At 48.9% G+C, this 70,603-nt stretch overlaps 1 protein-coding gene and 1 non-coding gene across 5 annotated transcripts; both read right to left on the bottom strand.

Annotated features, from left to right (window-relative positions):
* Window positions 1-1,722: 1,722 nt before the first annotated feature.
* Window positions 1,723-1,798, bottom strand: TRNAT-GGU (transfer RNA threonine (anticodon GGU)). The gene has a single exon. It is a non-coding gene; the product is annotated as a tRNA-Thr (tRNA).
* An 8,753-nt stretch (window positions 1,799-10,551) lies between these two features.
* Window positions 10,552-19,238, bottom strand: DUSP9 (dual specificity phosphatase 9). Of its 4 annotated transcripts, none has more exons than XM_066356465.1 (4): window positions 19,023-19,238; window positions 12,973-13,386; window positions 11,222-11,671; window positions 10,552-10,921 (listed from the first exon to the last, which is right to left on the bottom strand). In XM_066356465.1, exons 2-4 carry the CDS (start codon window positions 13,349-13,351, stop codon window positions 10,596-10,598), a joined length of 1,155 nt encoding a protein of 384 aa, XP_066212562.1. In that variant the 5' UTR covers window positions 13,352-13,386; window positions 19,023-19,238; the 3' UTR covers window positions 10,552-10,595. The 4 variants fall into 4 exon arrangements, with proteins under 4 accessions (XP_066212562.1, XP_066212561.1, XP_066212563.1 ...); XM_066356464.1 differs by having other exon boundaries at window positions 19,033-19,238; XM_066356466.1 differs by having other exon boundaries at window positions 12,973-13,380; window positions 19,033-19,238.
* Window positions 19,239-70,603: the final 51,365 nt, after the last annotated feature.

Raw genomic sequence — 70,603 nt, 5'->3', positions numbered from 1 at the left:
GGCCGATGCTCTGCCTATCTGGGAAGCACGAGCTATTTTTAGCTCCTGAGATGGAGGCTCCATGGAGCCATCCTCAGCACCTGGGACTGATGTGCTTGAACCAGTCGAACCACTGGCTACAGGAGGGGAAGAGAAAGAGAGAAAGAGAAGGGGAGAGGGAGAGGTGGAGAAGCAGATGGTCACTTGTGTGTTCTGACTGGGAATTGAACCCAGGACTTCCACACACCAGGCTGACACTCTACCACTGAGACAACCATAGCCTCCCTCAAGCAAACGACCTTGGGCTCAAGCCAGTTCATGTCTATGATCCCACGCTCAAGCCAGAGACCCCGCACTCAAACTGGTAAGCCCATGCTCAAACCAGTGACCTCGGGGTTTTGAACCTGGGTCCTCCGCATCCCAGTCTGACACTCTATCCACTGCACCACCACCTGGTCAGGCTAGATGTGTCTCTTGAAGACAGCATATGGTTGGGTTTTGCTTTTTGATCCAATCTGCTATTCTGTGCCTCTTTATTGGTAAGTTCAGTCCATTTGCATTTAGGGTAATTATTGATACTTGAGGACTTCCTGTAGCCATTTTATGTTTTGTTTTCTGGTAGCTCTGTGCCTTGTTTGGTTCTTCTCTTTTTTGTTTTTGTCAGTTGTTTTTGTTTGGTGGTAGTCCATACTTCTTTCCCCTGTTTCTTCTTTTTAAAGCTGTGTGTTTCAGTAGTGGCTTTTTCATGTGTGGTTACCATTAGGTTAAGAAAAAAATGTTCATACATACAAGAGTCTTTTGTCATATGAGTGCTCATGCACTCCATCTTCCTTTGCTACTGCAATCTTTATCCTCTCCCCTTTTATGTTGTCACAGATTCTCCTTGTTTTTATTGTGACCTTGTTGGAGCTTTTACTTGTAGTTTTGATTTGTTTTGTTCTTTGTTTCTGGTCAATTAACCCCCTCGACTATTTCCTACAGAAGGTATTTTATAATGATAAATTCCCTCAGCTTCTGTATATCTGTAAAAGTTTTTATTTCTTCTTCATATTTGAAGGGTAACTTTCATGGATATAGTATAATTCTTGGCCGGTAATTCTTCTATATCAGTACTTTGAATGTTTGAGTCCATTCTTTTCTGGCTTGTAGAGTTTCTGTTGATAAGTCTGATGATAACCTAATAGGCTTTCCTTTATATCTTATGTTTTTCTTTTCTCTAGCTACCTTAAGGATTCTCTCTTTGTCATTGATTCTTGACAAGTTTATTATGATGTGCCTTGGAGTAAGTCTGTTTGGGTTGTAGTAACTCGGTGTTCTATTTGCTTCTTGGATTTGAGGTTCTAACTCTTTCCATAGGCTTGGGAAATTCTCATCTATTATTTGTTTGAATAGGTTCTCCATTTCCTTATCCCTCTCTTCTTCTGATATACCCATTATTCTTTTTTTTAATTTTAATTTTTATTTTTCCAAAGCTGGAAATGAGGAGGCAGTCAGACAGACTCCTGCATGCGCCCGACCGGGATCCATCCAGCATGCCCACCAGAGGGCGATGCTCTGACCATCTTGGGGCGTCGCTCTGCCGCAATCAGAGCCATTCTAGAGCCTGAGGCAGAGGCCATAGAGCCATCCTCAGTGCCCGGGCAAACTTTGCTCCAGTGGAGCCTTGGCTGCGGGAAGGGAAGAGAGAGACAGAGAGGAAGGAGAGGGGGAGGAGTGGAGAAGCAGATGGGTGCTTCTCCTGTGTGCCCTGGCCAGGAATCGAACCTGGGACTCCTGCACACCAGGCAGACGCTCTACCACTGAGCCAACTGGCCAGGGCATACCCATTATTCTTATATTGCTCTTTCTGATGAAGTCAGACAATGTTTGTAGAGCTCTCTGTTTTTTTTTTAAATTCAGCTGTCTCTCTCCTCTTCTCTCTGTAACATCTCTCATTGTTTGTCTTCAATTTCACTGATTCTTTTCTCTATCTGGTTTATTCTATTAGCTAAACTTGCTACCTCAGTTGTCAATTCATGTATTGAGTCCTTCATCTCTGTTGTTAAAGTTTCAGTTTCCTTATTGAGGTATTTGTTTTGTTAATTAATTTATTTTCTGAGCTCATTAAGTTGCCTATTGGTTTCTTCTCACATTTCGTTAAATATTTTCAGAACTTCAATTTTGTATTCTCTATCATTTAACTCTAAGACTTACATGTGGTTGAGATTTTTTTCTGGAGTTTTTTCATTTTCTTTATGAAATACATCTCTGTTTTGTGTAGCCATGATATTTGATTTCTTCTTCCTTGATGGCATTTGAGAGTGGTATTGTTAAGAAACCCTAACAAAAAAACAACTAAAAAATTGAAAATTAAAAAAAATATAGAATAAAAATATAAAAGTTTAGAAAATTATGACAAAGAGGAAAACCACAAGAAAAAAGATCAAAAGCAAAGAAAAAAATAAAAAACAAAACATAAAAAAATAAGAATATAATAGAAAACTAGAAAAAAGTGAAATTCAAAAATGAATAAGAAAAAAATAAGAAGGAAAAAAAGAAAAAAGGGGGAAAAGAAAGGAAAAATAAATTTCATTTTTTTCTAGTAGGTGTCGCTGTATTACAACATTTAGCTCTGTGAAGTCCCTGGGCTGTCCTCGCTGAGATGTTGCTGTCGCAATGATGTAGGCGGTGCTGCAGTTGTGTTGGTGGGTGGGGCGTGTTGTGAGGGCTTTAGGCTTTGGCCTTATGGCTTTGGCTTTACTGCTTCAGCTTTCTGGCTTTATGGCTCTGACAATGGCAATCTCAGGCTTCTGGGCACCCCTTTCCATGTCTCAACAGACCTGGGGACCAAACGTGGAGCACCTCTGCTCTTCAAGGGAGACAGTGGCTCTGGAGCCCTAGCTGGGGGGTTTGTCTCTGCCACTTTCCAGCTGCAAGTTGAGGGAGGTGAGATCTGGGAGGCTGGGAAGCGCACTTTAGCTTTCACTGTCTCTGCCAAGTGTGGGCCATAGGCAGACCACGGGAACACTGGCTGTGACCCCATGCTCTGGCCGCTTTGGTTTATGTCCCCCTCTGCCCCTCTATGTCACCACTCCTCCTGGCAGAAGAAGACACAGTCACTCTGAGTTTCCCTCTCTGTACCCCTCAGACAAATCCAGAGAGCCTGAGTTTCCTTCCTCCCTGTAGTTCAGCAAAGAGAAAAAACCCAGTCACTCCAGGTTTGTCTCCTCTCCTCTCCTCTCCTCTCCTCTCCTCTCCTCTCCTCTCCTCTCCTCTCCTCTCCTCTCCTCTCCTCTCCTCTCCTCTGCTCTCTTCTCCAAAGCCTACTGTGACTGCGTTTTATCTTCCACCTCCCTTTACACCCCATCCCACCTTTAGTTCACTCAGTGCGTGGATCTCTCAGGCACGCTTGCGAGCCCAGCTGAAGTTCCTTTGCTGCGTTATAGTTGTTCAATCTGTTGAAATTTCAAGGGAAGAGATCAGGAGTGTTTCTTACGCCGCCATTACTCTGACATCCCAACCCATGTTTTTGTTTAAGTTATTTTAAAGTCTGGTCTGGGTTTGCTTTCCACTGGGCCTTTTTGAATCTACTATATACATGTGCATAGCCTCAGGGTAATCCAGGAGAGTGTGAATAGCTTGGGACCTCTCCATTTTCTGGTTAGCCAGGAGTAGACTTGCCCTAATCACACTTTTGTTCTTTCCCTGCTGGTATGTTTCTGAAATGTCACTTCCATTGATAATGCTTCTGGGTGTGGGTATTGCCTAAAACTTCAAATTGAGTTAGCCCCCTTCAAGCCTAGGCAGAGAAGCTGCTGATTCGTATGGGCTGCCTTGCTTGGGCAGAATCTCCATGCCAATCAAGCTAAGAAGAATGGGAGTAACCTTAGGCCAGAATGACACAAATCCCGAAAGGGCAGCTTCTTAGTTTATTAAATACTTTTGGTTTATTTCCAGATCATAAAGGCTGTTTCTGTTAATACTCCCTTGGCCATAGCTGGAAATCTTGCCACTTCAATCTGTTTTTTGTTTTGGTTTGTTTTGTTTTGAGAGGGAGGCTGGGAAAGAGAAAGACAAGAACATCGAGCTGTTCCTGTATGTGCCCTGACTGGAGATCAAATCTGCAACCTTGTCATTTAAGGACAACACTCTTAACCAACAGAGCTTACCAGTCAGGGCCTATATCTGGATTTTTAAAAAATTCCTGTCTTTAACTGGAGAATTTAGTCTATTTATTTTGCTTAATGATATTTGGTTTAATTTCTAAAATCTTATACTTTCCACTTATTCCAGCCTTTCCATTTCTTCTTTTTCTTCTTTTGACTTTTTTTTATTGAGATTTTTTTCTCATTATTTGATATTTTTTATCTACTAGTTTGAGAGTAGTACACTCTATAGGCATTAATTTAGAAAGTTTAGGATGTACATTTATCTTATGAAACTTTAAAGTTATTCAATACTGATACGAATATGAGGGAATACCAGCATCCAGAATTATTTTCTCATCGTACACAACTGGAAAACTTGGCAAAATATATGAATCAACTGTTTTTAGATGGTGGACAACAGTCAGTGAAGACCCTGTGGTGTTTGAAAGAAGGGACACATATTGGTGAACTCCACCTCCCAGACTTTCTGAGTGAGGTACAAGCATAAAAATGTAACCCATAATGATAAAGATCAGCCAATCAGAACCGAACCAGAGGAGTTCCTGTTTCTGGTCTGGTATCTAAGGAGCTTGGAAGTCATTATTTCATGGTAATGACAAGTAAAAAGCTGAAAAAAACCCTGAAAAATCAACAACTCTTCTTAGATCCATCAGAAAATTGAGGTCACAGGGCAAATTGCTGCCCCCAAGCTGGAGAAACAGAGAGGCAAATCAGAGAATCACAGTTTTTTTTTAAATTTAATTTAATTTTATTTATTCATTTTAGAGAGGAGAGAGAAAGGAAGAGGGAGAGAGGAGAGAGAGAGAGACGGAGAGAGAGAAGGGGGGAGGAGCTGGAAGCATCAACTCCCATATGTGCCTTGACTAGGCAAGCCCAGGGTTTCGAACTGGCGACCTCAGCATTTCCAGGTCGACGCTTTATCCACTGCGCCACCACAGGTCAGGCTGAGAATCACAGTTTTTCAGAGCAAAAAGCCACAACTGAGAACAGTGCTGGGGCAGGAAGACCTGAACTGTAATTGGTGAGTTGATTGAGGCTGGTAGTGGACAAGTCTGAGAGCTAAAAACTCCAGGAGGTGGGCAGTCTTAGGGAGGCTTTCACACTTTTGTGAGTTTTACCTCCAGGAGCCCTACCAGTTTCTCACAGCAAAGATTGGAGAAAAATCTTCTAATGATTCTGGCAGGGAGAGGGGGAAAGTAGATATTTTGAAACACATCAGAACACTTTGTTCTTCTTAACAAGGCCCACCTTCAAGACAAACTGTTATCTCAGAGCCTGACCTACTGAGGTTTTATCAGAGTCTGACAGATCTAGGAAAAAGGAAATACCCTCCTCTAGCCCCCTCTAGTCATCTTATCCCTCCTTAGGAGGGGACAGAAACCGAGAAGCATTGTGAAGTTCATAGTACAGAGTCACAAGCTCACTGAAAGACTGAGATCTAATCATAGGTCTATAGAATGCTTCCTCTCCTGTCATACGTCACTACCACATTACGAAAGACCTATTTAGCACAGGCCTTTTTATCCAGCTCATCATGTCTGGCTTTCAACAAAAGAGTACAAGGCATACTGAAGGCAAAGAAAATAAAAATAAAAAATAAAGAAAATAAAAGAAAAGAAAGAAAAAAGGAAAGAAAAAGACAAACAAAAAAGCAGTTTGAAGAGACAGAGCAAGCATCAACAACAGACTCAGATATGGCAGGGATACTAGAATTATTATATCAGCAATTAAAAATACTATGATTAAGCCTGACTAGGCAGTGGTACAGTGGATAGAGCATCAGCCTGGGATGCTGAAGATCTAGATTCGAAACCCCGAGGTCTCTGGCTTGAGTGTGGGGTCGCTGGCTTGAACATGGGATCATAAACATAACCCCATAGTTGCTGGCTTGAAGCCCAAGGTCACTGGCTTGGCTGGAGCCCCCCTGATCAAGGCATGTATGAGAAACAATCAATGAACAACTAAGATGCCGCAACTACAAGTTGGTGCTTCTTATCTCTCTCCCTTTCTGTCTGTCCACCTCTTGCTAAACAAACAAACAAACGAACAAGAAAGCAAACAAAAAATATGATTAATATGGTAGGTGCTCTAGTGGAAAAAAGTAAACAACAGGTAAGAACATGGCCATAATTAGCCATAAGGGGGGATGTGAAATAAAGTTTCTAGCTGGGGAGCCAGGTGCACTATTAATTTCTTGGGATTTTATTTCTAAAAGGAAGAAGGGGAAAATGGACACTGGGGGATACTTAGCATTTATCAGTTTTGGAAAATTCTCAGCCATTGTCTTTTTTACTATTGCAGAGTCTCTATTCTCTTTAACTTTTTCTTCTAGAAATTCTTTATTTCTTTATTTATTTTTGTATTTTTCTGAAGCCAGAAATGGGGAGAGACAGTCAGACAGACTCCCGCATGCACCCGACTGGGATCCACCCGGCACGCCCACCAGGGGCGACGCGATGCTCTGCCCCTCCGGGGGCATCGCTCTGCCGCGACCAGAGCCACTCCAGCGCCTGGGGCAGAGGCCAAGGAGCCATCCCCAGCGCCCGGGCCATCTTTGCTCCAATGGAGCCCTGGCTGCGGGAGGGGAAGAGAGAGACAGAGAGGAAGGAGTGGGGGTGGAGAAGCAAATGGGCGCTTCTCCTATGTGCCCTGGCCGGGAATCGAACCCCCCCGCACGCCAGGCGGATGCTCTACCGCTGAGCCAACCGGCCAGGGCCTAGAAATTCAACTAAATATTTTTGTGATTTCATTCTATCTCTGTTCTGCATTCTGAAAAATTTCTTTAAATCCATCTTCCAGTTTACTAATTTCTCTGTTCATCTATGTTTAACATGTTGTTTAACCCATATTTTGAATTTCTAATTTTAATTATTATTTTTTAATGTTTATTTTATTGATTTTAGAGAGAGAGAAAGAGGGGAGAGAGAGAAATTGGAACATTGATCTGCTCCTGTATGTGTCCTGACTGGGGACCGAACTGGCAACCTCTGTGCTTCCAGACGATGCTGTAACCAACCGAGCTATCCGGCCAGAGCTTAATTATTATATTTTTAATTTCTAGAAATTTTATTTGGTCATCTTTCAAGAGTACAAGGTCATTTTATAGTCTCTTGTTCTGTTGTTATGCTTTTGCTACTTTGTTTTGTTTCCCTAAATATATTAATCATACTTTATATTTGTGTCATATAATTTCAAAATCTGCTATTTTTGCAGGATTTATACTTACATTTATATGTTTCTGTCATGCATGGTGGCTTGTTTCCTTGTACATGTCATGATTTTTTTTTTCGTTATGTATTTAATTTTTTTCTGTAGGAATTGTTTGAGCCCTGTATTTAAAGTACATCCCTACACAGAGGATTTGTGCTTGCTTATGCCAGGCACTCTTGGGCAATACTCCCTCTGGACCACTTCATTTAGAACTTTTAAAAAATGTATTTTTAAATGTTTCTATTTTTATTGGACTGTCACAGTCTAAGTAAAATCTGTGTGCAAGCTAATCAGATGCAGCTTCGAGATAAATGTAGTTGTCCCCCAACCGGATCGCTCTCCCTAAGTCCCTGTGAGAAAGAAATTCTGGCGCATCCACTATCCTGTGCTTTAGACCACTGTAAACTAAAATTTCAGCTTGTGGCTCTAAATTCTCAGGGTCAACATTTTCCTTTTTTCTTTCACTTCCACCCAGACTCAAGGTCAGGTTATGCAAACATCCTCACCTCTTTTGGTGGGGTATTTTTTTCTAGGTCACCAATTGTGTTAATTTTCTGTTGCTGCTGTATCAAATTATCACAAACTTCGTGGCTTAAGACAACACAAATGTATTATAGTTATGGAAATTCAAAATGGTTAAAATTGAGGTGTCAGCAGGGCTGCATTTTTTGAGGTACTTTGTCCAGCTTCTAGAAGTCGCCCACATTCCTTGGCTTGTGGTGCCTTCATTCATCTTCAAAACCAGCAGTTTCTCTGGCTCTGACCCATGTTTCCACCATTACACCTTCTCTCATTCTCCTGCCTCCTTTTTTCCTTTAGGAAGATACACGTGATGGTATTTAGGGCCCACTCAGATAATCTAGGACAGTCTCTCCATCTCAAGATCTTTGACTTAATCACATCTGTGAAGTCCTTTTTGCCATGAAAGGTACTATATTCACAGGGCCCCAGAATTAAAATATGGCCATCTTTAGGGGGCCAGTATTCTGCCAACCACACCTGTCAAGAGCATTGCCTTTCAAGAGTACAGGTTTTATAGGGGGACCCATGGATTGTGTCTGGAAAGCCACAGAAAGGTGTCCAAGGAGGAGGGGGTGGCTCTGGGCCCTGGCTCCTGGCCGTAGATTCCTTGTGGACAGATGCCAGCCCTGAGCTTGCTCACCCCTCTTGACACAAGTATCCTCATAGTTTCTGACCTTGAAGGCTTTCTCTTATTTTCATACCAGCTCAGCCATTCATTCCAACATGTTTTTGGACTTCACCCTATGTTTTAGGGGTTCTGGACCCGGGAGATTCCCTAGACATGCTGTCTACATTGTTCATAAAGTCGCTGCTCCGTTCTCATACCGCACTTGTCCTCACCCACCCTCCAGCTTCCTTCTACTTCCTGCCATGTCTCCGTGGTTGAGAATTCTGACTTTAGAAAGACCACCCTGCTATGGTGTGCAGAGGGCACTGGAGGTGTTCCGAGCTGAGGCTGGGAGGCCAGGGAGGAGCAAGCCTCATGTCACTTCAGGTGGCTTAGTGGCATCTGCAGGCTCTCCTTGCCTCCAGCCTGGGCCTTTTGCGCTCAAATTCCATACTTTGTCAGCACGAGGGACACGTGCTGGGCATGTGAATCTGCTTGTGTCCCCCCCCCCCCAGCTCAGGTCCTTCTGTGGCTCCCATCACCTCACACTGAGGCTTGGGTCCGACTCCTGGTCAAGTCTTGGGGTATAGCTGCCAAACTGTATGGGTTCCTGCCCCCCCGATCTCTCTGCCACTCCAGACACCCAGTGTTGTTTACTGCTTCATGGGGTCTGTAGTTTAGTGTCTTCCCTTCTCCTCTGGGACGTTGGCTCCAAGTGATAGACCTCTTTGAGCCACTGCTTCATCCCAGTCATTAGCTGTGTGTGGCAGAGAGGGACTCAGTGGGTCATGAGGAAATGGGGGGCCTGGCCAGAGGTTGAGCCGCCAGGCAGTGCAGGCACCAGATGGGAAATGACATGGCAGTGGGTGGTGCTGGAGTCCCCGACCAGCCTAGTACATCTTCCCCTTCCTAGCCCGCCCTCCTTCCCCACCTTCCCGCAAACCCTCCAAGGTGTTCAGGAAGCAGCTTCCCCCAGTTCTGTGTCTTACATAAACCATTTATTCAGGAACAATTCAAGAAAGCAACCGTGGGGTGGGTTCCCAAGGGCGAGATGGTCACTGGCCCAGTGCGTAAGCAGGCTAGGGCCCATGTGTAAGTGCCCCGCCCACCGCCCACCGCCCATGAGGGGTGTGTGCTGCAATGAATGACCGTGTCTGTCTGTGTGTGTGGCTGTGTGAGACCCGCAGCATCAAAATTCAGGCCTTCTTCTTTCCCTCCCCAACCCCCAGCTCTTGCTGTGAGACCCCCATCTCCTCCGGCGGCAGTATGACCACCCCATCACAAAGAGCCTCAGTGATCCCATCAAGACATCTGGAAAAGAGGGGAAACAAGCATCTTTTCAAATGTCAAGTGGATAAATAGGGCGCCAGACGTGCGGTTGGGAACCTTCCCAACAGCTCTCAGGCCAGCACTCACCCCAATGGCACTGCCCAGCTAGAAGCCACCCAGAGAGGCGCTGTCCCCATGGACACCGGGTGGCCAGTGCACCTCTGAGCGCACACCCCCTAGGGAGCCCGTGGCAGGGGAGCAGGGAGGTGATTGCACTGGTGGTAGTGGTGAACCCTCCCCACAGGCAGCCATTTGGGGACAGGGATGGGACTGGGAGCAGGTCCCTGTGGCAAATGAGGTGGCTGGGACAGGCACACACCCTTCCTGAAGGGGGAAACCACAGGGAAGGCCAGGGCCCAACTGAGCTGGCAGAGCACACAGGCCTGGGCCTGGGCACAGGCAGCCACCTGGAATGGTCCCTTTTGAATGGGAACTCCCACCAAAGAAAAAAGTAACAGTCGCAGAAGAGGCAGTTTCTGGAGCATGGTTCTGCCCCAAAGCAGCGAGGGCCAGGCCTGTGGATCTGGCCGGCCCGTAGGCACATTTAATAGGGTTCCCGAGGATGTTTCAAGTGGGCAGGGCAGGTCTCTCCCACTGGCCGCCCTGGAGGGGTCCCCAGCTCTGCTTCTTCCCACAGCCCCCTGCATGAGGTATTGCGCTCTCCCCCCCACCCCCTCCCTCTCCCCCCTCCCCCCATCAGCTTACAACTGAGTTCCCTCCCTCCCTCCCTCCCTCCCTCCCCCTTCTTTCCCCGGGCACATGGGTGGTCAGGAGCACCCATTGGGGAGTGGGGCAGGACCCTATGTGGGGTCCAGCTCAAAGACACCATCGCTGGTGGGGGTAGTGAAGAAGGAGGGCGGGTCAGAGGCGGCAGACTCCTGGCCACCACTGCCCCGCTCCCTGGCACGCCTCTCCTCCAGCCGCAGACTGCGCTCGAAGTCCAGCAGCTGCCCCATGAAGTTGAAGTTGGGCGAGATGTTAGACTTCTTCCGCTTGACCAGGTCGTAGGCATCATTGAGGGAGAGGTGGAGCTTCTGCATGAGGTAGGCCACAGTGACGGTGACAGAGCGGCTGACGCCCGCCAGGCAGTGGACAAGCACTCCGCAGTTCTGGGACAAGGCCTCATCTAAGAAGGGCAGGGTGGGGGCCAGCAAGAGCTGTAGGCCAGCGACCTTCCGGAAGGGTCCTAGCAGCCCCCGCACCGCACCTTCCAACCTGGCCAGGTCTGCATGGGAACCCTGCGGGGGCCTGTGGACTCCTGACCCCAGCACTGCCCAACCCCCAAAACTGTTATCCTGACTTTGGACTTGGGGGATGGCAGCTAAGACCAGAGAAGCCTTCATGAGGGAGAGGGGGAAGAAATGGAAGAGGCCAGGAGCCAAACCTGGGGGAAGGAGGAAGAAAGGGGAAGTCAGGGTGGACTCACCAATGAATGCAATGGCCTCTGGAAAGAACTGGGACAAGTTCTGGCTCCAGTGGTCTGAGATGGGGATCTGCTTGTAGTGAAAGTCGCCATTCTTCTCAAAGAGGTTAGGGAGGTTAGGGGTGACATTAAGGATGTAGCGTATGCCTAGCTTGGCCAAGCTCTCCACGTTGGCTGAATCTCGGGCACAGCCCAGGTAGAGGTTGGGCAGGATCTGCACGGGGAAAGATGGCAGCAGCCCCGCAGGAGGTGGGGTGGCACCCTCCGAATCCAGACCACAGCTCATGGAGTCTCGGTCAGGCTCAGATTCTGCATCGGAGCACTCAGAGCCCAGGCACAGGCCGCCCAGCCCCACGACTGGGCTGGGCACCATGGCCGTGCTTGGTCCTCCATGGCTGTTGAGGCTGGTCTCACACAGGTGAGGGCACTCAGCCTGGAATCTGCTGAAACCACCTGGGAGAAGAAAGGGCAGGTCCTGCTGATCTGGACTCCTGGGCAGACAATTGCCCCTGGCTGGGGATAGGGAACCAACCCTAGACAGCCCAGACACCTGAGGGGGTTTGCAGAGGTCTCTAAACTATATTGGCGTCACCGTGTGGTGCACTATGGGCCGCCCAGCCCTCTTCACATACAGATAAATCTGTCTATATAAAGATCAATTAGCCACTGTCACCTGGCTACTCCAGTAGACAGCAAGTGTCCACTGTGGCTGCTGGGCCCTGGTAGAGCCACCCAGAAAGGATCTTATACCCTTAGATCCAAGCCAAGGTAGGCATGAAGGCTCAACAGAATCTAAATGTACTATTCATCTTGGGGAGGACGCCGGCCATGAATTAAAAAGAAAAGGTTCAGATATGTGTTCTCTGCTTGGCTGTCTCCCTATTCAGCTCAACCAGGATCACCCTGAGGGCAGGGGCCAGGGTCATAGCCATTTCTGTCCTCTCTTCAGAGATGATATAGGACCCCAAGTGGAGGGGAGCCCGGGAGAGAGTGTGACATTCCACCTGGAATGTTCCAAAGTCCCCAAAAGCAAGCATTTCCTTGGTCTACAGATTAATTTCTATTTCCCTGGGCTGGGGACCTCCTGAAAATCCAACACTTTGTATATTTCTATATCCCTGTGCATTCAGAATGGAACAAGGGAACACAAGCCCAATGACCCTCTTTGATGGGGAGGTAGGGACAACTGGCTCTGTAGGTCCATGGGAACTGTGTCTCTACCCTGGACCACTGGAGTGTGTGTGTGTGTGTGTGTGTGTGTGTGTGTGTATCAGCCTGCCTCCTCCAGCCCTGCCATGACTGGGGTGGGGGTCTCTGCTTCCTCAGGCTTCCTCTTGCCTTCACTGCTTCGCACTCTCCCTCTCCTTCCTTCTAGAGCCTTTGCAGAGCAGAATTTGTCCTCCTGTGTGCCCTGCCTCCGTTGCCCATGGCTGAGCAGCGAGAGGAGGTGGTATTACTATCTCAGGAAGGCTGGGAGCCCACACGTGGCACCCCATTCTTGAGCATTCTGTGAGCCAGGTCAGGTCAGCCAGATTCTCCCTATTTTCCAGATTCATAAATTGAGGCTCCCAAGGGGGAAGGGTTTGCCCAAGGTCGTGCTCAGGGTAGGGTATCTCACCTCTACTTTTGGCAAAGAAGCGGGGCTTGCTCAAGGTCAAATGAATTGGGAATCCCTTCGGAATGTGAGGCCCTGCCTCCCGGGCTGGGATCCCCCGCCCCAGGCCAGTGCCCACCGTGCCACCGCGCGCACCTACCCTGGAGATAGTAAGCCAAGTAGCCTTCCTCTCGCAGCTTCTGGAGCAGAGTGCCCAACACCGACTCCGGCTCCCACTCCTCGGGCTCAGCCTCGGCCTCGGCCTCCCCGCGCCAGTGTCGGCTCCCACCCTGGTCGTACAGGAGCACTGGGGCCGGCGGGGGTGGCTGCAGCGGCGGCCCCGGCAGGAGTGCGCGCACCGACAGGCTCCCCCGCCGAAGGCGGCGCAGCAGCAGCGCCGGCAGGGCCACGCTCAGCGCCCCGCCGATGCGCGCCGACTCGTACAGCTCGCGGCTGCGGCAGTCCAGGAGCAGCAGCCGCGGCTGCGGGGGCGAAAGCTCCCGGCGCAACCACAGGCACGAGCGGCCCAGACCCTCCATGGGTTCGCGGCTCCTGGCACGTCCGGCCACTGGCGCTGCGGAGAAAGGGAAGGCACACGTCGTGAGCCCGCGTCCTCCACGCCCGGCCGCAACAGGGCGCAGGCCCAGGGGTCAAGATGTGAAGCCAAACCCGTGTCCTGAAGGCAGGCGCCCAGGGTCCCGCAGGGACACTCCATTACCGCCCGATTCTCTTCTCGCGCCGCGCCTCCCTCCCCAACAGTGAAGACACACAGAAGGCGCTCCGTACGCCCCAAGAAAAACACCCCAGACAGTCATCTGGGTGCCCGTTCGTTGCTCACCGCCCCGGGAAAAAAAAGTGTGAGAAGTCCCCCAGGAGAGGAAGGCTGGGCATCCAACGACCCCTTTCAGAGCCATGGGTTCTTCCCAGCCTCTCCTGGAGCGTTCCAAAGCCAAAACCACCTTCCTCCTTCACACCTTCTTTCTGCATTTCCCATTTGGTCTGCCCGAAATCACTCCCCAAGTTCGAGTTTCCTCCCGACTTTGGGGGTGTGTGCGTGTGTGAAGGGTTCAAATCCGAGATCTCCCCCATGGCCAGGTGGGCCAAGAGAATCGAGGGGGAGCGGAGGTGATGGGCTCTGGCGAGCCCTCTCGGCGCTGACCCGGCTCTGGTACCCCTGAAGCCCCCCACCCAGGGCAAGAAAAGGAGAGAGACCTGAGGCGTGATCCAGCGGTGGGTGGCTTTGCGCTGATGTCTCGGCCACGGCCACCGCGGGACGCAGGGCTCGGTCCCCGGACAGGGTGTCCCGGGGTCCAGCCACTAGGAAGAGGGCTGTGCGGCCGAGCAGGCGCGCACGTGGAAGCAAAGTCCTGCGCCGCCCGCGCGCTGGCTGCTTCCTGGCAGAAGGACCTGGCTTCCACCTTGGAAGCGGCTGCCTTTGGACGAGGAGTTACCGTTTAGAGGGGCGGGGCAACGGGGCGGGCTCAGGGGTCCAGCGAGCCAACGAGTGTCAGGGAAAGCAGTCGGGTGGGCCCCCCGCAAATGGCACGCTGGGCTGGGGCTTCCATCCAAGCGGGACAGGGCGGGGGCAGAGGCCAAGGTCAGGTCAGGGGCCCAGCAGGGGACCAGCCACAGCTCCCCTAGCTGGCGCCAGTCTCAGTCTGGCCCCTGGAGGCAGGGGGAGGGGTGGGGACAAGAGCCCAGTGCCCCTGCCCCAGAGGCTGCCTCCAGCCCTACTCACTGGTGACCCTGGACCAACATGTTTCATGACTGGACTCTAGTAGCCCCATCTAGATAGTGGGCTCATCATAGCCACCACCTTGGGCTACAGTGGGATGTCACTGAAATCATGAAGGGGAGGAAGAAAAAGCACCAGAAACTCATTGCTGCTTTTCAGCCCAGAACTCTGCCCAAGGTTGGCTGGAGGGCTAGGCAGGCAGACGGCAGCTTCTGGGCACCCCCACTGGCTTCGTGGGCACAGGTCTGGCCAAAGACACCCAGGAGCTCTGAGCTCCCAGCCCCAAGCTGGGGCACTCTGCTCTTACCACGTTACTGACCCTGGGACTTACCCCAGTGTCTCCCCCTGCCTCCTGCCTAATCAAGAGCCAAGTAGTTTTTACTTAAGTCTCACTCATAGCTGTACTCTCCTTTCTGTCTCTGCGCTGGCCAAGGGGTGGCATTCACCAGCTCTTGACCAGGTCACTCTCACAACTTCCAAAGCTCTCTCCCTGCCTCCAGGTCTATCTGCCTCAACCACTCTGTGCCTTGCCCTGCACCAGAACATTTATTCAGCAAGGACTAGTGGCCTCCATACCTTCCATGGACACAGGATGATGAATAGGCAAGACACACAGGGTCCCTGGGAAGCTAGTAGGACAGGTCTGTAATTAACAGGGGACCAACAAGATAATACCCGTTGTGATAAGAGCCAAGACAATGAAACGAGGTGGGGAAGTTTTCGGAAAAGTCTGATTCCAAGTCCCTTCTTTGTTTGAAACCCATCCAAAGCACCTGACCTGTGGTGGCGCAGTGGATAAAATGTCAACCTGGAATGCTGAGGTCACCGGTTTGGTTCGAAACCCCAGGCTTGCCCAGTCAAGGCACATATGAGAAACAACTACTACAAGTTGATGCCCCCCCCCCACACCCCATTTCTCCCACTCTCTAAAATAAATAAATAAAATCTTTAAAAGAAACCCACCCAAACCAAATAGCACAGTTAAAGGAAAATGTACAACAGATACAGTAAAGCTCACACAAATTAATCAAAAAATTAAGATTCCAATAGATAAATGGGCAAGGAACCAGAAAAGGCTACATGGAGGAGGAAACTCAACTGGGTAAGAGGGGAAGGTTCCACCTCAGCCTAGAAGGAAAACAAATCTAAAAACCAAGGTAACAACAATAGAAAACAAAGTAACATTTCCCACCTATTACATTAGTAAAATATTTTCAAAATGAAAAAATACCCAGTGCTGGCAAGGCTATTGTGAAACCAGCCTGCTGCTATATTGCTGGTTGCTGGAGGAATTCTCTATTGGTCCTTTTGGAAATTAATTTGGTAATATGCATCCAAAGCTAGGGAGAAATTTACACCCTCGGGCCGCTTCGGGCAAGCTACCCTAAGGAGCTAAGTAAAAGAAGGCACAGCTATGCACACAGGACAGGCACCAGGAGCCTTGTAACTAAGGAATGAAGGGCTCAAAGCCACTGGAAAGCCAAATTTTAAGCTAGTTAAGTCTAGTGCAGCCTCTGAAGACTCTTCTCAGACTAGAGTAAGATGAGAAAACTCAGGAGGTAATGCTAGAGAGAGCAAGACTGCCTCCGAGGGGTCTCCAGGCACCCTTCCCTCCCACCCTCCCTGGCCCAGTAGGCCACCAGTCTGGGTCTAAACTCTGGCCATAGCCCAGCACGCCCTGGCCTCTGGGACGCGCTCCACCGCCAGCATCCAGGGGCCTCAAGCAGCTGGGTGGGGTTCCCTCCCTTCAGCCCAGGCCTGTTCTCTGCATCCTGTCCAGATGCTGCTATATCTTCAGCAGTCCCAACACCCCTGCCCCCCCCCCCCAAGGTGCCCTCCTCCAGGCAGCCTTTGTCCATCTCCCGGGACAGCTTGTGATCTCCTTTCTCTGCTCTCCAGACCTCAGTTATCTGAGGCTGCAATGTCCAAGAACCAGTTTGGGAGGCTGGGGGCATCAGAGCAGGACCTATCTCCCCTGTCCCATGTGTTCTTGGGCAGAGACTGTTTTCTAGTGTCTCTTATCCCTCCATCCTTGCTCCAAGAGGCAGAGGTAGGCTGCCACTTGGCTGTAGGCCCCAAGGTTGGGGGCTCCCTCCACGTCCACTATGCCTGTGCGTGGGATCCTGGAGTGGCAAGGGGTTGAAGGCACCAAGCAGTTCTGCAATGTGTCAGCCTAGGGTGCCTGGCTTGGCTCTGTGTTGTAAGCAGTGGGGTTGGCAAGGTCCTTCTGACAAGGAGGTGGAGAGACACATGCTCCCACCCACGCTGTCATAGGATCTCAGTGTGGTTGGAGAGAGGGTCTTCAACCCTGAGAGAGATAGGAGCTCCTGAAATGCCCAGGCATGCTTTCTGGCAAAGGCTTCCTGGAGGAGATGATGGAAACCTGGCTGAGAAGATGATGGGAAAGGAGGCAACTTCTGCAATGGTGAAGGGAAAGGAAGCTAGGTTCCAAGAAATCTCCCCAGGGTGGGATTGTGCCTGGGCCTTTGTCTCCCAAAGCCTGAAGAGTGGCTCCCTTGCACCTTGCTCCCAATCCTGCTGGCAAGCCCTCCAATCGGGAAAGCAAGTGCTCTGTGCCCGGCGCCAGCAGTGCCCACTGCGCCAGCAGCAGGACAAACTGGAAACTGTTGCCACCTCCGCACTGCAGGGTTGAGCGCAGCCAAGCCCCCTTCCCCCGACCCTCCCTGGGCCGCCCACACTCGGGACCTGGCAGCGTCTGCTGGGGCGCCCACACCGCCCCGCGCCTGCTCCCCCGGCGTGCTGCGCGCCTGGGCCTCCCCGGGCCCTCTCCGGCGGGCGGAGCAAGGCCGCGCGCTCTCCGCAGGGTGGGCGCTTTGCCCGCGGCCCCAGCACTCGCCGGGCGCCAGTGGCCTCCGCTGCGCCGGCCCACTGCCCCTTGGAGGCCGCGGAGAGGTTTCAGCCTTTAGGCCCCGTGCGCGCCGCGTGCGCCCTCTGGTCCCCAGAGCCTCCGGAGAGCGGCGCCCTGCCTCCCTCTCCATCCCCCCATTCCGAAATGCACGGTTCCCGCCTGGCAGAATGGCAGGATTTCGGCTGTTGCGGCCCGGTCACATGGCCAGGAACACAACTCCCAGCGACAGCGTTCCGGCCAAATCCAGTGTGTTTTCCTCCAAATCCACTTTTCGCTGGGGACGGCTTTCTCCTAGTCAGTCTCCTCGTGGAACTGGGAATTCCTTCAAGGCAGGATCGGGTGTGTTTCCGGCCCCAAGCTGGCCCCAGCCCCCAATGCAGGGCCTGGCACCAGCCGGCGCTCACAGAAGAAATGCTCGTCAACAAAGAAGGCATGAATGAATGAAACCAATTGTTGCACGAGGGAGCCCAGGAGGGTGTTGCTCTTGCACTCTCAGCGGGTTGAACACTACTTCCCCCCACTCCACAACGCATAAGCACACGTGCACACACATTTCTCTCCCCAACACAAACGCAGACAGGCACACATATTGCATGAATTCCTGTCCTTGTGGAACCGACCTACTACGTGCGCTGCCTCCATTTCAGTGCCAGTCTCTCTTTTCCTTCTCCCCGCCCCCACCGGCGCCCGGATATCTAAGTAAGGTGCCTGGTGCCCTAAGTGCCTTCTTTATCTCTTAGGGAAGAGGCCAGACAGTCGCTGGGGAGACTCAAGGGGGGCCTCAGAATGGCAATCCACTGCCCAAGGCAAACCAGAGTCGCCTGGCAGGGATGTCACCAAATACTGCAGCCTCTAGTATGCGTGCCAGGTGTTGAGGGTGGTAGTGGGAGGGACACAGGGATGTGCTGGGGGCTGTTAGGGGACTATTTGTGATAGGGGAGGGGCAAGGTGCTGGAGAGTGGGAATCCATCAGGTGTGCATGCATCCTGGGGTGTCTGAGAGTGCGTGCTGGAGAGTGGGCCTGGCTGCAGGAAATGGGGAGTGTTGGCTACTGGGGTGTGGGTTAGTGTTGGTGCTTCGCTTGGGGGGGTGGATTTCAGTGTCTCTGGGTTGGGAATGTGGGTAAGGTGGCTATGATGAACATATGGGGAATCGGAGATGGGGAGATGATGGGGCCATGGTGAGGGAAGCTATATTAGTGCAGAAAGTACAAGGTTGTGTTGAGAATGTGTGTGCCTGGGTGTGTATTGAGGCGTGGCAGGGTCTGGGATGGATACTGGCCTGATTTAGGGACAGTGGTGGGTAGTAGGTTAAAGGCTAACGTTTTTGCACTGCAAGGACCTGGATGCGCGGCGCAAGGTTTGTGCGCCCGCGTAAGTGACAGGGGGTGTGCGTGGCGGAGGACACGGGAGGTGCACGGGCAGGATGCGGGGGGTGTGCGGTGGCAGGACCAAGCGGGTCTCGCAGGGGCGCGTGCGTCAGCCCCGTAGGGTGTACGTTGGCAAGACTTTTGGGGGTGCAGGGTGGAGGAGCGCACGTCGGAGGGCGGCCAGGCTGGGTGGGGGTAGGGTGGGGTGGGTGGCCTGGCGCCGCGTGCTCCGCTCACCTCTGCTCACCTCTGTTCCGCTTGGCTTCCTGTGCCGGCTCCGCGCGTGGCGGCCGGGAAGTTTCCGAAGCCCGGGCGGCGGGAAGCGCCACCGCCACTGCCGCGGAGCGTCACCGGAGCCTCGGGCGGCGGCCTCGCCTGGAGCCGAGGGGCCGCCGCCGCCGCCGCTGCGGAGGGAAACTCCAAATCCCGCCTCCGCCGCCGCCTCCTCCCCTCCAGTCGCCGTCTTCTCCGCCCCCTGCCCAGGAGGGGCACTGTCGCTGGCGGCGCGCAGGAAGAGAGCGGGGAGGGGCCGAGGCCTGCCCGCCGTCTCCCGCCACCTCCCCCACCCCCTTCCGCCTTCCTCCCCCCCCCCCCCCCCCCCCGCAAGCCTTTGCCTGCTCCGCCCGCCGCGGCCCCTGTCTGGATACCCACTGCAGCCCCGGGTCCCCTAAGCCCTGCTATGTGGGGGCCCCGAGCATGGGGAGTAGGAATGGGGTAAAGGGCTGTGACCTATGCCGGGCCTGGGCTGGGGGAGGGTTGCACCAAAGGGTCTCCGCTGGTACCCTTGCTTTCCACAATAGAAGCAAAGGGGCCAGTCGAGGACTGGGCACAGCTTGGGCTCCAGGGCCACCTCTTGCCACCATAGCAGAGAGGGCTTAAGGTCCAGCTGACAGCACTGCAAGTGTCCCTGTCCTCTGGGTGCTCCTGCGCTGTCTTCCCCTAATTCTCACATATCAGATTCTGGCGAATAGTAATAGCATTTGAGCCTTGGTGCCTGGAAAGGGTGGAGCCAGGACGTAGGGGGAGGGGGTGGAAGGGGGCCATTAGGCCTCGACCGCTTTCCTCTGCACTAAAGGCCACAAGCGGCCCCATCAAGGAACTCATTCTGTCTTACACCAGTATGGGAGTCAGAGGAGGCTGTTCACATGTGATAGCTATGGAAACTGAGGCAGTGGTTTCCTGTTGGTCACACAGTAATGTCCTGGCGGAGCCCGAGTGGGCTCAGACTGGCTGAGATCCAGAGCCATAGCTGAGTGTGAACAACAAGGCCCACTGGTTCCCGGATTGTTCACCCTTGTGGGGGGTGGGAAGCAAAGGGGAGCACACAGCGGTTCCTGAATCAGTAGCTGGTGAGCTGGACTGAGTCATGAGGGTTGCTGAGAACCAGCATGATACCTTGGGCGGGCGAAGGCTGGCTTCCGGCTGCCGAAATCGTGGGCCCGGGAAGATCAGAATAAGGTGAGGCCAGGTTGGGATGACATCTCCAAGGAGATGGGCAGAGCCAGGATGCCAGCCTGTTCTGTGGATGAGGGGCGGCCAAGGGAAGCCTGGCTGCTTGGCTCGTGTCTGCAGCAGCACTGGACTCCCCTGAGTCATAATCTCTGGAGAAGAGAGGAGGGGGACAGCTTTGTCTCTGGTGCTTCAGTTTCCTTGTCTGTACATTTGGGGAGAGGGGACCTCTTGTTCTCCAAGGTCCCTTCTAGCTTCGTGACAGTTTTAATCGGCGATGTGTGAGCTGAGGCTAGATCCGGCTTCCACCAGCCCGCACGCCCATCCTGCCCTTTGTCTTTTCCTGGCCTCAGCACATGCTCACTGGGGCTCTCTGGGCTGTACTTGTCGGGAGGTGCATCTGCCAGGTAGAGGCCCAGGGAATCCCAGGGCCGAGGCTGTCTTTCCTCCTTTCTCTCAGCGTTAGGGCTCTGGGGTCCAGTGTGGAGTCAAACCAAAATGACACCATACTGGTGAGTAAATCAAACGGTGCGGGTCCTGCCGCTGGACCCTGTGCTCTGACAGCACTGCCAGTTGTCCTGAAGTTCAGGGGCTTTTTGCTAAGAAATCATATGCTAAAAGCTGTGCCATATAGCAGTAGGGCCATTTTGTCAGCTGAAACATGAAAATACCTGGAGACCAAGAAAGATAGAGCTGGCTTCACCCTTTGGTGGCCGTCCCATTTGGGAAAGATGTATGGTGGTTGTGTCCATAGCCCAGGCATTCAGTTGGCCTCTGGCGAAAGCTTGATAAACTGACTCATAGAGGAGATTCTGGAAAGATTGGATAACCAACTCCCCCCCTCCTTCCCCCGCCGACCATCTTGTGCTTTAATGACTCAGGGCTGAAAGGCTGGAGGAGGAACATTTGGATTGAATGATGCTGCCCCCCACCCCTGCACAGCTCCCACCCCAGCCCTCCCACAGTGCCTCTGCTTTCCAGGCAACAAGACTCACCAATGCTGGAAGAAAAGAAAGCTAACACAATGGCACGGCCAGGCTGAGGAGCTCTAAAGGCACAGGCCTGCTCTACCTCAGGAAATGGGACCTCCCTTCTCATCCCCAGAGACTTCTCTTGGCTAACAAGGCCTGGCCCGTGCCCTGTTGAGGAATAAAATGGAGAACTTTCTTGAAGAGGACTTGAGCGTAAAGCCAACTATGTCACAATTGAGGATCTAAAGGCACAGCTGGGCCTCCATCTTGGAAGCAGCCAAGCCCATGTGCTAAGGTCCCATCTACTCTTTAGAGACATCTCAGAGTGGGGTAACTGGGCATCTCCAGCCTTACTCTACTCTCTCCTCTGAGACCCTGCCCCCTCTACCAAAAGAACCTCAAGGCTCTCAGCAGGGTATCTGAAACTTCCAGGCCTTTGCAAGGTGGAGGGGCAGAGAGCCGGGCCTTGATTGGGAGGGAGAAATCTTTAGCTTGGCTGAACCAACTGCTGGCCCTATTCTGCCACAATGTGGTATTGCAGGCCTTTGGCTAAAGGGACAGTCTCTGTTCAGGCACACATTTTCCAGGGCCTGATTCTAGGTCACTTTACAAGTAAGTATAAGCTTCGAGGCGGGGCCTACCACCCTGTCTGGCCCTTGCATGGAGACCCTGCCCTCATCAGGGGGAGCCCTGAGACTTGGGCGCATGCACACCCAAAGCTTTATTTCCGGGAAACCATTTGGTCCTGCTGACAGCAATGTTTGCAGTTGAAGCCATTTGCTCACATGACACCTGCCACACAGGCTGCCATCGCTCTACCACTTGGTAACAGGCTTCACTCTGCTCCTTCCCCATCCGAGGCTCTTTAGCCAGCATTTTCTAGACACAATACCAGTTGAAGTGCCTTCAGAAGCACATTCTACACTCCGTTCCAGAGCACCACACCTGCCTGCAGCAGCTCCCAGCGAAGCTACATCAGGATGTTTTAAACGGAATGGCCCTGTAACAGTTCCACCCAGATCTGCGCTTGCAGCCAAGGTGAAAGGGTGAGAGGCAGTGCCAGGAAGGAGCAGGAGGGAGCAAGAGAGGAGGGAGGGGAGGCAGAGAGCCAGCCTGCACAGCAATTGGTTTCTGAGGGACTGGGTCTTCAGGGGCCCTTACCACCTCCGTTCCAGGAGGGCTTAGGTTCAGGTTCAATAACCCAGTTATAACACCCCTCCGGCCAGCTGCACGAGCTCCTTCTCCTTGTCTTGTCCTCCCAAGCAGCAGTGTGTGTGTCTGGATGTACATTACAGATGGTATAATCCTTGTACAGGGAGAGAGCCAGATGCCCACGCCCATTGGCTGGACAGGCAAAGGAAGGCAAGGGGGCAGAGGAGAGTGAGTGAGGAGCCCCTCCAGCCCCCACGCGATGGAAGGGGAGGAGAGAAGGAAGCGGATGACTTTCCGGCTTGTCCAAAGGAAATTGAAGGCTGAATGGGGCCAGGAGAGAGGGGAGCCACTGAGGGTGGAAGGTTGGAGTTGCTACGGACTTCCAGTTGCCCTGAAAAAGGCCTCTGAGAGTGGCCTACCTGCCTTTCTGACATCTCTCTCTACCCACCCCCCATCTCCAGGAACGTGCCTTTTGACTTAGGCCATCTCATCACTGGAAAGAAGATTCATATGAAAAAGGCAGTGAATTCAGGTCCAAGCGGGGGCTCAGTCTGAGTCCTTGCCCCGGCTCAGATGTCAGGGCGGGGGGCTCCTGGAGATGCTTCAGGTTTTTCTCATCTCGTTCCTCAGGGGTCTGCACAGCACTGAGCACCTCATCTGGCTGCCTCTCCCCACTGTTTCCCCCTGTCCCTCCCAACACTGCAGGGCCCACTTTGGCTCCCCGCACCCAGACCAAGGCCCAGTGCCAGGCTGGGTCACGTGCTGCTCTGGGGTCAGGGTGCACCAGCACCTCTCCGCCCCCTTCCTCCAACTGCTGCAGCCATTCCGAGGTAGGGCGGAGGCCACCATCCTCTGGTCTGGTCTGGGGCGTCTCTGGAGCCCCAGCCCCGGGCCTGGAAGCCCTAGTAAGTCTCTCACAGTGACTGAAATAATTGAGGGCAGGAGGGAACTAAGGCCTATGTCAGCGACTTGCCCAAGGTCCTATGGCCTCATTGTTGAAGTTGGAACCTGGACCCAGAGCTGCAGGTGGCAGGGACCACCTTCTAGGGCAGGAGTCAGGTAGTGACAAAAGCAGGTACTGTGGCTGGGCCTCAGGAAGATGCTGTGCGGGGCCAGCTCACAAAGCTGCTGGTGGCTGGGCGGGAGATCCAGGTGGGGCCCTCCTGGCTTCCAGGGAAGGTCCCATCCCAGGACCCTTGGGTGATGAGAATGGTAGCTCCCACACCATGCAAGTAATGAGGACAACGGGCACTGCCATGCTGTTCCTGAAGTATTCTGGCAGCATTTGATGAACCTTTGAGACGAAGGAACCGAGGCACAGGGAGACAGGGTTGAGGACCCAGTCAAGCTGTAGTCTCCATAGAGGGAACTGCTTCTGCCCTTGGGGGTCAGAGCATGGAAGGTGGGGCAGCTCCTGACTGGGGGAGGGGCCTGGCAAACTGTCCACGAAGTCGGAATCAACTGTGGAGAGGCCCTGGTCCACCTTTGAGTCCAGGCCAACACCACCAGGTTGGGGTCCTAGTCCGTGGCTCCAGGGTGACAGACGGACCTGTAGAGCAGGTGCACCGCAGCCCAGATGAGAGCCTTTTCCTCTGTCATCATTTCTTGGCCTTGCCTCCGTCCTCTATGAAGCCCCCCAGCTCCTGCTGCCCCCTCTCCACTTTTCCTGTTTGAGAGTCTTACCACCAGGAAGGCTTGGGATATTTCTGCCAACTCTGTGGGGATTTTCCATCTAAATTTAGAGTAGCTATTACCCTGCCGCAGTACCTGCTTCCCACATTGGTGACTCATTTACATCCTGAGAGCGCCCAGCACAGATGCAGGGCCACGTGGCCTGCCGCACCTAGCGGCCAGCCCCTGGGCAGAGAGAGGGCAAGAAGGGGGAGGGGGAGGCTAAGACCCTGTGACTGTGAAGCCAGAGGGATCATTTGAATCCCTTGACTCCTTCAAGAGATTCCATGGGTGTGAAGGGGACAGCCAAGGCTCTTCATGCAGGGTCAGGAGCATAGCCTGGTCTCCGCACTGGTCCTGCCAGTGGTCACCGAGCCCCTTGTAGCGGTCCTCACTGTTCTGCCTGTAGATGATTGTAAGTCCTCGCTACTGTGTGCCCAGGCAGTGCAGCAAGTCAGCTCCTCCCTGTCTCCTGTCTCATCCTGACAGCATGTGGTGAATGCTCAGTACCTGCCAGCTGGGTCCCTTCCGCCATTCGCAGTGCCATTTCATTATCACAGAGTCCCTACAGGGGCTCTGAGAGTCATGGCTCAGCCCAGGCCAGTCTAGGGTCTTATTTGACCCTGCTGTCACCAATCTGGAGCAGTGGCCTGAGACTGGTCTTCTAGCAATGGAAACCTCTCTTCACTGCACCCCAACTCTGAGCCAGCATAGGGTGGAACCATGAGGGTAACACAGAGCCCACCTTGTCAACCTGCCATTGGAGAGATGGCCAGAGCCACGGGGACTGCGATAGCTTGCTTCCCTGTGGCATTCTGGCTTGGTGCTGCCTGTGCTCTGAAGCCCCAGAAGGGAAAGGGAAGGTGGGGTTGAGGATAGGGTTCCCAAGGCTATAAGCCTAAGAGGGCCTGCCAATCATTAGAGCTAGGTTGCCACAATCCAGATGCAAACCTCTTGTGCACGGAATTCTCAGTCCTGGCCCCACCCACTGTGGCTGGCCTGGACGGGATCTGCAGGTTACAAGGGAGAGAAGTATCTGAAAGTTGTCTTTAGGTAGGGGAACTTGTTGCGTTGGGGATGCTGTCTTCTTTGCCAAGTCAACTCTCATCACCATGTCCCTCTGCCACCGCTGGCCCCTGTCCTCCCAGCACCAGCTTTGACTCTACCCAAGTCCCTAAATGGCTCTCAAATTCTCCCATGACACCCGTGCCTGGCTCTCACCTAAGCTCTGGGCACTGCATATTTTCCCATACCCAGAGGCGGATTAAGGTTGGTTGAGGCAAGGCCCTGGAAGCAGAAGAAAATATTAGGCCCTTAAAAAAAAAGAGAGACAGGGAAATAAAAATACATGTTAACCTTTTTTTTTTTTTTTTTTTTTTTTTTTACAGAGAGACAGGAACGGAGATGAGAAGCATCAATCATTAGTAACCATATTTTTAAATAAATAAAAAATATTATGTACTATTAGTGTTAAAATTGCACATATGAAACCAAACTTGGTGTCATTAGAAAAAAGTGTAAAGTTAGGGTTTGCGGGGCCCTTCAGACGTCGGGGCCTGGGCGCGCGCCCTCTGTTAAATCCATCCATACCCACAACCCAACAGCAGTTAGTACCACCTAGCTTCCCAAGATGACCTGTACATCTCCTGGTAAAACTCCAGGATCTTTGAGGGACCTCCTTCCAGCCACTCCCTCACCCCCCCAGTTGCGGGTCTACTCGGGGACCTCTTCTCTGGGCTCAGGGTCTCCCTCCTGCCATGTCAGCCTTCATCCTTGTGATGGCTCATCTGAACCCCTGTTTCTCAGTGCTTCTCTGGCGATCCCAGCCCCATCTCCGCTTGGAACCCCATTCTCCGCCTGTAGAATTCCTTACTTGCTTGCGGCCACCTTCCCTCCCACAATCCTCAGAGGCCACTTTCAACCTCCACTGGACTCCTGGAGTCCAGTTCTCTCCCAGTGGGCACCTTGGGCACCCACATCATCAAGAACTTTCAGGCCGGTCGGGTGAGAGCTCCCTGGACCTGCCCTTCCTCACTCAGACCCCGCAGTAGTTGTAGTCCTGGTCACTGCAGCCAGGCTCAGAAGAGGCCGGCTCCTCTTCCCGTGCTGAGCTGGCCTCTCTACTAGTGCCTCAGCCACCAGCTGGGTACCGCTGCCCAGGTGCCCACTCCAGTCTTGCTTTCACTCAGACCCCCAGAGCCCTCCTGCTGAAACACTCACCCCCTCTGCCCTCCACAATGTCCCACGTGCCCAGTTTCCTTCCCACCACTCTGTCCAATTGTCCCATCTCTGTGGGGCTCCACAGCCCTCATCTGCCTTACATGATCTCATTGGATGACTTCAGCTTTTCCCTTGGGTGATGACATCAGTGTCTCCCAGGGGCCATGCCCACAGTTTCAACTGCCAGTTGGCCATTGCCACCTGGATGCCCATGGCCTTAGATGAATTGTGCCCCACAGGGAACTCACTGTCGCCCCTTTAGTCACCCATATCCCACTGAGGGAGTCACACTCAGTTTCCCTCTTTGTCTACCACCCCTTCACGTTGCCAGTTTCTGCTGAGTTGACCAGCTAAAGAGCTCGCAAGTGCAGCACCTCCTGTCCCTGGCCAGGCCCTGCATGCTCCTCACTGTCTGAAGCTTCCAGGCTCAGCCCCTCATCCCATCCCCCACACGGTGGACACACTGATTGTACCTAAAGCAAAGGCCATCAGGCATTTCCTGCCTCAACACTCTTCAATGCTTCCGAGTGGCCTTGAGAACAAAGTCCAAGCACTGTGGCCAGCTCGCACGGCCCTGTGTGACCGACTCCTGTCGCTTCTCCAGCCCTTCTCTCCTAGGTCATTCTTTCAGCCCCCGATTGCTGCAGGTGGCTGCCAGAATGTACCAAGATGTCTCATGTCCCTTTGCCTGATTTTAAATAAGCTCACATGGTGAGGTTCTAGGTAGAAATATATTTTGTGGGGCTCTTCTTCAGGCCACTACAGCCTGCTCTCTGCCCCCAGGTCACACAGGGCCCACGTGTAAATACATTCCTGCCATCCGCCATCCTCCAAAGTGTTCACCTGCGTGCCTGTTGCCTCTTACTGTCAGAGCCCCCACCCCCTCCATCGGCCTGGCATAGCACTTTCTTCTCTTAGATGGGAACACCTGGCACAGGCGGGCAGTGTCCTCCGAGCCCTGAACCACTGCAGTCCTTGGCCGGGAAGCCACCTCTTTGAGTTGACAAAATGTTTGGAGGACAGAGGCCATGTCACCTTGGCATCTGTCTCCAGCACTTTGCACCCATCCTGGCCCTGGGATGGGCTCAAGCAATGTGTGTAGGCCCAGGAGCAAATGAATCCAAGAGCTTGGCTCGAATTACTAGATGATTTAACAGGAACACCAGACCCTCCTGATTAAGAAGCAGGAAAACAAAGGCAGCAACCGAGGAGGGGACAGGGAGATGTGGAGTTGCTGCTGGCTGGCCCCGTTCCAGCTATTGGGGACAGGGCTTTGCTCTTTCTGCTTCCCTTTGGGAGTCACGTCTCTGGCTTGCCCCGAATGAAGGCACATTCAAAGGAGTCACTGCGGTCACCTTTTTCACCTGGCTCAGAAGCCGCGTCAGTCCCTGGACTCTCCTGACACTGGACCCTGCGTGCTCACGTTTTGACCCAAACCCTGAACCGAGGTAGAGGTTTGTGAAGCAGTAGGCTCTGCTGAACCACTGTCCATGTCATCTGTGGCACAGGCCAGGATGGTGGCATGGGGCATGACCACGCAGGGAGGGCCCCCTCCACAGTGGACTAGCCCAGCCGAAAATGCTCAGCGCCCTTGGTGCCCAGTGTGGGGAATGGCCGGGCACCTGCTTCCCGGGTCAAACCCGGGCCTCCACCTGCCACAACAGGTCCCGGACCTGCCCTGACACCCCAGCATGGGCCTCAGCTCCGGTCTTTCTGGAAGAAGTTGGGGTGAAACGTCGTGTCCTGATTTGGAGCTGTGGCCCAGGGCCGCGTGGTCTGGGCTGCTCAGGCTGCTGGGGTCGCTGAGTGCTGCCCTGGGAGGGGGCGGCCCCTGCAGTCCGAGGGAGGCTCCGCCTGATGTGGCCAGAGCCTCCATCATGACCGGAGGGAGGGGCGGGAGCACAGGCCCCCCCTGGGCAGCCCACACCCTTTATGGTCTCTCTCTCCAGTGGCCCTTGGCTTGAGGACCCTGGTGTAACCCAGAGAGGCCCATGCAGCTATGTCTGGAGTGCAACGGCGATGGCAGTGTCAGGGCTCCTGGTCCTCCCTCTTCGGAGCCAGAGGCAGCCCTCTCATGGAAGTTGGTACCCGCCCCCCCCCCCCCCCCGTCAGTTTCCAGAAAGTGTCGGGTTCACCTCCAACAAGGGATGAGCTTGGAGGGCAGAATTCCCTGGTGGTACCAGCCCAGTCCAGCTCCACTTCCCCCGTCTTGTCCCTCACCAGTCACCACCTCTTCCCTAGTGCCTGGTCTCAGCGGGCACCTGGCCATGAGCAGAGGGGTCAGGCGCCTCGGGGAGGTGCACGCTGAAGGGGAAGCTCGAACCCCATGTTGTCATTGAGGTGTCTTGACGTGAGAGGAGCGTTTCTGCCTCTGCACGACCTCCTACCCCCTCTCGGAACCCTGGGCCTGCCCTGGGCCTGGTCCTCGCCCTCACCAGGCTGCCTCTTGGCTTGGAGTCCAGTCATACAGGGTGTCTCTTGCCTACAGAGCCCTCCCCTCCTCTTCCTTGGCCCCACAGCTTGGAGCACATGCATCTGGTGTCACCCTGCTCTCCTCTCCTGCATTGTAGGGCTTCCTTTTCAGCTGCTGTACCTGGCCGACCGCTGAGCCCAGGAACACTGTGGGTGCCCCCGTGCTCCAGTGCACCTGGCATTGGGCCTGGGCACTACCAGTGCTCCAAAAATGTCTCCTGAATGAATGATGTTGAGTTGCGGCAGCTGCGTGACCCCACATAGACCTTCACGGCACCGGACTCTGTGCCTGGCCCTGAGCTAGTCCATCAGGGGCACAGAGAGGACTGGGAACCCGGCCTGCCTCTGGGAGATGCCGAGTGTGGGGCTCCCACGCATCCCACTGTTCCACTGTCCCAGCATTGGCCCACAGTTGTCTGGCCACCTGGCTGGCTTCTGTGGCTCCTGACACCGCCTTGGGGCTGCCCTCCACTTCCTCCCTCACTCTTGGCACACGTCATCCAGCCTCCTCATTCCTGTGGCTGGCCCTGTCCTGCTTCCAGGTGAGGACTGTGAATTCCTGGGATAGCGCCCGGAGAGCTGCCTGTCAGTCCTTCCCCCGTGCCCTCGTTCCCACAGCCTGCAGACATTGCTGGATGGCCTTGATGTCCTGCTGGCTCCAGGTGTTCCCCAGCCTTCTCTCCCACTGCCCCTCACCTGCCCACCCCATCCCGATTCGGCACCAGGCAGCTGGCTAGGTAGGGCCTGTGGCTGCTCCTGTCCTTGCCTTTGTTTCTGCTCAGAAGACTGAGTGTGTGCTTTCCAAGGATGGGGCTGGCTGTTCGCCACCCAGCCCCAAGGTGCTTGCTGGGAATATGGGTGGACAGGGGAGGAAGGAGAGTGAGCTGCCATGTCATATCCCATTGGTGGTTTCTGGGACACCTCTGCTGCGGGTTCCATGACTAGCCAGCCACAGGCTTCGGTTACTGCAGAAACCGAAGCCTCGTGTAAGCGCCAGTCATCTGGGAGGAAGGAGACAGGCAGAGCACGCCTCTGTGAAGGATGAGGGACGGGGACAGGACGGCCTTGTGACTGCACGGAATTCCGCTGATGGACATGGACGTGCACACCGGGAGCCTGGCTGACGCCCAGGGCTGCAGGGGCCTCAGGGTGGGATGGGGCTGTGCACGTCGCAGGCCTGAGCGGGAAGGCTGGACGCGCTAGTTGGCTGTGCCCCACCAGCACTGTGCTGGGACCAGGCCAGCCGCAGTGTCCGTACCTGGGTGTGCACAAACATTCATGGGGTGTAATACACAGCTTGAGCCATCTAGGCAGATTGGCAGGGAGCTGCCTGCCAAGGTTGAGACACATGCACACATGCGCACATGCCCAAGCTCATACGTGTGCATATATTCCTTAAGATTTAATTGGATCACATAAACTGTAGCCAACAAAGGGGACAAAAATAAAAAAGACTCAGATGTTCTAATATCACATTAGCGTAGAGCTTGTTACGTTTGAATTGTGCCTCTCCTCCCTACATCCTCCCTGAAGTCCTAACCTCTCTGTACCTGTGAATGTGACCTTATTTGGATGTGGGATTGTTGCAGAAGTAATTTAGATGAGGTCATACGGGAGTGATGTGGGCTTCTAATCTAATCTGACCGCTGTCCAGATGAAAAGATGAGAAAGGGACATTTGGACACAGACACACAAAGGGAGAACAGCATGTGAAGACGCAGGCAAAAACGTACAAACCAAGGAATACCAGAGATGCCAACATACCACGAGGAGCTGGGGGAGGGGGACATCTTGAAGAGCTCCTTCTCACAACCTTTCGGAAGGAGCACTGCCCTGCTTTCAACTGGACCCCAGACTTCTGAGCTCCAGAGCTGGGCGACCATACATGCCTGTTGTTTTAAGCCACCTAGTTTGTGGTACTTCGTTACAGCAGCCCCAGGAAGCTCATACGGAGCTTTACGATTTTCTTTCTCATCTGCTGTATCATTTAATGCCAAAACATCCCACGAGGTGGATGCTCTTCGCATTTCACTGAGATTCAGAACATTTGAATGACTTGCTCAGAGAAATTCCGGCATTTTGAGGTAGACTCAAGAGATTCAGTACAACTGTTCTGATTTTAAAGCTATATCCACTGAAATGTAACAGATCTAAAGTTTCCTACCTTCCTGACATCAACAGGTTTTAATTTTATTTTAAAGTGTGTGTCTCTCAAGCTTTGAGCCTGACAGCTATGGTTGATTAAATCAAGGTGAATTGCCTACCCTTACTCTAGGCACTGTCCTCCTTCTGATAAAGTGATTCCTTTCTAGGCAGAGAACCAGTCAATCTTGCCTTTTTTTTTTTTGCTCTAAATGTCCTTTTTCAGCAGGGCTAAAGCCTGCATCTCACAAATTTTGCTATGTTTGTGATTTTATTTTAATTTATTTGGGTGTATTTAAAAGGTTTCTTCAGTGTTCTTGTTTGTCCCATGACTTTTTTTTTTTTTTTTTGTATTTTTCTGAAGCTGGAAACGGGGAGAGACAGTCAGACAGACTTCCGCATGCGCCCGACCGGGATCCACCCGGCACGCCCACCAGGGGCGACGCTCTGCCCACCAGGGGTACCAGGGGCGACGCTCTGCCCCTCCAGGGCGTCGCTCTGCCAAGAGCAGAGCCACTCTAGCGCCTGGGGCAGAGGCCAAGGAGCCATCCCCAGCGCCCGGGCCATCTTTGCTCCAATGGAGCCTTGGCTGCGGGAGGGGAAGAGAGAGACAGAGAGGAAGGGGGGGGGTGGAGAAGCAGATGGGCGCTTCTCCTATGTGCCCTGGCCGGGAATCGAACCCAGGTCCCCTGCACCCCAGGCCAACGCTCCACCGCTGAGCCAACCGGCCAGGGCCTGTCCCATGACTTACTTAGAAGTGTGTTGTTTAGGTTCCTAATGTCTGGAGATTTTCAGTTATCTTTTTATTGATTTCTAGTTTGATTCTGTTGTGATTGGACACACTGATGATTCCAGTTCTTTCCCATTTGTTAATACTTGTTTTATGGCCTGAGATATGGTCTATATTGGCATTCGTAGCACAGGTACTTGTAAACAATAGGTATCTTTTATCGTTGTGGAGAGTGTCCTATAAATGTCCATTAGATCTTTTTTGTTGATGGTGTTGTTGACTTTTTTCTATATCCTTGCTGGTTCTTTCTCTAGTTGTTTTGTTAGCTGCCGAGGTAGAATGTTGAAATCCCTGACTATTCTCACTGTGGATTTGTGGATTTCTCCTTTCAGCCCTACCAGTTCTTGCCTTACGTATTTCGCAGCTCTTTGTTTGGTGAATGCACATTAGGAATTACTATGTCTTCTTGGCAGAATGACCTTTATAATTATATGTATTTGTTGTTGTTGAAATGTGAGTTTTTCCATTTTTATGCAGATACATTTTCTTTTTACCAGTTTATAGTTTTCGTGATGTAGGGGGCCCAGCAGCAGAAGAGGGTCTTAGAGGGAAAGGGAACTCAACTCGGAAGACATAGTTTTGCTTTCTTTGCTATTCTAGATCCAGAGGAAGGTGAAAGAAGGGCAGCCTGCACTCTCTTGTGCCCCTCACCATGGCAAAGGAAGAAGGCCTCCAGTGACTGTCCCCACCTGCTTGGGGACTCCAACACAAGAGAGGCATGGGTGTGGCTGGGGGCTTTGACAGGGGACCTAGATATCCATGAAGAGGAGTTCACTTAGTCCACCTAAAAGACCGAGCCAGACTTAACAAGCAACAGCTATTTGTAGTTGACATTGAAACGAGGTCCTTAGTTTATTCTTAGTTGATGGCATGTTTTTTTTAAATTTTATTTTATTTATTCATTTTTTAGAGAGGAGAGGGAGAGACAGAGGGAGAGAGAGAGAGGAGAGACAGAGAGAGAGAAGGGGGGGAGGAGCTGGAAGCATCAACTCCCATATGTGCCTTGACCAGGCAAGCCCAGGGTTTCGAACCGGCGACCTCAGCATTTCCAGGTTGACGCTTTATCCACTGCGCCACCACAGGTCAGGCGATGTCATGTCTTTTAACCCTGCTCTAAATTATAGTTTTTCCTAAATATGCATTGCAACATAGTAATTGATTATTAATTATGTTAACTAAGAGCTTATCTTTTTTTTTTTTTTTTTTTTTTTTTTTTTAGTGAGAGAGAGTGACAGACAAACAGGAAGGGAGAGAGATGAGCAGCATCAACTCATAGTTGTGGCACCTCAGTTGTTCGTTGACTGCTTTGTCATATGTGCCCCGACTGGGGGACTCCAGCAGAGTGAGCGACCCCTTGCCTAAGAGCCTATCTTTAGGGAGGAAGCATATTCTAGTTGGCAACCAACACATGTCTGTGAAATGAATGAATGAACTGACTTGGTTTCCAGGGATAATCTAGGTCTGGAGGTTATTGCTGAGATGGTGGCTGAGGACTGGGAGGAAGTAGACTGCCTTCAACAAGTGGCCCATCAAATGCACAGACAGGGTGGACCAGGGAAAGGTTCCCAGAGGGTGTGCCCTGGCACTGAGTCCTGAAATAGAAGTTGACCAGGTGGAGCAGGGAAGACAGTCATACCAGGCAGGGGAAACAGCATGGGTAAGAGCAGGAAGGCATGACAATGTTTAATCTGTTCAGGGACTTTCCCTGTGGGATGCATGCATATGTGTGTATTTGGGGTGAAAATGAAGCTAGAAGCCTAGGGAGACCCAAACACATATGGCTACATGGCTGCTGTGTCAGAGAGCACTTTGGGGAAGAAGACGGGATAGGCTGTCTCTTCTATTCAAAAGCCTTATAATGCTTCCTGAATGCCAGCTTGTTTCTCGTAGTCTCTGGGACGGACACACACACACACACACACACACACACGACTCTTTGCAGGCCATTCAAGTGTAAAGCAGATATGTTTATCCTTGGAGGAACCCCTCAGCACTGCCTCTTACTCCTGACATGGGTCCATTTGAGCTGGCAGCCTCAGGCCAATCCTTTCTTTGCCACCTCTCATGAGGGAGCCTCCAAGGGCTGGGTGACAAGAGGCCAGGAAAGGCAGAGCAGGGCCCAGCAGGCCTGACCTGCGCGCGGTGTGATGAGGCAGGACTGCTGAGGGAGGGACAGAGGGAGGCTTCCACTGACTGACAGCTTGGCCATAAGTGCCCAGTACCTGGTGCCGACCCTGCCAGCTCAGTCCTCACCCAGGACATTCACCTCTGGGAGTGGCCACTATCCTGGGCCAAAAGAAGGGTGACCATTTAACAGGCCCCTTGGAGCCATCTTCTTCTAAGATCTGGCTGTGCAGAGAGCCCCGGGGCTCTCGGGCCCAGCCTCCCTGTCTGCCTGCGATGAGGATCAAACGATTTTCACCCATTACGTGTAAAGCAAAGGCAAATGTGTGTGTGTCCCAACCTTCACTCAGCTCTTCAGGGGGCTGCTGGAGAGGAGAGGACCACAGCCTGTATGAAACCGCCAAGCAGCTTGCATTTGTGTTAAAGGGAGCAGGGCTTTGGGGCACAATGGCCATCGCTTGGCCTCCAGAAAGGAGGCCTGAATGTGTGCTCAAAAGAAAGACTGGAGAGATGACAAGTGGACAGGCTTGGAGGTATCTGGGAGGAAGAGAAGCGATTTTATCCGGAGCTGCATTAGACACGGGGTAGGCAAAAGGGAGCCAGGCATCCTAGGATGGCTCAGATGCTTGGCGAGAGCCCTTGGTGCAGGGTGTGATGGATCTGCGCAAGGAGGCTGGTCTTTTGGGTTGGAGGACCTCAGGCTTTCCCAGAGCATCCCGTGAGATGTCAGGTGGGAGGTTGGGTCACAGGTCTGGGACTTGGCTGCAAGCCTGGGCTGGACACAGGGAGTGACAGACGGTAGGTACTGCCATTCCCTCGAGCACCTAGACTCAGTGCCTGGCTTCCTTCCTGCCTGCTCCTTGAGGCTCCTGGCTGCTGTCCTCTCTGCTCCAGGTCCTGTCCCACCTGACCTTTACACACCCAGTTGACGCACATGTCATTTCTTCTGGTTGCAACCTTGTCTCCGTTTGACGCTGCCTCCCTATGTGGGCAAACGCCTGGGGCACTTGTTCCCTGGGCTGCCTTTGCCCAAGGATTCTTCTTTCCTCACGTGCACGTTGTAGATACCTCCCCCCCCCTCCCGTGCTGGCTTTGACCTGTCACGTGAAGGATCGGGGCTGATTTGTGAACTCCGAGTTTCCGGGCATCCCATCCCCCTCAGCAGCCTGAGCCTAGCTTGGGGCATCATGTGGGCGTCCCGGCTGAGTGGACAGCTGCCTGCCCCGACTGGGGCTGACGTGACTAAGCTTCTGACTCTGGCCTTTCTTCCCTTGGGCACTGTCCCTGCCTGCAGTGGTGAAGCCACTTCTCTCAGAGAAGGTCCCGGGCAGCCTGCCACAATAAAGGGAGGAAGACGGAGGAGAGATGGAGCTGATGGCCCTGTGTGGACCACAGCTGCCTGGTTTGTCCATGGACTTTCAGGAGAACCTTTCCTTTCCTATCCACCAAGCCCAAAATGACACCTGCAGTGGCTCCGGGGGAGGTGTCTGCTCTCTGTATGTGCTTCCCAGGCCCCTGACTCTTTTGAAGTTGGCCTATGGCCTCTTTAGGCCTGGCTTCCCCACTGCCGGTTCACCCTGAACCCCTTCTCCAGGTCCCTTCCCTGCTAGGGTCGCGAGGATCGGAGGCAGAGCTGGTGCCTTGATGCCAACCGGCCCCAGAAGGAAGCTGTTTCCAGCCTGGCTGGTACTCCAGTACCCCAGCTGTCTCACCTGCCCGTCCTGGGATAGCCCCAGATAAGGGAGAACGGAGCTGGAGATAGTCAGGCCAGTCAGATGGAGAGAGGGCCAGCATCTCACTCTTCTTTCCTAACTCCTCCCCACCCACTCCCCCAACATCCCAGCTCCACCCCCTCTCACGGGAGGAAGACTTCTGTTAGTGCCAGCCTTAGCCCCTTGATTATGGTTTGCTGGGCCATGAGCTCTTCATAGATGGTCTTGGTGCTTGGTGAGCATTAGCTCAGAGGCCACTGGCCCAACGGGTGGCCCACAAAACCTAGCCACAAGGAAAAAACTTGGATTCAGCCTGACCAGGCGGTGGCACAGTGGACAGAGCATCAGACTGGGATGGGGAGGACCCAGGTTCAAAACCCCGAGGCCGCCAGCTTGAGCACGGGTTCATCTGGTTTGAGCAAGGCTCACCAGCTTGAGCCCAAGGTCGCTGGCTCGAGCAAGGGGTCACTTGGTCTGCTGGAGCCCACGGTCAAGGCACACATGAGAAAGCAATCAATGAACAACTAAGGTGCCGCAACGAAGAATTGATGCTTCTCATCTCTCTCCTTTCTTGTCTGTCTGTCCCTATCTGTCCCTCTCTCTGTCTCTGTCTATCACAACAAAACAAAACAAAACAAAAATACTTGGATTCAGGGGCAATGATGAGCTGGAGTGGGACTTGGGTGACATGTTTCCAGGAGTCCCCAAGTGTCCACACCACTCTCTGTTCCCCGCACTTGTAGGGAAATACTTTTCATTCATTCATCAACTAGTGAAGCACCTGTGACGTACCACTTGCTATGCTAGGTACTGATAGAAAAGTGAAGAAAAGCAGGTGACTTGTCACAGTCCTGACATTCCAACAGGGAAGCCAGGTGGTTGCCCAGAGCCCAGGGTGCACCTGGTCCCAGGCGCCCTTTCAGGGCCTCTTGGAGCTACTGTAGCTATGGCAGGCCTCCAATTCTCCAACCCTTTGCCCTCTGGTGACTGGTGGGCCCTGGGCAGCTGCACCCGTGCAGCTGTGAGGCCATCTTGAGTGTGGAGGCTCTGAGCACCTGGCTTCATGGTGAGCTTGGGCTCCTGGAAACCCACCTGCCCCCAGGAGGGCTGTTGGGGTTCAGGCTAGCATGTGTCCCTCTGCTGTGCTCAGCCCTTACTTGTCACCCCCAACCTTCCCCTCCTGTGCCTCTTTGTGCCTGGGATCGAGTGAACATCCTGTCTCTCTCGGCTGCAACCACTCCTCCTGCCCACTGGGTCATCCCCCTACCCCGACACGCGAACCCAAGGACATCTCAGAGAACAAGCCTGTCAGACAGTCCCGGGTCTCTTCTGCTCCCCCTGCCCCCAGTCAAGGTCAGAGGTCATGGAGCTGAGGCTGTAGACAGATGGACAAATAGAGGGGTTGTCAGGCTTGCAGGGAGAACGGTCATGGCAGAGAAAAAAGAAAGGGCTGAGGGTGAGTGCTGGTGATGGACTGCTGAAAGGCCAGGCACCGTGAGGACTGAGCTGTGGCCACCCGGTTTGGTGACATAGAGGGCACTAGTGACCTTGGTCAAGCAGTGACAGAGTGGGTAGCAACTGAATGGGCAGAGGCCTGTTAGTGAGATAAGCGGTGTCTAGAAAGGGTTCCCATGCGCCCTCACCCCTCCTTCCCTGTGACCCAACCCTCACAGGCAGTGAGAATGGGCTGGGCACGTACTGAACGAAGGCTCACAGCTCTTGCCCTCAGGTAAGGAACAGTGCCCATGACCCCTTGCCTGTGCGGGTCAGGCTGGCTAGCCTGGCGCCCTGCTGTGAGGCCTGGTGGTCTCGCTGTGGCCAGTGGCCTTCACCCTCTGTGTGCATGAAGAGGCTCTTTCTCATGTCCCTATTTCCCTCACTGTAGGGTTGTCTTCCGGGCTGCCCTAACAAATGACAGTCACTGAGAGGGCTTTAACCAGCAGAAGTATCTTCTTTCACAGCTCTGGAAGCCAGATGTCTGAAGTCAAGGTTTTGGAGGGCCTCTGGAGGCTCTAAGGGAGGGTTCTTCCTGTGTCTTCCAGTTTCTGGGGGCTCCAAGCATTCCTTGGCTTGTAGACACCACTCCGTCTCTGCCTCCACCTTCACACGGCCTTCTTTCTGCTTGTCTTCTTTCAATCTCTCTCTCTCTTTTTAAGTGAGAGGAGGGCAGATAGTGAGACAGACTCCCACATGTGCCCCAGCCAGATCTACCTAGTAATCCCCATCTGGGGCTGATGCTCTGTCCATCTGGGGCCATGCTTAAAACCGAGCTATTTTTAGTGCCTGACTCAGAGGCTCCATAGAGCCATCTTCAGCCCCTGGGGCCAATGCACTTGAACCAATCAAGCGATGGCTGCAGGAGGGAAAGAAAGAGAGAAAGAGAGAGAGAGAGAGAGAGAGAGAGAGAGAGAGAGAGAGAGAAAGAGAGAGAAAGAGAAGAGGGAAGGGGTGAGAAGGAGATGGTAGTTTCTCCTGTGTGCCATGACTGGGAATCAAACCCGGGACTTTCACACGCTGGATTGATGCTCTACCACTGAGCCAACTGGCCAGGGCTGCTTGTCTTCTCTTATAAAGATACTTGTTATTAGATTTTGGGCCCACTGGGGTTATCCAGAATGAACTCATCTCTAGATTCTTAACTTCATTACATTTGCAAAGGCCCTCTGTCCTAATAAGTCACATTCACAGGGTCCAGGATGTGGACATATCTGTTAGAGGCCATCATTCATCCCACCACACCTACTGTGTGTCACACTTGCAGGCACCCCAATTCTGAAGACAACAGCTTGTGGGGGGTCCTGGGTGGCCCCAGTCGCACTGAAGGACAGGGACTGCACTCTGGCTGGGTTCTGCTCTGTGGGGTGGCTGTTTTGGGGTGAAAGTATGAAAGGGATGACCACCAAAGCCATGTGCTCTTTAGCCCTTTCCTGCTCTGGCTGTGGGAGTGGAGTGTCCTCCTTCTTCCTGTCACTTAGCCATTGTCTAACACAAAGCCAGACACGAGTCCCCTCTTCAGAGTGGCCTTGGTGTGTCTGTCTAGGCATGTTCAGAAGTTGGTGTTTGAGGTCTCTGTTGGCGACTGAAAGCCAACAGGGCCTTTGCAGTTTAGATTTTGGGGGACAGAGGTGTGGGGAACTGTCAGTAAGCTGACAGTCTGCCCAACCCCCCACCTCACTGGTTCTGTGAAGTTATTAAGGCTATTTTTTTCCACACCTTCATGTTAGCTATGGTGCTGGATTGTTTATACTCTTTTTACCCGCCATGTCCCTCAGAAAGATTGGAGGCAATCCTTTGTTTTGTGAAGTTAAGAGGTTATATATGGCGGCGGTTTTCTGCACTTGGGAGAATTCTTGAGTTGCCTTGGAAATGTGACTTTGTTTTAATGATTTCTTTGATTTGCTAATGGCCTCACTTTGCCCTATAGATATAGCAGGTAGGGGGGTGGAGGCTCTCTTTAAACCTATTTTCTTAACTCTGCGCCATTCCCACTCAGGACCTGGAATTACTAGCTGCGCTGGTTCACGGCAGGTCTCTGTATGACAGAGAGGGAGGACCATTGCAGGACCAAATCTTTGATTGGAGTGGGCCAGTAGGGAGGGGGCTAGTGCCCCTGCTGAGAGCCTGGCTTCAGACAGGAACAAGGACAGGCCATTGGGAGGGACAGACGGGAGTGAGGAGCAGGAGGCACAGACGGGAATGAGAAGCAGGAGGCACAACTGAGGTGGTGGGTTCTGTTTCCTCAGGAAAATATGAGGCCTTAGAAGATGACAGGGGTTGGGCAAGAGTGTGAGGAGTGAAGGGGCAATCCTCTGAACTCTTGAGCATTTTGGAAGAGAGAGCAGCCACATATTGAGAACCTACGCACATGCTTCTCCCTGTCCTTCCCTCAAACCTTTGTTCAGGAGTCGCCTCGTCCAGAGGCTGGTGCCCTTACAACCTCAGCCCGCTTCAGTGTTTCCTCTGCAAAATGAGGGTTCTGTTCTCCCTGCTCCCTCCCATCCCTCCATCCTTGAAAATTATGCAGCCACATAAAGGCCATTCACAGTTAAGCCATGCAAACCGTGGTTACTTTTCTTCTCTGCACAGCATTTTGTTTTCCCAGGAGTTAATAATTGTCCTTTGGCTGGCTGTTTGCTTAGCTTCCCATGCACTTATCACTAATTCAATCCCAGACTCGTCCCTGTGTGTAAATGTTCTCTCAAGACATTCAAACACACCAGGCATTCTAGTGATTTCATCTTGAAGAAAATATCTCACGGCAGAGCCCTCAGCAGCTGCAGGCTGTCTAGCTGCCCGTGCCCCTGGCCCTGGGCACAGCTGGCACCCTAGGTCTCTCTTTTCCTTTTTCTGGGGACCCCCCATGTTGGAGCCATTGGTTTATCCCCTCCCCCAAGTTGAAGCCCTCAGTTTATGGTCTTTTTTTTTTTTTTTAAACAAAAAGCTTGTGTTTGCATAATGCTTGTGTAAAGTTTAAAAAATATGTTTAAAATGGCTAAACTGGAGATCAGGAGCCCTGGCTTTTGACGCCTGGGTTGGCCTCTGCTATTCAGTGTGGCCTTGAACAGGCCTCTCCCTCCCTAAGTCTTGCTTCCATTATCTATAGAACCACAGGTTTAGCCTGGGGTTATTCATTAATCCTTCATTTATGCATTCAACAGACGTTGGTTTAGCAATGCCTCTTAAGAAAACTGTTAATCATGCAAAATGTCAACCAAAAGCAAAGGTAGAGAGAATTGTTAATGAAACCCTGGGGCCTGATGAGCCAATGTCAACAATGATCAACAATTTGCTTGTATTTTTCATTATACCCTTCTTTTATTTCCTAGAGTAGTTTTTGAAATTTCTTATTGTAACTAAGGTCACAGGAAGTTGTAGAGAAACAGGCAGGAGCCTGGGGCCCCTCTCCCCAGCTCCCCAGCGTCTGTGGCTTGCATATCCAGCAGATGAGACCTCGTCATGCCTGAGTGGCTCGGGGTGGCACTTGTGCACGCATAGGTGTGCCTGTGCTTCTACAATTTCATCGCCTGTGTAGATCCATGTGACACCACTGTAATCAAAGTGCAGCCCTGTGCCGTTACCAGACAGATCCCTGTGTTACCTATTATAGATGTGTAGTTTCATAAGAAACTGCCAAATTGTTTTCCTGAGCGGCTGCTCCATTTTCTATGCCTGTAAAGCCAGTAGCCATGGCCACCATCACAGCCGCCTGGCCCATGGAGGTTCGCATTTGATTCAGACAGATGGTAATGAAACAGCGGAGCCGAGAACGGCCATTACCTTTAATCCTAGCTCGCACCTGGCGGTCGAGAAATACACACAGTGGGAAAACACTTCCCTTTCCATTCAGGGCTCCCAAAGCCACTGACTTATCCGAGTATTCCTAGAATCAAAGGTTTCTACCTCACCAGCCTTATTCACCTCTGTTCCCCATCTCCTTCTCTCTGCACAAACTCTGCATAAACTGTCTTCTCTTTCAGCATTCCGCCATCTTGGCTGCTTCTCCTCTCCTCCACGTGGCCTTTCTCTGCTCTCCCCTCTAATGCTAATCTCAGGAACTGAGAGAGAGCAAGCTCCCAGTCTGCCCCGTTTTATAGTGTAGAAATCAAAAGCTTTAAGCCAATATACAACTAAGGAAGTCTCTGATATAAAGTCACTTATCTGAGGCATAAATGGGTTGAGAAGATCTTAGTATTAAAAAGGTGGGAAAAGTTTAGTCTTAAAACTAAGCCTTAGGCTACAAGGAAGGACCTTGCCTGCTTACAGCCTGTCCCCCACACCCAATGCAAACTATAAGCTAGCAAACATATATATCATATTTGCAAACTTATTTGACCCACAATGCCCATTTCTCCACATCCTTGCCCACCCTGGCTATTGTCCCTACCTTTGATTTCAGCCCTGCAAATACACACGAAGCAATGTCCCATCCACAGGGTTCTGACATGTGGCTTACGATGTTAAGCAGCTTTTCATATGCTTATTTGCCATCCACATGGCCTCTTTGATGTCCGGTTTCTAAGTGGATCATCTACAGCAGGGGTCCCCAAACTTTTTACACAGGGGGCCAGTTCACTGTCCCTCAGACTGTTGGAGGGCCGGACTATAAAAAAAACTATGAACAAATCCCTATGCACACTGCACATATCTTATTTTAAAGTAAAAAAAACAAAACCGGAACAAATACAATATTTAAAATAAAGAACAAGTAAATTTAAATCAACAAACTGACCAGTATTTCAATGGGAACTATGGGCCTGCTTTTGGCTAATGAGATGGTTAATGTGCTCCTCTCATTGACTACCAATGAAAGAGGTGCCCCTTCCGGAAGTGCAGTGGGGGCCGGATAAATGGCCTCAGGGGGCCGCATGTGGCCCGCGGGCTGTAGTTTGGAGACCCCTGATCTACAGTTTTACTTTTGGGTTTTGCCCTTCCATTTAATTCATACTCCTTCATTTTTCCTGGACTATTTAAAAAAAAATAAAGTTCTGATTGTGGAATCATTTTAGTTTTACAGAAAAGTTGCTAAGATAGTAGAGTTCCTGTGTACCCCTCCCCCAGTTCCTCTTGGTGTTAATACCTGCCCTGACCACAGTACCTTTGTCAAAACTGAAAAATGAAATCAGTACAATACGACTGTAGCACCTGAACCCCAGACTTTATTCAGATTTCACTAGTTTTTTTCTAATGTTTCTCTGTTCCAAGATGCCATCCAGGACCCCACATTGTTTTTAATCTGGAGTATTTTTAACAAATAAATGCTAGATATCATGTCATTTCACACATAAATACTCATCAATGGATTTCTAACAGATAAAGGCTCCTAAAACCAATCCCATATCATTATCACACCTAACAATCCATATGAAAAACAAACCTTTAATGTCACCTAAAACCTACTTTCCTTGATTGTCTCAAAGATGCTTTTTAATAAATGGTTTAATCAGATATGAATGTTGGTAAGGTCCATACTTAGCACGAGGTTGATATGTCTCATGCTTTTTTAACATTTAAAAAATTTTTATATTTTTTGAAAAAAGCAGGAGAGGGAGAGAAAGAAAGAGATAAAAAGACAGGCCTGACCTGTGGTGGCGCAGTGGATAAAACGTCGACCTGGAAATGCTGAGGTCGCCGGTTCGAAACCCTGGGCTTGCCTGGTCAAGGCACATATGGGAGTTGATGCTTCCAACTCCTCCCCCTTCTCTCTCCTCTCTAAAAATGAATAAATAAAAAAAAAATCTTAAAAAAAAAAAAGGGAGAAAAAGACAGGAACATCGAGCTGCTCCTGTATGTGCCCTGACCGGGGAATTGAACTGGCAACCTCTGTGCTCCAAGAAGACACTCCACCCAACTGAGCTATTCAGCCAAGGCTTAATTTCTATTGATTTTTAGAGAGACAGAGAGAGGAAGAGAAGGAGAGAGAAAGAGGGGAGGGGGAAAGGAAACATTTGTTCCACTCAGTCGTGCATTGTTTGGTTGCTTCCTGTGTGTGTCTTGACCAGGGATCAAACTTGCAGCCTTATTGTTTCTGGATGACGCTCTTAACCAAATGAGCTACTCGGCCAGGGCCTTCATCCCTTTGTGCAATTGCATAATGCTTCAGGGCATAGGCCTGAACGGTTGATGTAGGTTGGCTCAAGTGATGGGTGGTGCACAAGTGTACCTGAAAGAGAAAACAAAACAGATGTGGTCTCTGTTACTATCTGGCAGTGGTGGGGCTGGGGGGACCGCCATCTGATAACACATCTAATAAGTAAGTCTGTACTTATTATCGCAAAATTATCTACAATAGAAAAATATAAGACTGCTCCTCAACAGCAAACCGAGAGTGAGGGGAAGAGAGACTCATCCTAAATGCATGTGTCCAGATTTTGGCAATCAGAAAAGCAAGGTGAAGCTGTCTCCACGTCAGCGTGCATGTAAGTTTTGTGACATTTCAAAGTGTACAGTTGGTTCCTGTTTCCTTCACTCAGCATTGTAAACTAGATGTTCTGGGTAACGTTTCTGATGAAAATGACTGAAATTGCTTAATACAAGATTTAAAACTAATCTTTTTAAATACCCCAATGACATGGTAAGAAAGGAAGGAATCTCAGAGTCTAAAACTTAAGTCAAGACAGGAAGCCAGAGAGGTAAATAGACCACTGAGGCTAACCTTCATCCTGAGGGCATTTGTGGACCCTAGTGACCTTAAGTTTCAGATTTTATGACCTCATGGATTGTGGGGACAGGCAACAAAGCCCAAGGCTTGCAAAACAGGATGTGTAATAGGAAACAATCCCTCCCCCCACTGCGTGAAGGTGGGACATAAAGGAATGTCATCATTGAAAGGGTGAGCTAGAGGTGCCACCTCTTCACCCACCAGCTCTCCAAGAGAAAGGGTTATTTCTAAACCAGGCACAGGAAGAAGGGAAGTAATTTGCTCTGCGTGTTTGTACTCACAAGGCAGCACCATGCGGATTTGTGGCTGGAATTGCAATACATTCCTCCCATTGAGAATTTAGTTGAAAGTGATTCTGGGTTGGATTAGCCCCAGAAAATCTTCAGAAGCCAATGCAAATCCTCTCTGAAGGAACCCACCTTCAATTCAGGTTTCATGGTGTTCCCACTATGATGTTCTAAGATATAAAAATGAAGAATAATTGGCCCTGGCCGGGTTGCTCAGTGGATAAACCTTTGACCTGGCACACCAGAGGTTAGGGGTTCAACCCCCAGTCAGGGCATGCAAGAGAAGCAATCAGTGAGTACACAACTAGATGGAACAACTAAGTGAAACAATGAGTTGATGCTTCTCTCTCTCTCAAATCAATGGATTTTTTAAAAATGAAGAATAACCAAATAATACTCCAAAAAGTGAAAAAATAAAATAACTGAATTAAAAAAAAATCACTGATTGACTTCTAATTTTGGTAGTGATAAATTAGTTCATTCATACCTACCTGATGAGGACAATTAGAAAAGCTAGGAAAATATAAAAATCACCTGCTTGAAGGCATCGCAGAGAAAAAAAGAGGATAAACAATTTGTAGGCCAGGATGTAGAGAAGGACAGGAGCTGAGCGAGGTGAGGTCAGTGTTGGAACAGAAAATCCTCTGCAGGGGTCTGCGGTCTAGAAAGGGTGGGTCGGTGACAGCCCAGAGCTAGGGACAGTTACATGGGCTAGAAGGACAGGCATTGTAGCCCAGGGCCTGGCACCCACCCTGCTGACTCTCCTTCATTTTAGTTGGAACCCTGAAGAGATGCTCCCTAGGATTAAGGTGATCCAGAAATACAGTCTCTTAGGACTTTAGGTAGCTTTTTCTCCTTTCAATCCCTGAAGCTGGGTTAGAGTGACCCTCGATTGCTAGTGTCCTCAGAAGCTCTCAAAGCCAACTGGAATCTTCTCTTGAGGAAGATAATAACATCATCCTTGTTCTCAAGTTATTGCTACAAGTATTTTTCAATTGCAATGTTCAGCGAACAATAAGAGTAACTAGGCATATGAGAAGAGAAGGCAAGATGAATGAAAAGGAAAAGTAACAGACAATAGGAAAAGCCCACAGTGGCTCTAGACATTGGAATTAGCAAATACACACTTTAAAATAACTAAGCACACGCTGTCCAAAGCTATAAATGACAATATTTATAATTATGGCAGAGAAATGAAACTATAAAAAGAGCCATTCAAAAAGTCTAGAACTAAAAATGACAGTAACCAAAATTAAGAAATGAATGGATGGACATAAGAGCAGTACACGCGCCACCAAAGAGAGTGCTGGTGGACTGGAAGATCAGCCAGGAGAAACTACCCAAAATAAAGCATGGAAAGACAAAGGGGCAGAAAATAGAAAAAGAGAGAGAGAGACAGAGAGGACACGGTGAGATCTGACATGCACAACTAGAGTCCCAGAAGAAGAGGAGAGAAAGAACGGGGTATAAGCAATATCAAAAGACGTCGTGTCTGACTCCGTGTTCTGCCCAGAGTAGTTCTGGCATTCCTGTCTCTTCTTCTCTCTCCTTGCAAACTGGCTCCTTTCCCAAGTAGGGGGTAAGGTGTTCCTCATGTCCCTGTCCTTGAAGGACCTCTTCTTCAGCTTTGTCACCATGCTCTTCATTATGATCAATTTGGTAAAAAACTTTTTTTGTGTGTAACAAAGACAGAGAGACAGAGAGAGGGACAGATAGGGACAGACAGACAGGAAGGGAGATAAATGAGAAGCATCAATTCTTCATTGCGGCACCTTAGTTGTTCATTGATCGCTTTCTCATATGTGCCTTGATCGGGGAACTTCAGCAGACCAAGTGTCCCCTTGCTCAAGCCAGTGACCTTTTGGGCTCAAGCCAGCAACCATGGGGTCTATGATCCCATGCTCAAGCCAGTGACCGTGAGCTCAAGCTGGCAACCTTGGGGTTTTGAATCCAGGTCCTCTGCATCCCAGTTCAACATTCTACCCATTGTACCACTGCCTAGTCAGGCTTTGGTAAGAAACTTGATGCCAGACCACCACAATGCAGGGCCACCCTTATCAACCAGATTGCAACACCAGGGGGATGGAGCTTCGGAGAGAGTCAGGGTAAGAATGTTACCTGTGGAAGGGGGGCCTTTTGTTACAATTTGTAACTTATTTTCTAAAGTCTATTTTGTAACACTTAATTTAAGTTTAAAAAAAGAAAGTTGTGCCCCCCCTCCCCAAGAGACATAGTGTCTGATAACTTTCCAAAATGGGAGAGTGGCAAACCTCAAACCAAAGACCAAAGAGGGCTTAGAAACTCCATACAGAATAAATGAAGAGAAATGCACACCTGGAAGCATCACGGTAAAATAGCTAAAAAACAAATTACTTAATTGTGAAATGTTAAAAGTTTTATATTTGATAACAGATACAAGATGAGGTAACTGTAACATTTTATTTGACATTGTATTTGAGTTCCTGGCCCCGTGCAGTAAATAAAAAAAATTAGAAACTCTTTGCCAATGATATGATAGTTCATGTAAAAAAAACCCCCAAAAATCTACAGGCACATTAATCAAATAAATGAGAAAATTTAGCATGGTTTCTGGATACAAAATCAATACATAAAAATAAACAGAGGCAGAATTTATAAATAAAATAAAGATAACATTTAAAATAGCACAACATATATGACTACCTAGGAATAAATCTAATAAAGACATGTAAGAACATTATGTGGAAGTGTATAATAGTTTGAAAGACGTTGAAGGAAAGATAAATTTGAAATTATGTTTTAAAAAGTTCTATGTTTATGGATTTTTTCCTTTTAACTTTTTTTGTGTATTTTTCTGAAGTGAGAAGCAGGGAGGCAGAGAGACAGATTCCCACATGCGCCCCACCAGGATCCACCTGGCAAGCCCATTAGGGGTGATGCTCTGCCCATCTGAGGCATTGCTCCATTGCAACAGAAGCCATTCTAGTGCCTGAAGTGGAGGCCATGTAGCCATCCTCAGTGCCCAGGCCAACTTTGCTCCAATGGAGCCTTGGTTGCAAGAGGGGAAGAGAGAGATAGAGAGGAAGGAGAGGGGGAAGGGTGGAGAGGCAGATGAATGCTTTTCCTGTGTGCCCTGGCCGGGAATCAAACCCGGAACTTCCACACGCCAGGCCAGCACTGTACCACTGAGTTGGCTGGCTAAGGCTCTCCTTTTAACTTTTTAAAACATAATTTCAAATTTATAGAAAAATTACAAGAATAGTAGAAATAAATAGAAAGGAATATCTTCAACCAGATAAAGGGCATGTATGAAAAACACACAACAAACTTTTTTTTTAAGCAGGAAAGAGAGACAGGAAGAGAGAGATGAGAAGCATTAACTTGTAGTTGAGCCACTTTAGTTGTTCACTGATTGCTTCTCAAATGTGCCTTGAACAGGGGGCTCAAGCCAGCGACCTTGGCCTTCAAGCCAGTGACCCTTGGGCTCAAGCCAGCGACCTTGGCCTTCAAGCCAGTGACCCTTGGGCTCAAGCCAGCGACCATGGGATCATGTTGATGATCTCATACTCAAACTGGCGACCCCGAACTCAAGCTGGTGAGCCTGTGCTCAAGCTGGCGACCTTGGAGTTTCAAGCCTGAGACCTCAGCATCCCAGGTCGATGCTCTATCCATTATGCCATTGCTAGCCAAAGTTCTCAGCCACTACTCTCTTGGTGGGGGCGGGGCAGAGGACAACTTACATGATACTTAATGATGAAAGAACGAAAATCTTCCTCTTAAAGTCAGGAACAAGACAAAGATGTCTGCTGTTGTCATTTCCACTCAACATTGTACTGGAGGTTTCAGCCAGAAATATTATGTAAGAAAAAGAAATAAAAGATATCCAGATTGGAGAGGAAGAAATAAAATTATCCTTAATCATATATGACATAATCTTACATATAGAAAATCTTAAGGAATCCACTAAAAAAACTATTAGAACTAATAAACAAATTTAGCAAGGTTGTAGGATATTAAGTCAATGTACAAAATCTATTGTATTTCTACACACAGCAATGACCAATCCAAAGAAAATTAAGAAAACAGTTATATTTATAAAACATCAAAAAGAATAAAATAGGAATAAATTTAACAAAAGAAGGGCAAGACTGTACAACAGTATATTGTTGAAGGACATTAAAGAACATCTACACTGCTTGTGGGAATGCAAATTAGTATAACCATTATGGAAGAAAGTATGGAAGTTCCTCAGGAAATTAAGAATAGAATTACCATATGACTCAGCAATCCCTCTACCTGGGTATCTACCCACCAAACTCGAAAACATTGGTGCACAAAGACACATGGACCCCCATGTTCATCACAGCATTATTTACAGTGGCCAAGACATGGAAACAACCAAAGTGTCCTTTGATAGAGAAATGGAGAAACAAGATGTGGTACATATATACAATAGAATACTACTCAGCCATAAGAAATGATGACATAGTGACATATATGAAAATATAGGTGGACCCTGAGAACGTTATACTGAGTGAAATAAGTAAATCAGAAAAAGCTAAGAACTGTATGATTTTATACATAGGTGGGATATAAAACTGAGACTTATGGACATAGATAAAAGTGAAGTGATTTCCAGGGGAAAGTGAACATGGGGGAGGGGGAGGGGGTTGTGAGGGAATGGAGAGGGGAGTGGGGGTGGGGGAAGGATGTAAAGAGGGACAATTATACTGTAAGGGAAAATGATTTGACTTTGGGTGATGGGTATACAACAAACTATAGAAATGATCCCTGAAAGTATAGTCTTTGGGTATAGAACATAATCAACAGTTCAAATGCTACAGAAATGTTCGCCTGAAACCTATCTACTCTTACTGATCAATGTCACCCTGGTAAAGTTAATTTTCTAAATAAAATTTAAAAATAAAAAAATGAGTATCTAAATAAGTGAAAGACATCCCATGTTTGTAGGTCAAATAATATAAAGACAAAAATACTTTTCAAATGGATCTGAAGGTTTAATCTTACAACTATCAAAATACAGCCGGTAAGAATTTTGCCAATCCTAAAATTCACATGGAAATGCAAGGGACCCTGAATAGCCAAAACAATCTTGAAAAAGAAGAACAAAGTTGAAAGCTTTCAAAACTTACTACAAAGCTATAGGAATCAAGACTGTGTGGTACTGGCATAAAGAGAGACATATAAATTAGCGTACTAGAATTTAAGGTCCAGAAATAAACTCTACATTCAAAGGCAATTAAATTTTAGACAATGGTGCTGAGACAATTCAGTGGGAGAAACAATAATCTTCAATAAATGTTGCTTGGACAACTGAAGTTGGATTCCCACCGCATGCCATACAAAAAAGTAACAAAATGGATCAGAGACTTAAATGTAAGGGAAAAGACTATAACACTCTTAGAAGAAAACATAGGTGTCAATCTTAATGACCTTGGATCAGGCAATGGTTTCTTAGTTATGACACCAAAAGCACAAATGATAAAAGATAAAATAGAGAAATTGGACTTCATTAAAGTGATTCTGTGCTGCAAATGATACCATCAAGAAAGTGAAAAGACAACCCACAGAATAAGGGAAAATATTTACAATAGATCAGATAGGGGACTTGTGTCTAGAATATATAAAGAAAGCTTATAACTCCACAATAAAAAGACAAATGACCCAATTCGAAAAATGGGCAAAGAATTCAAATATATATATTTCTCCAAAGAAAATGTGCAAGTGGATAATAAGCACACGGAAAGATGCTCAACCTTATTAGTTATTAGGGAAATGCAAATCAAAATCATCGTGAGAAACCACTCTACACCCACTAAAATGGCTGCAATAAAAAAGATGGACAAAACATCTTGGTGAAGATATAGAGAAACCGAAACCCTCATACATTGCTGATGGAAGCGTACAGGTGCAGCTGCTTTACAGGCTGGCAATGTTTCAAAATGTTAAACACAGAGTTACCATACAACCCAGCAATTCCACTCCTAGGGGTAGTCCCAACGGGTAAATTGTATGGCCTGTGAATTATATCTCACTAGCTGTTGAGAAAAAGAATAGTAGATTTCTTCTATACCCTTCATATAGATTTCCCAAATGCTGACATTTTACTATGCTTGCTTTATTCTTGTCTCTACACACACACACGTGCACACACATACACATGATTATCTTTTGAATATTTCAAATCAACTGAGAAGTTATTCTTCTTCATCTCTAAATACTCTAGTGTGTATTTCCTAAAAAAACATTTTCTTTATCTAAGTACAGTACAGTTATCAAAATCATGAAATAAACATTGATACAATACTATAATTTACAGATCTTATCCAGAGTTTGGCAATTGTCCCAACAATGTCCTTTCTAGAAAAGAGCATCTCTGATCATGCATTACCTTTAGTTGTGATAGCTTAGTCTCCTTCCATTTGGGACAGCTGTCTTTGTGTTTTACGACATTGACGTATTTTAATAGCACAGACCAGTTATTTTGTAGACTGTCCCTCTGTTTGGGTTTGTCTAGTTTCTCCTCACCATTAAACTCAGGTTTTGTAGTTTTGGTAAGAATGTCAGAGCAGTGAAGTGTCCTTCTTGGTGCACCAGCTCCGTAGGCACAATATGGCAGATTGCCCCATTCCTGGTGATGGTGGCTTTGATCACTTGGTTATGGTAGTGTCTGCCAGGTTCCTCTACTGTCAGGTTGCTGTTATTTTTCATTTGTGGGGACACATTTTGAGACCATTCTTTATTAAGCCTTCATTCATTCGTTTTTTCATCCATTAATCATTTTTGCTTGACTCAATCATTACTACGATGGTTGCCAAATGGTGATTTTCCAGTTCCATCATTCTTTCTATATTTATTAGTTGGCTTTCTAATATGAGGAAGAGTTTTCTTTCTTCCCATTTACTTATTTATTAATATAAATATAAACAGGGCTTCCTTACATTCTGGAAGAACAAGATGTTCTAACCTCCTTCGGACTTTCCCTGTCCCCCATTCCTGGAATCAGTCATTCAGCCTAGAATCCTTAGTTCATTTTGAGTGGATAATAGCACTTAGAAACCTATTTGACAAAGAGGTTACCAGTTTGATTTCTCGGTCAGGGCACATATAGGAGCAGCTCAATGTTCTTGTCTCTCTTTTCCTCCCTCTCTCTCTCTCAAAAAAAACCCCCAAAAGACAAACAAACAAAAAAAACCTATTTGGAAATTACACACACGCACACACCATCATACATATATGTATAGTTACACATATTCATGCATGTATGTAGAGGTATATATACATATATGTATGTATACTTCTACACATCTGTATTTATCATCTATCTTAAATTTTTAAAATGTATTGATTTTATATATAGAGAGAGATAGAGACAGAAACAGAAACATCAATCTGTTTCTATATGTGCCCTGACTCAGGATCGAACCCACAACCTTTGTGTATCAGGATGATGTTCTAACCAGCTGAGCTACCCGACCAGGGCTGGCTATCTATCTATCTATCTATCTATCTATCTATCTATCTATCTATCTATCTATCATCTACCTACTGTTTATCATCTATAAATTATCTATTCATCCATTCATCTATCTATCTATCTATCTATCTATCTATCTATCTATCTATCTATCTATCTATTTATCTATCTATCTATCTATCTATCTATCTATCATCACGAGTTCACACTGACACACCTAATTTCAGGTACATTTTAGCCTTCTCCCCACTTGCTTATTCATAACTTCTTTCTCTGTTACTGAGAAAACTGGCTCCTATCACTTACAATATATTTATGCATTTGCTCAACCCTAGAATATTCAGAAAACAGTTTCAGAGCTGTCTACTTATATCTTTGCAAAAAAGAAAACTAAGAAAACTATCCTCTAAAGTTTAATATTTGTTTCTAGTTCTTTCGTCTTTAGCCTGAGGGCATGTAGTTGGAGAAGTGCTTTGGAAGATTCCTTGAATTAGTTCTCTTCCCCTTCAGGGTGGTACAGTATTGTGTGCTGTGTGGTTTGGGCCATTTGTTTCAGTTTGTATTTCATTTTAGGACATTTCCACTATCCTTGTGATTTTATTTATTTTAGATAATTTGAAGTTCAGATGCTCTCTGTCTTCCAGTTATGCTAAGGGCATGGGTTTTATGTGGTTTTACCTGTTGTTATTTTTAAATTGATTTTTATTTGGAAGCTTTGTGGAAAGTTCCAGATTTATTTGGCTATAATTAACTTGGTTACCCAGAATTCTCTCCCTCAAATCAATGTTTTGAACGTGCCAATTCTTTCCAATTTGATTTATAAATTGAATGCAATTGTATCCTAAAGGCTATTTTTAAATGAGGCTGAAGAAGGTGTTTCTTAAATTTATGTGGAAGAGCAAATGTACAACAATAGTTTAGAAACTGCTAAAGAAGGAGGTGGAGGGGGTAGCGTTAGAAAATTCTAAGAATTATTTTAAAGGTACTGAATTAAGACAATACAATATTGGCAAAAGGATGGTCAGATAGACCAATGGGACTGAATAGAGAATGTGAAAGCAGGCAAACCACATGTAAAATTCAACTTATGACAAAGCAGGTCAATGGGAGAAGGAGATATTTTTTCAATAAATAATGCTTGGACAATGAGTTATCCATATGGAAAATAAAGTCTAACAACATTAGTTGTTAGCAAGCCTGGGGAAGCACAAGAAAACTTACCATATTTCTCCATGTATAAGATGCACTCTTTTTCAAAAAATTTGGGGTCTAAAACCTGGGTCCGTCTCATACAGTAGTTGTCGCATTTCAGATGCCATAGTTGGAACTGAGGACGAGGCAGTATATGAAGACAGTGATTCGTCATCAGACACAGATGAGGACAAGCTAATGGATGGGAGTTTTGACAGTGACGAGGAGTCGTATGCATGTTATGATGAATAAAACTTGAGTTCAATACCTTTAAGGAACACTTTTTTTTTCTCAAATTTTGGGCCCCCAAATTAAGGTGCATCTTATTCATGGGAGCGTCTTATACATGGGGAAATACAGTAGATATGGCAGGTGGGCCTGGGAATGGACAGAACTGCTTGGGAAAGTGATTTGTAGCTCCTTAGCAAAGTGGAGGATGCACGTCTCCTGTGGCCCAGGGAGTTCTTCCTGGGTGTGATCACTAAAGAAACTGGGACTGGGCATAAAGACGCCTGCCTGTCCGCGAACGTGCAGAGCTGCCCTGTTTGTAACAGCATGGAAAATGCAAACAAGCCAAACATCCTTCAAGCTGATAAGTGGACCAGAGGGTAGAGATTAGTTCTGAAACAGAGCAGAAGTCTCAGAGGCGGGATTACGCGGCTCTCATGGAGCAGCACGGATGAGTCTTGGGAATTTCATGTCTTATGGAAAAGCAGTTTACAGAATACAAAGAGCATGATTCCATTTATATAAAGTTCAAATCAAGCGAAATGCAACAATATATTGCAGTGAAACTATAAATAAAAGCACAGGAGTGGTCAATGCAAAATTCAAGAAAGCGGTCACCTCGGAAGTGGTTGTGTGTGGGGAGGGGGTGAGAAGGTACAGCCAAGGTCCTTCACAGGTAATGTCGCTTTTTCCCCCAAGCTGGATGGTGAGTATGCAGGGGCTCATCAGATTGTTCTTTTTACTCACACATATTTTGTAAATTTCTTTTGCGTCTTCTCAATTCTAATCGAAACAATTTTAAACCCTAAGAATTCAGCTGAATTATCTGTGGAGAGACATTGTGAGCTGGCAGTGGCTGGGAGCCTCAGAAGTTGCCTGCGGGCCCGTGGGCCTCCCCAGGGAGCTTGTGCTCTAATCCTGTAGTCTTGGTCTCAGCAGCTGGTCCTCTGGATAGTGTGGTCCTGTGGTCAAAGTACTGAAGTACGTCTTGTACCTATTTGCTAAATTGCAGCTCAAGTGCTCCTCACCCGCTGATTGCCTCAGCCTCTCCTTCCTGGCTCCCTCCCCCATCCTGGTCTTGTAACTAATGCTCACATGGGGCCCAGCAGAGGCCCTCTGAGACCCTGCTCGGGGCCCCTGAGCAGCCTTCATGCTGGGCCAGCGGGGTCAAGAGTGAGGAACATTTGTACTTCCTTCTGAGGCCCCTGCTCTGCAGCAAGCCCAGCACCCCCCCCCCCCCCCCCAGCTCTTGGAGGAGAGAAGACTCAAGGTTACACCCACCCACCGGATCCATTTGCCGCCCCATCCACCCGCAGCCAGTTTGCCTTAATGACCAGTTCACCTAATCACCAGGTCACCTCCAGGCCTGAATTTGGAATTCAAATGAAGGAGCTTATTTTCACCTTTTATTCTAACAGTGACTCCGGCTTAATCAGTTCTCTAACGATCAATTTGCCTAATATAAAAAAAATTAAGCATTTTGAAACCAATTTACCAAAAGCTGTTCTGTCTCTACAGTGTGTTTGTAAAAACTGCTTTGTCGCCGGGTTAGGGGTTACTTGCTCTCCTGCAGGCCCTTTTTCTTCTTCTTTCAAAAGTAGACTGCATTTAGCTGTAAGCATGTCTCCGCATCTCAGCGTTTTCCAGAGAGCTGCTCATTTGCCCTTGGCCTTGGAGTTGCCTGCCTCTGGTTCTGTCTGGTGAAAGACCCAGTGGGAGCAAGGTGCATAAAATGTCTCCCTATATTGAATTCACAAAGAAAAATGGGGATGGGAAACACAAAATGATGTATAACATATCTTTTTTTTTTTTTTTTTAAGTGAGAGGAGGGGAGATTGTGAGATAGACTCCCATCTGCGCTCCAACCAGGATCCACCCGGCAACCCCAGTCTGGGGCTGATGCTGGAATCAACCGAGCTATCCTCAGTGCCCGGGGCCGACGCTCGGGCCAACCTAACAATCCTCAGCACCTGGGACCAATGCTCGGACCAACCGAGCCACTGGCTGCGAGACAGGAAGAGAGAGAGAAGGGGGTGAGGGAGGGGAAGAGAAGCAGATGGTCACTTCTCATGCTTCTCATGTGTGCCCCAACCGGGACTGCACCTGGGACGTCTGCACACAGGGCCGACGCTCTATTGGCCTGGGCTACAACATATCTTAATAAAATATATTATGTGTAGAACAAAAATACCATAGGAAAAGATATTTAAGCCAAAAGGCAAAACAGTTCTTCGAGTATTCCAGAGAAGAGGAAATAGAAAAGGACAAGAGGAAGATGTCACAAATATGCTGAGTGCATTCCTGGCTTCTCTTGGCCTCTGGACCCAACGGCTTTGTTGTCGGGGGCCCTTCTTGACCCTGGGCGGGTCACGCCAGCCTCCTCTTACGTAAAATGGAGCAAGGCTGGTGTGTGTCCTTCATGTAGTTTGAGGCCTGTTAATCCATGTACTGTTTACTATGGAGTTGGCCTGGATATCCACTTTAACTACTATAGAAACACAGATTAAAGCAAGCTGCCCTGAACGGAATGCTTTGTTATCTTTTGTTTGTTTTAAAAAAAATCTTTAAAATGCCAAACAGTTGGAAAAAAATAAGGCCCCAATCTCAAGGCAGACCCAGCCCAATGCTCAGGGAGGCTTCCTACTAGCTTCCAAATGCAACTCCAGTGCCTCCCTGTGACTTGTTCATGCCCTTTCCCTGGCCTGGAGAGCTCTACCTACATTCTAGATTCTTCTCTCCCCCCAGTACTCTCCCCTGGAAGCCTTCCTTGAGCACCCCCCCCCCCACCTCTGTGAGCCTCCGCCATCTTTGGAGGACGAGGCTTTGTGCCTCTCATTCCACCTCCCCTACTGTCCCTCACACAGAAGCTGTTAATGGTTTAATAGGGGAGGAGGAGTAACCCCCAGCTCAATGAGGGGGTGACTCGAAGAATGTCCCTTGTCACTCTAGGATAAGGATTCCTTGCTCTCTTCTGGGAAACCCAATTCCATGCTGCCTTCCAAGCAGGAAGTGAGATGTGGGGAGCAAGACCTGGGAGAGCTGGGCATGCGGGCTCGGAAACGGAAGTGCATGCTGGGGTCATGGGTAGGTGCCGGTGTCTGCCTGCTGGGGTTTCCGGGCACAGCAGGCTCGCTGGAGGAGCTACCTAGATGGGCCAGGAGAAACTGAAGATGTATGCTGAGAAGGAGAAGTTGAGGCCTCCCTACTCTAGCTCCCTTCTGCTCTTGGAGCAGGAACACGGGGACCAAAGGGCTGAGGTGGGGAGGGCTGCCTAGGTAGCTGGCCTGGCAGGGGATGCCTATCTAGAGAGAGGGTTGGGATGTGGACACAGTGGAGCCCAAAGAGGACAGGGCTGGCCAGCCCCAGAGAGCCCTTAGCAAGGAGAAGGCTGAGCCCACCCTGAGAAATGAGTGACCCCCAAAACTGCTTGGCAGAAGCCACAGGTAAAGATGGAGCAACCTCCTTCCCTTGACCTTGGGCTGTTGTGGTGCCTGAGGAGGAGGGTTGGAAGGGGAGGGGAGGGGTGGTCAGAGCACCTTGTCTCCATTCCGGTCCATTCTAGTCCTGGGGATGGGGAGGGGGAGTTTTGAGTGGGATATGAGTCTGGGCTGAATTTTAATCACCCAAAAGGACCAGAACAGTTAATGGTTGGGGGTGGGGGGAGGTGGCTAGCATAAACAAACCCTATTGTGAGTTACACTGGTGGGAAAGGCCAGTGGAACCCCAGGAAGTGCCAGAGGGGCCGCAAGGCCAGGTCTAAACCCTGTTCCGGGCCTCTGAGTGCCCAGGCTCCCCCAGGCCTTCGGGGGGCCTCCTCACCCCTCCTCTCCAGATGGGGCCAGCAGGTGGGCCTCACCTGGGCTGTCACATGGGCAGAGCAGTGAGCAGCAGCTGAGCACAGGGGACAAGGGGCCTCCTCCAGAAGGACAGGAATCTGGGAGCAGGAAGGCCTTCAGTAGGAAGGCCGTTGCTTTCCTGAGGTCGAGCTAGGTTTCTCCCTACCCTAGGAGACATTTCCCACAATTGAGGCTATGGGGGCAGGGTAGGGAGAGACTTGGTGTGGACAGCCTTCCAGTTGGGAGACCAGAAGGACTCTTTTCCTTGCCTGCTTTTCTGGGAGGTTGGTAGGCTGCTGGGGAGGGGGGGCAGGCCTGCAGAGAATCCCTGGGCACATGGACAACAGACAGGTAGCTGCTGCCCCTGAGCTCCCGGCTCAGACCTACTAGCAATTTCCTAGGCTCCAAACATCAGGGTGCAAAAGAGCTAGACTTTAGAGTTTGTTATGCTGCTCAGGCTAAGGACTCCCAAGCATGGCCAAGGGGATTCCCCCCCTTATTGTGTTTCTCTGATCAGAAGATGGGTCACCCTGTCCTAAGAACCCATGTCTAGTGGCCAATACAACAGTGTGTTCTGCTCAAGCATGTGTTGGCTTTAACATTTTTTGCTATTTTCTGCATAGCCTCTTGTCAAGGCCTCTTGATCTGTGTGCTCAAGGTGTATGTAATGTCCTGATATTTACTCTCTGGCCAGTGGGATCTTTGGAACCAGGTTTTCTTTGTTTTGTTTTGCCTTTTTTTTTTTTTTTTTTTAAATCCGTCTCTCTTTTGGCCACCACCAGCTGCATATCCAGGTGGCTCCAGCATCCCATTGCAGGAAATGGCTTCCACTGCCGGCTGCCTGGTAGCTGAGTGGAAACCATGGCAACAAAAAGCAGAGAGGATCTTCCTGTCACCCTGTGGAAAGGGCAGCCTATTTCTGGGACCTGAGCCGAGTTATTCACTAGTTTTGCATTTTGCTGTGAATTTCAATTCTGGGGAGCTGGTGTGGAGGGTGCTGGGTCCCAGCTGGGAGAGCTGGGGAAGTGACCTGCTTCACTGCTGTCTCCAAAGGAGACAACGCCCGGCCCCAACCTTCAAGTCTCCAGCTCCCAACTGAGTCCCTTCTTCGGCCAGAACAGGAGAAGGTGGGTGCTTTGGGGGGTGACTGAGGAGAGATTGGGACCTACTGGGGGCTTTCCCTCAATGTGTGACCTCTTCCTATTTTAAGAGCCTGCTTCTCTGCGTGGTGAGGAGGCTCTGTCATGGTGCGGGAAGACACTCTCCCTCCTTCAGTTCAGCTACAAGCACCTCTCACACATGTGTACACACACACACACACACACACACACTCACTCACGTGAGAGTGCACGCATGAGCACACACACGCTCACGTGAGAGTGCTCGCATGAGCACGCGCACACACATACACATGCGCGCGTGCACGCACACACACACTCCAGTTGTGTGACTTTTGGTGTAGACAACTCTGCCCCCTAGTGGCCCACTGCAGCCAGTGCACAAGACTCGGAGTCAGGCTGCCACCCTGACTCACTGGAATTCCTTCCAGTCTTGACTTAGGTGAAGGGTCTTTGGATGTAAAGGAGACAGATAGGAGACTGGACCTCCGACGCTGGGTCCAAAGAGAAAACCGCAGGCTAAGCTTGGGGCAGGAGAGCACGGGAGAGCATCCCAGAAAGCTGGCTCCTGCCTGGCTGTTCTTTCCACCTGCCACCCTCTCTCTCCTTGGGGCCCACAGCTCCTCTGGCTGCCCAGGCCTTTCCCTTAGGTCGCCCCAAACTGAGGACAGCTCCCTGATGCTCTCCGTTTCCTCCTTCCCAACACCCAGCTCCTCACCGTCGTGGGGTGTTTATATCCCTAATAGCTTTTAAATAATTCACTTGTGGTAGGCAAAATTCTGGCCTCTGTGACCTTTGCCCTCTGATGTCACACCCGTGAATATGCTACATTGCATGGTCTTGGCAGATGTAATTAAGGCTACTAACCAATTGACCTGAACATAGGGAGACTGGCCTGGATTATTGGCTGGGCCCTATGTCGTCACAGGAGTGCTTACAAGCGGAGCCTCACTGACTGAAGCCAGAGGGGAGTCCGAAAGATTCAAAAACAATGAGAACGACTCCATCTGTCATTGCCAGCTTGAAGATGAAGGGGCCCTGTGTCAAGGAAATTGTGACCTCAGTTCTACAGCCTCAGGAACTGGATTCTGTCAACTTGAATGAACTTAGAAACAGAATCTTCTAGAGCAGGGATCCCCAAACTTTTTACACAGGGGGCCAGTTCACTGTCCCTCAGACTGTTGGAGGGCCGGACTATAAAAAAAACTATGAACAAATCCCTATGCACACTGCACATATCTTATTTTAAAGTAAAAAAACAAAACGGGAACAAATACAATATTTAAAATAAAGAACAAGTAAATTTAAATCAACAAACTGACCAGTATTTCATTGGGAACTATGCTCCTCTCACTGACCACCAATAAAAGAAGTGCTCCTTCTGGAAGTGCGGCGGGGGCCGGATAAATGGCCTCAGGGGGCCGCATGCGGCCTGGCCCGCGGGCCATAGTTTGGGGACCCCTGTTCTAGAGCCTCCAGATAAGAACGCAGCCTATCTGATATATATATTTTAAGAGATAAAGGGAGAGAGATGAGAAGCATCAACTCATAGTTGTGTCACTTTAATTGTTCATTGATTACCTTTCATACGTGCATTGACTGGGGTGGGCGGTGAGCCCAAGCTGAGCCAGTGACCCCTTGCTCAAGTCAGTGACTTTTGACTTCAAACCAGTGACCTTTGGGCTCAAGCCAGTGACCTTGGGATCCTGTTGATCCTGCATTCTATCAGGTGACCCTGAGCTCAAGCTGCATGAGCCCGCATTCAAGCTGGCAATCTCAGGTTTCGAACCTGGGACCTCAGCTTTCTAGGTCCACACTCTGTTCACTGTGCCACCACTGGTCAAGCTGTTTACATTTTGAAATTATTTTAGATTCACAGGAAGTTTCAAAGACAGTACAGGGAGGTCCGGCTTCCCCCAGTGGTGACATCTTATATAATCATAGTGCAATAGCAAACCTGGCCTCTGGGGTCACTGTCTGACCTCCTCACACAGTGCCTCTGAAATCCAGGCTATAGCCTTCACTCAGGACAACCTAGAGTTGTCCTGCGCAGTAACAGTTTAAGAGTTCCCTTCTGGGCCCTGGCCGGTTGGCTCAGCTGTAGAGCGTCGGCCTGGCGTGTGGGGGACCCGGGTTCGATTCCCGGCCAGGGCACATAGGAGAAGCGTCCATTTGCTTCTCCACCCCCCCTCCTTCCTCTCTGTCTCTCTCTTCCCCTCCCGCAGCCAAGGCTCCATTGGAGCAAAGATGGCCTGGGGATGGCTCCTTGGCCTCTGCCCCAGGTGCTAGAGTGGCTCTGGTCGTGGCAGAGCGACGCCCCCGGAGGGGCAGAGCATCGCCCCCTGGTGGGCAGAGCGTCGCCCCCTGGTGGGCGTGCCGGGTGGATCCCGGTCGGGCGCATGCGGGAGTCTGTCTGACTGTCTCTCCCCGTTTCCAGCTTCAGAAAAATACAAAAAAAAAAAAAAAAAAAAAAAGAGTTCCCTTCTGGCTTTTATTTTTTAAAAAATACATCTTTATTGAGATAAAATTTACATACTAATCCATCCATTTAAAGCAGGGTATTATTTTACAAGCATCACCACTATCTTATAGTAGAACATTTTCATCAGCCTCCACCCCCCAAACCCATACCCACTAAGTAGCCTTTTCCCCGCCCAGCCCTTGGCGACCATGCATCTCCTCTCAGTCTCCATGGATTTGCCTGGTCTGACCTTTTATATAAATGCAATCATAGTCTGTAAACTTTGAGTTTGCCTTCTTTGAATTAGTATAACATTTTCAAAGTTCATCTATGTTGCAGCATCAGTATTTCATTGCTTTTTATGGCCAAATAATATAGTTTATCCATTCATCTGTTGATGAACATTTGGATTGATTCCACTTTTTGGCTATCATGAATAAATCTGCCATGAACATTTATATACAAGATTTTGTGTGGTTATATGCTTCCATTTCTCTTGGGTCTATACCTTGGAGTAGGTCTGCTGTGTCATATTAACTTCTTTAGGAAGTTCCGAATTTTTCCATAGTGGCTTGACAACATTTGTTATTACCTCTTTTTAAATTACAGCTCCCTTAGTGGGCGTGAAGTGGCACCTCCTGGTTTTGATTTACATTTCCCTAATATCTAGTGATGTTGAGCATCTTTTTGTAAGCCCATGGCACATTATATATAATTTTCAAAGAAATGTTTAGTCAGATCCTTTGCCCCCTTTTACTTGGGCTATTTGTTTTGTTATTTAGTCATACTAGTTCCTTATATATTCTAGATATAAGTCACTTATCAGCTATATGATTTGCAGATAGATCCCCTCCCATCCTGTGTATTATCTATTTAATTTCTTGGTGGTGTCTTTTGAAGCATAGAATTGTTTCATTTTAATGAAGTCCAGCTTTAGTATTTTTTCTTTTGTTGCTTGTGTTATTGGTATCATATCTACTGGTATCATTGCCTCATTCTAGGACACAAAGATTCATGCCTATGTTTTTAAAAGAGTTTTATAGTTTTAGCTCTTACATTGAGGTTTATGATACATTTTAGTTTTTCTTTATGGTGTGAGGTAGTGTCACTGGAGAAAGCCCAAGTCCAAGGGGGCTTTGCCCTCCTCGGTTCCTGTCATGCTCGTGAGAATGAATTCAGGTGACAGACAGGGTGCAGTGTTCAAGCAAAGCAAGCAGTTCATTAAGCAAAGTTAAACACTTGGCACAAGGCACAAAAGCAGGCAACAGCTCATCTTAGTATTCTTAGCTTCAGGGCTTTGTTTCCCTGTTACTGGGTCTAACATATAGGGTTTCAAGGCTCCCCTTCCTTGATGTTGGGACTAACATACAGGGATTCAGGACTGTCTGGGCATCGGGTGATTTTGTTCTGGCAGACTTAAGATGGCTGACTCCCTCCTCCAGTGGGTGAGATAAACCCTCTTTCATTCTCCCCTTCCCGTCTTCCTGCCCTGACGGCTGTCTAGCCTACCTGACATTTCCCCCTCAAGTGATAGCATCCAAGTGCTTTTGGGGTGTTGAAGGTCGATGGTCAGTCTTCTGTAGCTGGTTCTGGGATGGCATCACTTGTTCTGTCCGGGCAGGGGGTTCCGTATAGAATTTGTCAGCAGCCTGATCTAGAAGGTTGAGAGGAGTGCTTAAATATCTTGGTCAGACGGTCATTTGTGGGTGAATTGTTTCCAGCCTGGAAGATACAAAACAGACAGGGGTATTGGGAACACAAGGTCCAAAAAGAAGTAGGAACAATTAAGGTGTTGCAACGAAAAACTGATGATTGATGCTTCTCATCTCTCACCGTTCCTGTCTGTCTGTCCGTCCCTATCTATCCCTCTCTCTGACTCTCTCTCTGTAAAAAATAAATAAATAAATAAATAAATAAACACCTATTAGGTGATCTCATTAAAAAAAAAAGAAGTAGGAAAAACAAGAAGTTCAGGAGAGTTAGAAAGGGCAGCAGCCAAGAACTCTATGATTAGACACTGGACTAGGAATTTTATCCCTGTTTGCTTTCAGTTTGGAGTTCTTTGGCCTCATAATTACAGAAGTTCTTGATTACCTTTTATAGTGTATTTTAGGGCTGGATAAGGTCCTATTCTGCTTCATTTTTAGTTATCTATACTGTTCAACCCATTCATTCTCCTTTCTTACACATTGAGGTATAAACTGCCTTAAACCTGTTGTGCATGTTACAGCTCCACCTATTGGTTTCTTGTTGTAGCTACCTATTTTAGCAGTATGGTCAGCAAACCTATTTCCGGATGCAATTTTATCTATTTTATTTTTTGGGTGGCCTCTACAATGAATTACTGCTATTTCTGGGGCAATTTAATAGATTCTAAGAGTTGTAAAATATAAGGTCCATATTTTATTGGTCCTTGTTTTGAGTTTAGATATATTCTTTTTTTCCAAATAGCTACATGATCATGTAATACTAGAAATGCATATTTAGCTCTGGCTGCTTAGCTCAATGGATAGAGCGTCGGCCTGATGTATGGATACCCAACTTTGATTCCTGGTCAGGGCACACAAGGGAAGTGAACCTCTGCTTCTATTCCTCATCCTCTCCCCCTTCTCTCCCTCTTCCCATCCCACAGCCAGTAGCTCGCTTGGTTCGAGCATTGGCCCTAGGCGCTGAGGATAGCTCAGTTGGTCTAAGCCAGTGGTTCTCAAATTTTATGAAGTTGGGGCGCATTTAAAATCCTACAAATAATTGTAGGCGCACTATATACAAATTTCTGAGAAATATGTTATAATAATTAAGTCAAATATTAAAGAAAAAAATGTCCAAGCATGCTTTTATGGTAATTAAATGAAATAAATACAACAAAATTAAATTTATTCTGACATTAGAAAACATTTTTATGTTACATTTTTTCTTTTTTTACAGAGACAGAGAGAGAGTCAGAGAGAGGGATAGATAGGGACAGACAGACAGGAACAGAGAGAGATGAGAAGCATCAATCATCAGTTGCTCGTTGTGACACCTTAGTTGTTCATTGATTGCTTTCTCATATGTGCCTTGACTGTGGGGCTACAGCAGAGTTGAGTGAACCCTTGCTCAAGCCAGTGACCTTGGGTCCAAGCTGGTGAGCTTTGCTCAAACCAGATGAGCCTGCGCTCAAGCTGGTGACCTTGTGGTCTCAAACCTGGGTCCTCTGGATCCCAGTCCGATGCTCTATCCACTGCGCCACTGCCTTGTCAGGCTGTTACATTTTCTGAGTTATATTTTTAGAATTCTTAAAAAAGAGGGGTTAAAAAATTAAAAAACGACAAAAAAGTTATTATATATATGTATATATATGTATAGATAGATAGATAGATAGATAACATTCACAGTAAGGTTTAGTAAATTTGGCAGGTCCTGGCACGAATGTCTTAAGTTTTTTCATTCTTGTATTTATGAGAAACATTAACCTGATGTGTCCTAGCGATTTCTTCAATGTTTGGGCATATATTTGAAAGGCAAACTCTCATTTCCTCATCAATACATTGAAGAATTCCTCTCTTCTTACTCTTAATTGTGTTGAGGGTAGAAAATCCTAATTCACATAAATGGGATGATGAAAATTGTAGTAAAATGTTCAAAGCTGTTTTAGATATTGCCATATATTTTTCTTTTATAGAAATCCAAAAGGCTTCAAGAGACAATTCCTTATGTTTAATCATCAATCCACAATCAGTGGTTATAGCTGCCAGTTCTTCTTCTGCTAATGTTAAACCAAAATCACTTGAAGCTTCCATGAATGGGTTTCTAATCCAATCGTATTGTTCAGTGTTAAGTGATGAAAAATGCCATAAATTAACTGCCCGTCAGCCTTCAAGTCCTATTTTATTTACACTTAACTTTTGCTCACTTCCAGAATTGGATTCTTCAATATCACGCTTCCTTTTGAGAAATCTATCCTAGGCAACTTAAGATTTTTACCAAGTACAGAAAACCCCCATCATACATATCATCTTAACTTGACACCAAACAACGGATAGAAGAAACTTGCCTCTAGTCTTTCTGGGGAACATGGAGGGTAGTGTCAACAATCCAGCACCACAGCTTAACAGCCTTTTGCAACCTAATCAGGCAAGTGAGGTGGGGGGTTGGGCAGACTGTCAGCTTACAGCCAATTCCCCACACCTCTGTCCCCCAAAAATCTAAACTTTAAAACCCTGTTGGTTTTTTGGTCCCCAACAGGCACATATTTCTCTGGAATACCATAAGACACACCTGGAAATCCTCTAGGGTGCACCAGTGTGCCCTGGTGCACACTTTGAGAACCATTGGTCTAAGCGCATCAGCCTCAGGTGCTAAAAATAGCTTAGTTGGTTTGAGCATGGGCCTCAGACGGGGGTTGTCAGGTGGATCCTAATAGGGGAGAATGCAGCAGTCTGTCTCACTATCTCCTCTCTTCTCACTTGAAAAAAAAAGAAATGCATATTTAGAGTCAGTGTATATATTTATTTTTTATTTTTTATTTTTTTGTATTTTTCTGAAGCTGGAAACAGGGAGAGACAGTCAGACAGACTCCCGCATGCGCCTGACCAGGATCCACCCGGCATGCCCACCAGGGGGCGATGCTCTGCCCCTCCGGGGCGTCGCTCTGTTGCGACCAGAGCCACTCCAGTGCCTGGGGCAGAGGCCAAGGAGCCATCCCCAGCGCTCAGGCCATCTTTGCTCCAATGGAGCCTCACTGCGGGAGGGGAAGAGAGAGACAGACAGGAAGGAGAGGGGGAGGGGTGGAGAAGCAGATGGGTGCTTTTCCTGTGTGCCCTGGCTGGGAATCGAACCCGGGACTTCTTCACGCCAGGCCGATGCTCTACCACTGAGCCAACCGGCCAGGGCCAGAGTCAGTGTATATATTTAATGTTGTCCTTTTCCTAATCCTAGGGCTCTTGTGAGGGCTATTAGCTCTGCTAATTGTGCTGAGGTTTTGGGGGGCCAGGCTTGAGCCTTTATGACAGCATGCTGCGACACTACTGCATATCTAGTGTAACATACCCCTTCACTTATAAAACCGCTTCTATCTGAGAAGTAAACCTCATCTGGATTTTGGAGTGATTGGTCTTTTCAGTCTGGTCTTCTGGCATATACTTGATCTATGATCTCACTGCAATTATGTGTAGCATCTGTGTTTGGGGTAGGTATTCAAGATGGAGCAGCTTTCAATCTTTACCTGTGGGTTTTCTATTAGGATGACCTGATATTACAGCATGCAATTATTGGTAAGCCAGTGAGGTCCCTTAGTATTTAATAATGGGGCAATTTGATGAGAAGTATATAGAGTTATATCTTGTCCTAATGACATTTTAAAAGTGCTTCTTCTTCTAAAAGCAAAGCAGCTGTTGCTATCACCCTGAGGCAATGAGTTCAGCCTTGAGCCTCTGTATCTAGTTCTTTTGAAAAACAGCCTATAGGTCTTTTGGTGGGTCCCAAGGTCTGAGTCGAGACCCCTAGTACCATTCTCTGTTTTTCAGCAATATATAATTTGAAGGGCTTTTCTAAATTTGATAAGCTTAGGACTGGTGCCTGTGTAACAGCTTTTTTTAGTCTTTCAAAAGCCCTTTGTTGTTCTCCTCTCCAATATAAGCTAGTTGCGCCTTGTTGATTGCTCTTCTCTAAAGCCCCATAGAGGCGGCCTTGGCCGATTAGTTTAGTCGGTTGAAAGCGTTGTCCCGAAACAAGGTTGCAGGTTAGATTCCCCGGTCAGGGTACACATGGGAAGCAACCAAAACATGCATTCCCTTCCTCTCTCTGTCTTTTAAAAAGTCAATAAAAATTAAGCCCTGGGACAGCTTGGTTGGTTGGAGCGTTGTCCCACAGCATGAAGGTTGCCAGTTCGATTCCTTGGTCAGGGCACAGAACAGCTCAATGTTCCTGTCCCTCTCTCGCTCTCTCTCTCTCTCTCTCTCAAAAAAAAAAAAAAAAAAAAAAAAAAAAAAAAAAAAAAAGCAGCCCTATAGAGGGGTCTGGCCTTCTCCTTATAGTCTAAAATCTATAATCTAGCCCTGGCCGGTTGGCTCAGTGGTAGAGCGTCGGCCTGGCGTGTGGGAGTCCCGGGTTCGATTTCTGGTCAGGGCACACAGGAGAAGCTCCCATCTGCTTCTCCACCCCTCCCCCTCTCCTTTCTCTCTGTCTCTCTCTTCCCCTCCCACAGCCAAGGCTCCATTGGAGCAAAGTTGGCCCAGGCACTGAAGATGGCTCTATAGCCTGTGCCTCAGGCGCTAGAATGGCCCTGGTCGCAGTGGAGCAACGCCCCAGATGGGCAGAGCATCGCCCCCTGGTGGGCATGCCGGGTGGATCCCAGTCGGGCGCATGCGGGAGTCTGTCTGACTGCCTCCCCGTTTCCAACTTCAGAAAAATACAAAGAAATAAAATAAAATAAAATCTATTATCTACAATATTCTGTTTATCCTAAAAATGCTTGAAGCTGTTTCTGGGTGGTGGGCTCGGGAAGGCCTAAAATGATTTGTATTCTATTTGATAGTGTTCTTTTTTTAGAAGTTAATATGACTTATGTATTCTGCTTTTTGTTGTAATATTTGTGCCTTATTCTTAGATATGTTATATCCTCTATCAGCTGGGAAATTCAGGGTCTGTATTATGTGTCTGCAGCCTAGCTTCTCCATAGGAGAACAGATAAGTAAGTCATCTCCATATTGAATTATCTGACAGCTCCCTCAAGTGATAGGTCCCTTAAGTCCTCAGCCAGTGCTTGTTCAAATAGATGTGCCTATCTCTGCATCCCTAAGGGAGGACGGTCCGGGTCAGTTGTTGCTTATGTCCCTGTGAGTCTATCCATGCAAAACCAAAGAAAAATTGGCAAGCTGGGTCTAGTGGGATGCAGAAGAAGGCATCCTTTAAGTCTAGTACTGAGAACCATTGGGTTTGGGGAGGAATTTGTCCCAAGATAGCATAAGGGTTTGGTACTACAAGATGTATAGGGATAAGGCCTCTTCGAATGCCCTTAAATCCTGAGCTAATGTCTAAGTTCCATCCTTTTTTTAATAGGCATGAGAGGAGTATTACAGGGAGAACTGCAAACAATTAGTAACCCATGACCAAGGAATGCAGTAATGACTTTCTGTAGCCCTTCCCTGGCCTCTAAATGTATGAGGTATTGTATTCTATTAGGAAAATTGGTTGGATACTCTAATTTGATCATAACTGGTTTGGTGTTAAGAGCCCGACCAGGAATTTCTGTTGCCCAAACTTGACAGTTGAGTTCTTGTTCCTATCTATATTAGTTTTAGTTGATCCTCTTTTAATGAATAATGCCATAATAGGGACATGTTCCTCAGTATCTGTGAAGAAAATTACTTGAGTTTTAACTTTACTTAAAATATCTCTGCCTAACAATGGAGTAGTACACTCTGTTGTAACTAAAAATTGATGTGCAACCCCCCCCCCCCAGGCAGTTTAGGAGTGGAGTAAAATGCTTTGCCTGGGTGTGCCATCTGCTCCTTGTATGACAGTGCGATTGGAAGAGAGGAGTCTCCGAAGGAGGTTAACACAGAGAAGGCGGCTTCCGTGTCTAAAAGGAAATCAAGCCTGACCAGGTGGTGGCGCAGTGAGTAGAGCGTCGGACTGGGATGCGGAGGACTCAGGTTCGAGACCCCGAGGTCACCAGCTTGAGTGCGGGTTCATCTGGTTTGATCAAAGCTCACTAGCTTGGACCCAAGGTCACGGGCTTGAGCAAGGGGTTACTTGGTCTGCTGTAGTGCTCTGATCAAGGCACATGATGAGAAAGCAATCAATGAACAACTAAAGTGCCACAATGAAAAATTGATGCTTCTCATCTCTCTCCGTTCCTGTCTGTTTGTCCCTATCTATCCCTCTCTCTGTCACTGTCAAAAAAAAAAAAATTAAAAGGAAATCAATAGGCCTTCCTGTCACTTCAAGGGTTACCCTTGGCTTTGTCTCTCTATGAAGATGTTCCTAGTGGGAGCCGATTGGAGCATAGGGTCTTATCAGTTCAAGGCCATGGCACCTGAAGGTGCCAACCTGGGGTCCCTTTGGCCCTTGGTGCAGTCATTCCTCCAGTAGCCAGAATTTTGACACAAGGAGCAGGGTGTTCTGGGAGGCTTTGCTCCAGACGTTCTCACTTCTAGTGTTTAGGCTTTCTGCACTTAACACCAGTTGTCAGACCGAGTGACCTTGCGTTTTTCCTTTTGTGGATTTTGAGGCATTGTTCCTGGAGGGCAGCTACCGATTTAGCCTGCTTTCCTCCTTGTGTTTCTCCTTTTCTAGGGCCCTCTCCTTCTCTTCTTGATCTCTCTTATAGAAAACTGTGGAAGCCGCCCTCAGCACAGGCACCACGGGGGTCGCTGGTCCCGTTCCTAATTTTTGTAATGTCCTTCTAATATTTGGGGCTGACTGAGTCATGAATTTGTCTTTTTGTATTATTTTTCCTGTAGGATCCTTAGGATCTAGGTTAGTTTGCTAGATTATAGCCCCCCTGCAGCCTTTCTAAAGAGGCTGTCAGGTTTTCCGGAGACCCTTGGTCAATGGCTGCTAGTTTATTATAACTAACTGGTTTCTTTTTAGAATTTTTCATTCCTTGTAACGGACAGAAAAGCATGTGATCCCTTGACCATTTTCCATCTTCTGTGTTATAATTTCAGTGAGGGTCTGTATATGGTTACGGCCTCAGTTCCTGGTGGCTAATTATCATTTTGTAGATATAACTTATTAGCATAAGCTATTGCTTTTCCCTTAATGCTTTCTTACCTTCAGAAGTTGTTACAGCCTCCTGGAGGGCTAGATTAATATCCTTCCAGGATAGATCAAAGGTCTAGGTTATTTTTCTCCATTCATTTATAAATTTATTGGGATCATCTGTGAAGCTACCTAATCTGTCCTTTTTTTAAAAAAATAATTTTATTTATTGATTTTAGAGAGAGGAGAGAAAAAAGGTGGAAGGAGCAGGAAGCACCAACTCATAATGGTTGCTTCTTATATGTGCCATGACTGGGCAAGCCCGTGGCTTAGAACCTGGGACCTCAGCATTCCAGGTCGATACCCCATCCACTGTGCCACCACAGGTCAGGCAGAATCTGTCTTTATTGTTCATTAAGTCCTGTCTGGTGAAAAGGACCTGGACCCTGACTATCCCAATGGTTCCAGGGCTTCCTGTAGGGGAAGGAGCCGAGGCAGTGCTGCTCTGGGTTGTGGTTTATATTTATTTTTAGGCTTAGTTGCCCTATCTTTCCCAATGTCTGTAGACTTAGTATATGGTGGAACTGGCCCCAGTGTCAAGGGTGCTGCTGGCTCCTGTGGCACAATAGATAGGGGCACAAGATTTTTTTCTATGTCCCCAGGGTTAGGTTCCTTTATTCATAATTGCTAAGAGGGCAGGGTCTATTTTACAATTTTAATATAATCCAGGATTATTTCGTAGTGCCATAAAGGCCTGTATACATGGCACCTCAGTCCATTTTCTTTGTCTCCTACCAAATAGGTCTAGTTGTAAGATAGTGTTATAATTTAGGCTACCATTTTTAAGCCAAACCTCTCCTCTTCTCATTTATATTGAGGCCATGCTGTATTACTGAATAGAAATCCTTTCTTTTTAAGGTTTGTGGGTTAAATTTATTCCAGTTCTTTTTTTTTTTTTTGTATTCTCTGAAGCTGGAAACGGGGAGGCAGTCAGACAGACTCCCGCATGTGCCCACCAGGGGGCGATGCTCTGCCCATCCGGGGCGTTGCTCTGTCGCAACCAGAGCCACTCTAACACCTGGGGCAGAGGCCAAGGAGCCATCCCCAGCGCCCGGGCCATCTTTTGCTCCATTGGAGCCTCGGCTGCGGGAGGGGAAGAGAGAGACAGAGAGGAAGGAGAGGGGGAGGGGTGGAGAAGCAGATGGGCGCCTCTTCTGTATGCCCTGGCCGGGAATCGAACCCGGGACTTCTGCACGCCAGGCCGACGCTCTACCACTGAGCCAACCGGCCAGGGCAAATTTATTCCAGTTCTTAAGGATGCATCTCAGAGGCATATCTTGTGGTATTGAGCCTTGATTTCCCATCTGAAAGAGAACAGGGTAGGTCATGGGAGAGACTGGGCGTCCCCCGTTTCTCTTCCCATGTTTTATATACCTTCTGGAGAGAGTGGCCCCTCTCAGACGTGAGCTTCCAGAGTTAGCTAACCTTACTGTGTAGCCCTTAACCTTAGCCCAGCACCTAGTGGGCTCCCCTTACATCGCTGTTCTCATCATGGAAATCTACCTCCTTGACCTCCAGCTCCGACTTTTCCAGCAGAGGGCCTTCAAAAGGAATTTTTTTTTTTTTTTTTTTTTGTATTTTTCTGAAGCTGTAAACGGGGAGAGACAGTCAGAC

This window comes from Saccopteryx leptura, chromosome X, assembly GCF_036850995.1.
Source record: "Saccopteryx leptura isolate mSacLep1 chromosome X, mSacLep1_pri_phased_curated, whole genome shotgun sequence".
NCBI classification, from domain to species: Eukaryota; Metazoa; Chordata; class Mammalia; order Chiroptera; family Emballonuridae; genus Saccopteryx; species Saccopteryx leptura.
Note: the sequence above shows the minus strand (reverse complement) of the source record. Positions and strands in the feature narration are given on the sequence as shown.

Excerpts from the sequence above, each read along its gene's own strand:
- DUSP9 (XM_066356465.1), bottom strand. The coding sequence starts at position 13,351 with ATGGAGGGTCTGGGCCGCTCGTGCCTGTGGTTGCGCCGGGAGCTTTCG. Across the intron at positions 11,672-12,972 it reads CTTGGCTTACTATCTCCAGG|GTGGTTTCAGCAGATTCCAG; the intron begins GTAGGTGCGCGC and ends TTCTTCTCCCAG. Across the intron at positions 10,922-11,221 it reads AGAGGCCATTGCATTCATTG|ATGAGGCCTTGTCCCAGAAC; the intron begins GTGAGTCCACCC and ends TGCCCTTCTTAG.